General features: G+C 42.2%; 1 protein-coding gene and 1 long non-coding RNA gene across 6 annotated transcripts; both read right to left on the minus strand.

Annotated features, from left to right (window-relative positions):
* Positions 1 to 34,144: 34,144 nt before the first annotated feature.
* On the minus strand, positions 34,145 to 36,540 carry LOC127465172 (uncharacterized). Its single transcript, XR_007901903.1, has 3 exons — positions 36,375 to 36,540; positions 35,668 to 35,740; positions 34,145 to 34,512 (listed from the first exon to the last, which is right to left on the minus strand). It is a non-coding gene; the product is annotated as an uncharacterized LOC127465172 (long non-coding RNA).
* Positions 36,541 to 42,658: 6,118 nt separating this feature from the next.
* Positions 42,659 to 59,544, minus strand: ADCYAP1 (adenylate cyclase activating polypeptide 1). Of its 5 annotated transcripts, none has more exons than XM_051775556.1 (5): positions 59,529 to 59,544; positions 46,579 to 46,686; positions 44,535 to 44,669; positions 43,947 to 44,042; positions 42,659 to 43,081 (listed from the first exon to the last, which is right to left on the minus strand). In XM_051775556.1, the coding sequence occupies exons 2-5, from the start codon at positions 46,677 to 46,679 to the stop codon at positions 42,895 to 42,897; spliced, it is 519 nt and encodes a 172-aa protein (XP_051631516.1). In that variant the 5' UTR covers positions 46,680 to 46,686; positions 59,529 to 59,544; the 3' UTR covers positions 42,659 to 42,894. The 5 variants fall into 5 exon arrangements, with proteins under 5 accessions (XP_051631516.1, XP_051631528.1, XP_051631519.1 ...); XM_051775568.1 differs by lacking the exon at positions 59,529 to 59,544 and adding an exon at positions 48,052 to 48,222; XM_051775559.1 differs by lacking the exon at positions 59,529 to 59,544 and adding an exon at positions 47,042 to 48,018.
* Positions 59,545 to 72,089: the final 12,545 nt, after the last annotated feature.

The following is a 72,089-nucleotide window of genomic DNA, read 5'->3' on the forward strand; positions in this document are numbered from 1 at the left end:
AGGCATTCAGGCAAGAGATCAAGTCTCACTCTTGTCTCCTGTATATAATGAAAAGAAAAAAATATTATTACACTTTTTGAAGTGAACAAAGCGCGATCTTCTTTTGACACTGTCTGTCACTTTCCCCCTCTGAATTGTCAGAGGAATCAAAATTTGATCTCCACGGTAAGTCAAAAGGGCATCCCAAGGTATCTGGCAGACTTAACTTGTTTAAGGGTACAGTCTTCTCAGTTGGATTTTAATTAGCATTTTATTTTCTTCCAACGAAGGAAAGGAAGGACTGTATGTCCTGTAATGTAGAAATGAGATGTACATAACATCTTGAGATCTTCATTGATTGGTCTGTTTTCCTCAAGTGGTGCCATATTCTTCTGTTTTCATACATAAATATACAGAAGCATAAACTGAAATGGAAGTGTGTCTTATGAACTGAGGAGGAAAAGGATAACAATAATGCAGACCAAGTATTTAAGGACATTATTTTTTTTTTCTGCAGTATTGCTGTGCAAAGCAGTCTGGAAATCACAACATAATCAGTCAAATATCATTTAGCGTAAATTGTCCTGTGACTTCACTAAACAACATATTTGCTAAAAGTTATGGCTAAATAATGCAGAAAAGTCCCATCTTTTAAATGATGTATCGATCCACTGATGGACAACAATCATCTAATACATCATTAGATAATGTGTCAGCCAACCACATAATTGGTAGACTAATGAATACGATAGGTCATATATAATTTACTCAAAGAACTATGCCTTATTTCCCAGATTTAAATAAATGATTCATCTAGATGTGCTTGTTAGCAGAGAACCATTTGTTAGCTAATACAAATATGTTCTTAAGGTCCAAGTGAAGATCTTTCTATTGCATTTGAACAGAGGTTCTTTAGAGAGTTATAGTACACCTGCCAAGACATCTTTTTATGAGAAAAATGACCACAAAATACAAACCTACCTGCATGCTCGTATATTTCCATAAATTGAAGTGTAAACAATCAGGTTGGTATTTTTTCCCATCAAAAAGTCTCTAAAGAATCAGCTACATAACAAACTCCAATGTCCGTGAATAAGTGTCCAGATTTGAAGAAACTGTTGAAAACCTTTATTTGAGCTCCTTTGTATGTTTGTAAATGTTTTCTCTATAAAATATAAGCTTCAGTTTTTGGCAAATGCATCAGGTCCAAGTGGAGACCAGAGCAGAACACAGGGTTGTGTAAAACTGCACAGCTCAGCTGAGCAAGGTGGACATTGGAATTGAGTCTGGCAAGGGATATCAAGTACAAGAAAAAGGGGCTTCTACAAGTCCATCAGCAGCCAAAGGAAGATTAGCAAAAATGTGGGGCTGCTGCTGAATCAGCTGGGTGTCCTGGTAAAAGAAGAGAGGGAGAAGGCAGAATGACTAAATTCCTTCTTTGTCTCAGTCCTTACTGCTGAGGTTGACCCTTGCAGGCAAGAGACGAAGGCTGGAGAAAGGAAAACTTCCCCTTTGTCGTAGACAGTTGTGTTAGAGATCAGTTAACACCCATAAATCCATGAGCCCTGAAGCAATGCAGCCACGGGTGTTGAGGGAGCTGGCAGATATTGTTTCTAAGCCACTCTTTATCATTCTTTGAAAAATCATGCAGAACAAGAGAGGTGCCTGATGATTGGAGAAAAGTTAACATTACTCCCATCCTCAAAAAGGATGAGAAGGAGAACTCAGGAAACTACTGGTCAGTCTGCCTCACCTTCCTCCCTGGAAAGGTGGTGGAACAGATAATTCTAGAGGTCATCACCAAGCACGTAGAAGAAAAGAAGATCATTGGGAGTAGTCATTATGGATTCATCAAGAGGAAATCATGCTTGACCAATCTGATAGCCTTCTATGATGGCATGGCAGGACAGGTCAACAGGGGGAGAGCAGTGGATGTTGTCTAACTTGACCTCAGGAAGGCTTTTTACATTGTCTCCCATAACATCATGGGTAAGCTCAAGAAATGTAGGTTAGATTTATGGACAGTGAGGTGAATCAAGAACTGGCTGAATGGCAGAGCTCAGGGGGTTGTGATCAGTGGAGTAGAATCCAGTTGGAGGCCTGCAGTCAGTGGCATTCCCCATGGATAAATCCAGTCTTATTAAACTTGTTTATCAGTGACCTGGATGAAGGGATAGAACATACGCTGAGCAAGTTTGATGATGATACAAAACTGAGGGGAATGGCTGATACAGTTGAAGGCTATGCTGATTTTAAGTGGGACCTTGATAGGCTGGAGAGTTGGGCAGAGAGAAACCTAATAAGACAACAAAGTAAGGTGTAGGGCTCTGCATCTAAGAAGAAATAACCCTAAATATCAGTACAGGTTGGGGGCTGGCCTATTAGAGACCAGCTCTGCTGAGAAGGACCTGGGAATCTTGGTGGATGACCAATTGATCATGAGTCAGCAGTATGCCCTTGCAGTATGCCCAGGAGAGCCAATGGGTTCCTGGTGTGCATGAGGAAGAGTGTGGACAGCAGGTTGAGCAAGCTGATCTCCCCCTCTACTCTGCCTTAATGAGGCCACATCTGGGGTACTACATTCAATTCTGGTCTCCACAGTTCAAGAAAGACAAGAAAGGAGAGCTACAGGAGACGCTCCAGTGGAGGGCCATGAAGATGATGAGGGGTCTCCTCTCTTATGAGGAGACTGTGGGAGCTGGGCCTCTAGTTTAGTCTAGAGAAGAGAAGACTGAGAGGGGATTTCATTAATGCATATAAATATCTCAAAGGTGGATGCCAAGAGGACAGTCACAGATTCTTTTCTGTGGTGTCCAGTAACAGGACAAGGAGTAATGGCCATAAACAAAAACACAAGGAGTCCCACCTCAGCATGAGGAAGAACTTCTTTGTGTTGAGCATGGCAGAGGATTGGAATAGGCTGCCCAGGGAGCTCATGGAATCTCCCTCTCTGGAGACATTCAAAATCCACGTTGACATGTTCCTGTGTCACCTGCTCTAGATGACCCTGTCTTGGAAAAGGTGGGTTGAATGACCTCCAGCAGTCCTTTCCAACCCTAGCAATTCTGTCATCCTGTGATTCTCTGACATTACAGTGACAGCTGGAAGATCTGACGGGACTTGGTGAGGTGCAAGATCTTCTGAAGCCAAGGCCTCCTAAACTATCTGGAAGGAGCATCTGATTGGTTAACTACAGTTTCGCAGGTATAAGTTGTAAGACCAGGTTCAAAGCCCTTTTATGACTTCCTCCTGCAGCTGCTCTTTTGCTTCTCAAGAATTTGCTCAGGAGGCTCTAGATGTTTAAATGCAGGGGACTCTTGCTGTAGAGGTGCACTGTGCCTTCTGCCTCCTTTGCCTAAAGATGAGGTTACTGTGAAGCACTCAAATTGCATCCACCCGTCTTCAGCAAACTTCCAAGCCTTGAAAAGAATAGCAATCATTTGTCAGCACATAACAGAGACGTTACCATACATATTTCCTAAAAAAAAAATAAATAAAATAAAAACGCCAAGAGTTCCTAAAAGTGTAATATTTTACTTGCAAATAGTACTCATTGAATATTAGTGGCAATATATTGCGCTGTCTTTTTAAAAACGATTGACAATAAATGGGCTCAAACTTGCTGCTGCTGAAAGTGATACCAAGCTGGAAGGTTGAATTCATCCCTGTAATTACTTACATGTATTATAAAAAATCTTATCCACACTACAGTTTCACAAAAAATGTTATAATAAGGAGAATCAGGGATTCAGAAACAGTCAAAGGTCTGGAAATCAGCATTATCTTTAAAAGAACACACTAAAAATTAAATTTACTCTCTCCTGTTTAAGGATCTTATTTCTTTCATACCTGAGTGAATATTCATGGGAATAGTAAAAGTCACTTGGCTATAGGTATATTCCTTTGGAAAAATCTACTGCTGTTTCACACCATAAAGGAGAGAATTTTTAAAAATTTAATTATATTAAATCACTTATTCTCCTTTTCTGAATGTCTAAACCATTATCAATAACACTGTAAGAAGTCAATCTGAAGCTATCATCTACCATGGAAAATTTCTCTGTGACTTAATAATGTGTGGTACAATTATTAGTAAGTGAAATAAACTATAAATAGGTCCACAGAAGAGCAGATTAGGCACTTTTAAAGTAAAATTTCACACTTCTTGCTACACTTTGCCTAGGACAAAACACATGCTGCAATCCCAAAGCAGTGGTCATTGCAAATTGATGCACATTTTAAGTAGAACAGGGCACTGGGTACCCATTAACTCATTTTATTTAAATTTAGCAGTAAAAGCTTTCATTATAGCCATTAGACAAGAGAGAAACCTCTGGCACTAAAATAAGAGAGAGAGCATATATAGAAATAAAATAAAAATTTAATTTACAGCACAGGGACTGGTAAATTTATATTAACAGAACTTAAAGTCTTAGTTCTAAATAATTGAATCTGATTAATACAAATGGGAAATATATCAAAAAAAACATAAATCTGGAGGGAATTCATTTTAGAACTCTGTAGATGGAGACTAACCCATGTTTAAATACGTATTTTTCCAGCTATGGCTTGAGGAAATAAACCCAATTTGCTTTCACAGCTGTTTGTAGTATATTTGTAGCAATTATAATTTTCCACACTTTCTTGTAATAATTTGTTGGCAAATAGAGCAGAGAAATGTTAATGTTTGCAGGCACAATAACCTGTTCTTTTCCTCAGTTTTGTGAATACTTCTTTTCTTCTCTTTTCTCACATCTTAACTTTATAAAAAGTACTTGGTAGTTAAACTAGCCATCACCTTCCATTCACTACTTTCAATGTCTATTTAGAAGAATCACGAGTTTGTTACACTGGGTAATACAGAGAAAAAAAAAAAAAAAGGAAAAATAGCTAAACATACAATCCATATTAAGATGGAAAAAAAGTCCCTCTGAAGCCTAGGCTAGAGCAAGTTGAGGTTTGTTGCTTTAATGTGATTCTTCTCCTGCATGCTCTATATACCTTTAACAGAAATAAGGTTTGGATAGCAGGGCCAAACTATTTCTCTCTTTCTCAGAAATGTTAGTTTTAATGAACCAAAAGTCAGTCTCAGTACAGCTCTAAATTCTTCTTTGTGTGTCCACATGGTGCTAAGTAGCATACAGGGCTCCTGACCTGTGGTCCAGACTCCTCAGACACACAGACAATTTATTCTGCTCAGAATAATAGCAACTGTACAGAATACATACTGAGCTCTGCTCGTCTTGCCAGTGTAAGCTTTTCCTATCAAGCAGGACACACATACTGTGTGATTCTGACATGGCAGAATCTGCTAAGAAATTCATCCTTCCCTCACATCCCTTCTTGAATTTCAGCTTACAATGTAAATATGTATAAAACATATATTCTAGATCTGCAGAAATGCTCTTTTTCAAAGAGTATAAAATCCAATTCCTGTTGCAAGACGTCCATTTGCATGCAAGTGGGCTGAGTTGTCCTTCAGAGGGATCTGAAGCCCATTTTCCAAGCAATCAGGGATTTATGGCAATCCTGCTGTGAAATTCTCCATTTTGCTGTAATCAACAAAGTCACCAGAACTCTGTGAAGAACTGAGGTCCACCCGCACAGAACAGCTTGTGAGACTGGGGCCTGGGCACAAACAATAGCAGTTGTTTTGGCAAGCTTGAAAGACCTTCTTATAGGCAGACTGAGGAAACCCACGCTTTTCCCACTGCACTGCCATTGATCAGTATCAGAGAACAGAATTAATCAAACATTCAATACCATTATTTTTCCAAATTGAGGTCTCAGGTCTGTGATAAGCACTTTCCTTAACACAACATTACATAAATATTATGCAACCACACTTCAAAACTGCTGTGTTGAGAAATTTGAATGATAATGAGTACTTTTTGGAAATATTGCCCTAGTCTTGCCCCTGTTTAGGCAGGGAAGGCTGATCATGGGCACAGTCCTACATGCTTCATGAGTTAATTTGTCTCTTTATGTGCTTTTGGCTCATAGCTCAGCTACAGCTTTGTGAAAAATGACAGTGTGTCAATGTCTTGCCATTAATGGGCCATGTGACAGACGCCCAGCACAGCAGGCCAAAGAGGAGTATCTGACTCTTGCAAATTCTCCTCACTGCTAGATTTACTGATGGATGACAGAGCTCCATGATGCTGACAAAGTTGCTGCTGACCTTACTTCCAAACATGCTAGGTGGTTGGCAGTTTACAGCAGTACATCCAGGACATAAGATACAAGAACCTAGCATGTTTTTAAGGGGAGATGGGTTGATTTTTAAATATGGAAAATTATTCAGAATCAGTGAAATCTCTACAGAGAAATCTTGTTTTGGAAATGTTTCTGTGATGATACAGGAGCAGTAGATCTCCTTTTTAAAATGTGAATCCATAGAACAGCAGAAAATACCCTTCTTCCCCCCCCCCCCCCCCATATACCACCTATCTTCTGCTAGAAACCTGTTACAATACTTAATCTGGCCAGATCATAATAAATATTTGGAAAGAGGGTGCCTTAATAAAGGGAACTTTGCCAGGGCAACAAAGCACTTCTTATGACATTATTTGCTATCTTCTCTTTGGTTGCTAAACATATTGTTTTCCTCCACACAGAACAAGCACTCAACTTTTGTCAGGTTTTAAAAAGGGAACAAAAATTAAGATAGCCTGTGCTTTCCTTTTCAGTCTGCATTGTTTCTGGAAGCAAATAAATACAGCCTTCTTGCCTGTGAGGATGAGTATCAGAAAAGTAGGACAAACAAAATAAAAGCATCTCTGAGTCATAGCTACATACATAGCAAACGCAGAAGTTCCTTTATGACAACTTAGAGAAGTTGTTCATGTACAGCCTGTGGTACATTTGCATCAGCATTTTAGTTCAAGCCAAGAATTGCTCAAAGATCACTGCCCTCCACACATTGACGCAGCAACAGATCACATGAACCAGATTCCTCTGAGGTGAAGTATCCCCGGAGACACTCTCCAGAAGAATATGTAGTGTACCTCAGCCTCAAATGAGCTTTCCAGTGCACAGGACTAGGCTAGAGCCCACCAAAAGGAAAAACCCTTGAAAAGCCGCCAAGTGGACATCATGTGGACAAGTGGCCCTTGGCACCTTTTCTCCCCACAGATCCACTTCTACTGCTCCTTTTTGAATTAAACATAAACAATGAGTACTGAGAAGGTCAGGAAAAAGCTTTGGGGTACATGAAGCTGAGGTCAAATCTTGCTTCCATTGTGCCCAACAGTGAAGTATGGTGATGGCTCATTAGGGTTTATGGTTGTTCCAGCCAAGGAACTGAAGCAAGAATAAATCCTAAATCTCAAGATTGAGGGTCAGAGTAACAAAAGAGATTAAAGAAGTTGGGCTCTTAATATTAGTTTGCACAACTATAATGTCTAAGGGGAGCCAATGAGAATCCAAAAGTTATATATACAAATTGAGTATTTTTCTAGTAAGAGGGATCCTGAGTGAGTACTGCAGCTGGCTCTCTGACCTGAAAAGCAGACAGAGAGAGAAGCTCTTCAGCTTGGGAAGAAGCCAGGAGAGCTGCAGGGGACAGATCTGTAGACACTGAGATACTGAGAACACAGAAATGTGGACTTACTGCCTCATGAAGATGTTGATGCAATACTAAAGAAAGAATGACTTTTTGGCCCCATAAACATGACCTTCAGTAAAGAGTGGTGTCTCCCCCCTGCTCAAGTCCCGGGAAGAGTAATTGCCACAGATATGCTGGGTGCCCCATGGTGCTCACATGGTGAGTGTCCAGTCAGGGTCTGATTACAAGGTTTCACCAATCACAACACCAACAGACTCTGCCTCTGAGGAGTGGGTGCAGGGTCCTTCTGGAGCCGAGTGCTTGTGGAAGCAGTCTTGCCTCATTAAAACTCACATACCTTGGAGATGTGTTTGACCTATATATCATTAATGATGGTCTTTACAGTGACATCGACACTACAGTAGATCAAGGGTAGGTTTCTATCCCATGTAAGAGAGATTTGGCCCTAGACAAGCTTGGGAACATACGTCTCTCAATCTGGAGACAAGACTTTTCGGTTTTTAGTGTTCCTTCTCCTTTTATTTCTACATATATTGAAATGGTAAGTACTTCTCAGAATGACAGGCAGACACAGAGAAGAGGAAACATCTATAGATTCAGCTTTGTAAGAAAATAATGATTTGAACTTTAAAATTAAAGGGGGAAACCAAAATAAATAGGCCAGTTCAAATAAATTCTGGATCCCATATGTCCAGATATGATGGGTTAGGCTGGCCAGCAGCCAAGTTCTTGCCCAGCTATTCTCACTCTCCCTTCTCAACAGAGGAGGAGGGGGAAACAAGGTTAAAAAGCTCATGGGTCAAGAAAACGAGGAGGAGAACATTTAATTGTTACCATCATGGGCAAAACAGTCTCAGTTTGGGGAGAATTACTTTCATTTATTGCCAATTAAACTCGAAGTGACAAAAAATGGCTTTGACTTGCCAACATTTTGGCTAAGGGGCTCAGTTGTGCCCTGCAGTAAGTTGGTTGGAGCCATCTGGAACTGGTTTTGTATGGCATGGGGCAGCCCCAGCCTCCCATCACACAGGTTGCCCCTCCAATCCCCACTGCCAGCTCCAACACCCAACAAACCATGGAAAACTTTGCAGAGCATGAAGACTCCTTCCAACTGGTTGTAAACAGCACAGGGACAACCAGGCAACAGTTGCAAAAGAAAAAAGGTGGTGCCACAGCTTTCATTTCAGAATATGCAATTACATATATAATTTCTTAGTAATTTGGAATTCTACACAAATTATCATTGACATCTCTTTTATCTACATTCGAGAGTAGGTTCTTTGAATGTGATGTTTCCATATAAAGCTCTATTTTCTGCAAGGATGTAATGTTGGTTTTGCAGATTTCATTCTTGCATATTAAAACTAAATATCTTTATATTTTCCACCTGGATGGGAGAGCATTTCCATATTTCATAACACAAGGTTTAGAAGTTTCATCAAAGCAAATGTATCAGCTCAGTGGTTGTGAGACCTTTGCTGTACATAAAGTGTTAGGATCAAAATACTTCCAAAAAAGTCAGGAGAATCCACAAGACATTTTTATTCAGTTCAGGCAGGAAAGAACCTACTTTATGAATAAATATCCTTCAAATAACTCACTCACAGCAGGAGAAGCAAATATAGAAAAAAAATAAAGGAAATCAGACACTTAAAAAAGAAACTTATTATGCCTCGGAGAAAGAAAAGACCAGTGAGGTCTGACTCAAGCAAAATCAAACTTCACATTAAACAAATTGCACCATTGATTTAGCCCAAAGTCTTGACTTTTCCTGGTAAAAAACCATGACAATAAACTGATTTCGTACATCTGTTAGACTGAGCCTTCCACGTAATGCGTCAGAAGGTGTTTTTCAGCACATCCCATTCTGACAACATTAATCAGCAAAGCCCCTATCAAGCCAGAAAATATACAGGACAGAATTGCAGGATTATTATTAAACCAGAGGCCCTGACACAGTGAGAGCCTACCTAGGGAAACTAAGTTCATGACAGGCTATATAAGGTGTTTTTCTGAGAAGTCGTGATTTTTTCCAGTACAAATGAAACAAAGAAAAGATCTCTGAAGCATGGAGGACTGAATATCAGCTAAAATTGGGGTACTTCAAGCCAGAACAGGAGGCCCTCAAAATACTTTTTCACTGTCATGGATTGTCAAGAAATCACTCTGTCAGTTTAAGATTCATTTACTATATTAAAATACAATACCATTAAAAATTATGTGCCAAGTAGAAAAAAAAATTTAGACAGAGAAATTATATGGACTTTGAGGCAGTCTGAGTATATACCTCTTCACTGTTACGGGACTTTTCAATGCTAAACCTCTTCCCCAGCTTACAAGTGTGAGTTGATGTCGGTAAACTGACATGTCCTTATACTTACTACTCTAAGGTAAATTAATGCAAGAATTTAGACTACTCCTTCTACCATAGGAAATTTTAGTCCTATTTAGAACAAGGCATCGGTCCTTGCCAGGTCAAAGATTTCAATTTACCCAAAATGAAGCCAATTCCTGTATATTGATTGCTCTTCCTGGTTGTAAATTATCATTGATTATTTTGAGAGCAGAAGTGTTGATAGTTTCCTGGCATTGCTGACCTATCTGAAATTAAGTCTACAGTATAATTTCATATTTAGAGTAACTGAAATATGGCTGGACCTCTTTAGTGTTTCAAACCTTAAAAAATAGCAAATACCATTGTCCAATACTCTTTTGGTCAGTGGTGTTTTATTGAAGCAAATAGATTCATTCAAAAGTAATTTCTGGAGGGTTGATAATCCCCTAATATATATATATATAATTTATGTCGGTGATCTTAATTCAAAATGCCTAAGAATTCAGTGTTCCTCCATATGTGAGTCTAAAGTACTTTCATGTGGCCTGGTGCAGTGAGAGGGAGGAAGAGTGTGATTTTGAAAAGATTCAGTGGTGTTAGCTTGGGGTCCATACTGAAGTACAAACCCCTGGTTCCTGCTTGTCGAGGGAAGCCCAGTCCCTGCAGTAACACCAAATCCATGTCCTGCCTGGTCAAATTCTCTCAGACTATTTCGTTTACCATATCGCCTCAACCACAAGAAAAGGTCCCTTGTTGGGCTGCTCCTCAGAGAAGCCAAGCACTGACCTTACACAAATCCTAACCAGTAGGGATTTCTCTAATAAATAACTGGAGCATCTTAATGGGGTAAAGAGAGGGGAAACTGCACAGTTATAGCTCGCATTCAATTGACTGAATGAGTACAAGCTTTAAGTTCCCAGAACTGTCAATCTGATCTTTTTCACAGATCACTTTTCTCTATCTTAAGAGTACACATCCTTGCTAGACCAATTTGAAGTGTACCTTCTCAAGTAAAACGGGATCAAATGCATCAGTAAAGTCAACCAGAAATAAACTTTGTTACCCTTTTCATTTACTTTCAAATTGTGAAATACAGATATAGAGGCAAGAACAAACAGCTGAAAACTCAAACTCCCTCTTTTCGGATCTTCTGTCAGCAACACCAGTGTTCCTAAAGTAGCTGTCATAATCTGACTCCTGAAAAGTAGAGAGCAAACAGCAGAGTCCAAAGAAGTATTTTACTAAAGGATCTTTTGCATGGCTGGTCTTACTAAGTAATTAAACACAAAAAGTATTAATTTATATTTTCACAATTATTTCTCCATTCCATAGGAAGTCCTAATACTATGTGCAGACAGAATCAATTATCATAGAGAGGATTAGGTCTCTACATATGAATGAACAACCATTGCTGTGAAATACTGAGAAATGAACTAATATCTCAGAAGGGGACCTTTACAGCACAATCACATAGAGAAATCTCTGTATAACAGAGGATGATACAAAACCCACTTCATTATCAGCCCTATGGAAAATATTTTTTAAAATCTTAAAATCTGCTTTCTTAATTCTATAAACTAATAAGTGGTGTAAACATGCAAATCTGCAGTGTACTATCTGCTGTTCACCTTCTTGAGATAAAAGATTATGCCATCCTCCTGAGATACAGTGAATAATGAAGTTGCATAGTCTTACTTTATATTGTTTGTGAAGTCATATCTGAGGCCCACTTTCCTGTGAGAAGCAAAACTGTAGTCACAGCAGCAGATTACCAGACAAGGTTTAGATCAACAATACTATCTAATTTGGAGCTCACTGTATGTATTTGCTTCTTTTGCATTCTGCTGGTTGTAAAAAAGAGCAAAAGATGCAATCAAAGGTAATTGAGGTGAGGAAAATTACCTTGCACCCTTCAAAATAAATTGAAGAAAGACTTTTTTTCATTTTACTGCTTATGTGAGGTGGGACTTTTTATAGGAATTTAACTTTATAGAAATCTAGGCCCTGTCTAGCCTGAAGAAGAGAGATGCTGGGGGAAATATGAGAAGGGGAAACTCCATCTTTAGTACCAGAAAGCTCAATCTCAGAGCTGCGACCATAACAACTGTCTTTCTGTGGCCTCCTTTAAACCTGAGGTCAGGAGCTGAAAGCAGAGTAACAAGGAGGGGAAAAAAGGTTTTGCTTAGGCACTCTTGGATTTTTTAACATAAGTATCTTACTTCTGTAAACGTTCGGTTTTGAGAACAACAGAGTAAAGGGAATGGTGAAAATACAGAATATTTGGGATTTTTTTCCTCCTGTAAAGGAGGAGTATTAGTAGCTTGAAGCCCTTAGTCATATCACATCTGTAGCCTTCAGAAGTGTGCTATAGTCATAAGCTGGGTTAAGTGATTTGGATCAGTAGTGCTCAATACAGAAAACACAGCAGTGTTGCTGGAGGTTTATACCTTCCGGAGGTCTGGACTATTACCTGTTTATCAGTGAAAGAGGTTTGGAATATAAAATAGGAACTGTTGACTAGAATAAGACTGTTGATAATAACTACTCTCAGCACTGTTCTTGGCCTAAAGCAGGAAAAACAGTAAGTGGCAGTAGAAAACATTCATCTGACCAGAATAAGCAGTCAGCAAGACACACTACCATCCATATCCATTTATTCTTAGTACCATTTTAAACTAAAACAACTCTTCAAAGTATAAAGACCAGAAATACATAGTAGAAAATTCTCTATTAGGGAAGAATTTTTTCCTCTGTTGTTGCTTACCCTCAAGAGGATGAATAAATTGTGCCTGTGCCTGTTCCAGCTCTTAAAGGTCTAGGTAACAAACATTTTTTTCCCAGAAAAAAAAAAAGAGCATTCTAATGCAGTATTTGCTTCTATACATGAGTAATTCAGCCTAGATCTGTAAAAAATAAATGCTGTTACTGAGGAAAAGCAATAAAAAATGTCCATTCTTGCCATGAAATTTGGAGTCAAAATCGTTGTGCACCCTCCTGGAATTCCCACCTCTAATGGGACAGCTGGAAGAAAACAATATGATGCAGGGAAAATGCTTTTACCAGTGCATAATTAATTTTAATTAAGGGGAAGTTATTTTTTTTCTCCAGACTGCTTTACTGGTCAGAATATACATATAAAATCACATCACCAGCAACTTTCATTTGTGCTCTTTCTGTGGCTCAATTTGAGCATTTTACCTTCTATCTCAAGTGAGAATTACAGCAGAGATTTTCCTCAAGACATTTAAGGTCTGTATTCCTGTTAAACAGCAGCAAGATGTAGAGCTCTGCATTCTCCAAGTAACTCTGGAAGTCCCATTGGGTTCTGTTGACTATACCATAGTATTGCTGGAGCCTCAGAAGAGGATAACTCTTGATGGTCACTCATCAGTTAGCACAGAGGCTGAACATATGACCATATGCCTCTATTGTCTGTACTTTTCCCAATTTCTCTTATAATATTCTTTTATAAGGCTGATCTTCTGCAGCAAAGGGGGAAAATGCTTGTAGTGAGACAAAGTTTATGAAGATGGGTATCATCTACATTGTGCAGACAGTAGCTTCCCTTGGAGACCTTCACATGAATTCTTGTCAGACAAGACAGGAAACTTGTCACTTGCTCCAGGACTGCCTCACTGTGCACCTGGCATTTCAAAACAAGTTTAGTGCTCAGGTTCAGCAGACTGGATCCCACACACTCTTTCTTCGGTTTACTTGTTTTCTTTTCCTATTATTTTGGGTAGTGTTGCAAAGAACCCCCTTTGGAGACAAACTTTTCTGAGTTAGGCATGATTTCAGACATGGCAGTCCCTGAGCTCAGCAAAATAAAACAAACAGATGTTTCAAGTTTTTGAAGGAATGTAACCGTGAAAATAAGACAGTAATAATAATGACAAGCTCTAGCTTAATCTAAAAATTACTGGCCAACTTTTTCTGCTTCACAGTACCAGATTCTTTTTCCTCATAGTCTAGTTGCAAAATCTAATTCTCAAATTTATCTGTTTTATTTTTTAGATCCTCAAATGATGCAGAGGGAACAATTATCTTTAGGACATATCTTTATTTATGTTTTTGATCAAACTGGCCCTTTGCTTGGCACAGTGTACATAGCAGTTTAGATCATAAGGTTTAAGGGTAAGATTCTTCTTTTTGGTTTTGCTCTGTTCAATGTCCAACAAAATTAAGTCAATTATTTTATGTGTTTCCTAAGAGCCAATAATTAGGTAAAGAAAATATGGGGCTTGAAAATAGCTGCTGATCTAAGCTTCATTTTGGTATTCATTCTACTTATATTGTTGATTTTGGAGGCCATACATTTTGGTGTTTAAACACACCTAACACCTCTGATACCTCCAAGGCTTCTGTAAAGCAAGTCCTTGGAGCACACTAGCAGTCAGTGACAGTGTTGGTAGAAGAACCCAAGGGCTCTGTCCTTGTCAGTCCAACCAGAAACAAGACACAAAACCAGTGAAAATTATTTGGCACAGGTTTATTATTACAAAAAGACCATCAAAGTTGGAAAAAAAAATAATATATACTTGGTAAACCCACTCATTTGCATATATAATCAAATGTTCAGTGGGGCTTGCAAAGTCTCCATTTTGAGTGATGTACCCTTGAAACAGCACTAATGAAAACACTTCTGTTCTATATTTCCTGTGTGTACTTTAATTTCATTTATGAAAATGAAGGCTTGATTGTGTATTTTTCTCTGCCATTTGGTAGCCTGCCATCAAAACTCTAAGTGACATAACACACAATAGATTTATGCACCATGAAGCAGGCACAGTAGGGGTCTGGGGTATTCATGTTTTATTTCCAGTTAAACAATACACAGGGGGCTGTCACACTAACAAGGTATATAATGATTGACTTGCACAGCCACTCTGAGACCTTTACTCTGATACAACTGAAATCTCAATAAACAGGGAATTTACATTTGAACAGCTGTTTATTTTGTAATGCTGTGTTTTATCCATTTCCTTTTCTGAATAGTACATATGGTTCATTCCTATTTAATTTTTAAAAAAATCATTTGTTCAACTTGAGTCACAGTTGTACAAATTAAAGCTTTTAAATAAGGTTTTGCTTTGTTCTTTTCACACTTCTCTTTATTTAACATGTCATTCGGCCTTTTGGTATACACAGTTTACAGACAACCCTTAGCAATGTAACTCTGAACTCTGTGATGCTGCAAGTCTCTTTTATTGGAGGCATCCTATTGTTTAAAATTCATAGAATAATTTAATAATCATGTTACTTATAAGCTCATTAAACATCAGACTCAGAGCCCTATAATGGTGTCTGTGGTCCTTTATCTCATACAAGAGCCATAGAAAGAGAAAGTCTCTGCAAAGCAATGTCATCTCTGGAGCTTGGTTTATGAGTTCCGGGTGCAGCAATGCTGTCTGTAGCCCTCTCCAAACTGTTCTAGAACATACTCAGGGACCTGTAAGCTAAGGTTCTGTCGCTCTGACATGATGCATACCCAATCATCAGTAAAAATTAGCATTAAGCAATTATACATCTGAAGTAAGGCAACAATTCTAACTTTTAGCTGTGAGAAAGGTTTGATCCTGATAGTTCATTTTTATACTCAAGTTCTGAGGCATAAAATCTTACTTTGCGAGGATTGGTTTTTGTGCAGCACAATTTCAATTCCTTAGGCAGTAGGGATAGACTTCTGGCTGCTGGATCACACAACAGTTCATCTGGGTTTGGGAGGCACCAAAGGTGTAGGAGGATCTCCTGGTGTAGAAATTATGAAGGACATCCACTCTGACAGCTACCACAGTCTTTTTGGAACAGGTAGCTTACACAACTTCAGCACACAGAACATGAGCCAGTGCCCACACCACAAAAGATTTAACCCAATCTATGTGGGCACTCTTTGCAGTTTCATTAAATATAGTGAGTTTTAAAACTTGAAAGTTCTGTCATTTTGCTGTGCCCACACATTTTAGCCAAACAATGGGGCTCTGGGAGAAATGACCACTCAATTACTGAGCATTTGGCAAGTAAGGAGGCACAGGGCAAAATCCTTAGCCATGACAAATCAATACTCCTTGATTTATATCAGCTGAAACTCTGGCAGCGTAAGTCTCTGAGTAAAGCCGCCACCCTACACAAAGTGAAGAGGCATTTCCCACTCTTTTATCATAAAATGAGGCACAGCAGTCAGCTTCTGATATCCAAAAATTCTTTGAATCAAAACAGGCTCCTGCATGAAGAGTTCAGGTTTGTTTGTCCCTGAGCAGTGATTTTTCTCTTGTATCTTGTAATTTACATTAGAATACATGGGTAATAAATCATTTCTGTCATGCAAGATGCACAACATTCATTGAAATTCACTGGCAGCAATTGAAAAAACATACCTGCAACAGGCAACTGGGCTAAACCTTGTGGGTGAGCTCTCCTGGGTGTAGACATGTAGGTCTGTATCACCTAACCCTCAGCTGAAAAAGATTGACCGCTGTCTGGTTTTATACCAACAAAAACTGGAGAGAGGGAGACATGAAAGAAAATTGGAAAAGGTAAAACTGAGTACACAAACTTTCCTTTTTAGGACCTGCAGAGCTTTAGCCCATCGATCTTTGACCTGGATTTTTCTCTTAAAGGAGGGACCCTCAGCACAGGTAAAACGCCACTAAGCGCAGGATATTTTACATTCAATGGCATTGACCATGCCTGTGAGTTGTTTTTTTCCTTACCATATTTATCTTGCCATAATGTTGTTTACGTTTTACTTTGACAACGAAATGTAAGTGGGTAGTTATTAAGACAGTCCTTAATATCTTGTTGTCTATCTCAGCCATATGACACATCCTGTTCTTCAGACAGGCTGCAGATAAACAAGGTGCTTTTCATTAAACACAGTTTGCCTCACATGAGCAATATGCAGGCAACCTACAACTGTTGTGAATTAGCAGCAGAAATCTCCTCACATTTTGCCAGGAGGACAATCTTTTCTAACATTTTTGCAGTTGTTTTGTTTTAGTCTTTCAAGGTGGCCAGTGGAGGGAGTTGGCAGCACATTCTCCCTTTCCATGATCAAGCTGCCCTTTTGATGCTCCCGGTCCATAACAGAGGTTGTAATATTCAGCAACGTTCTGCACTGGCAGCTTTGCTGCCTGAGGCACAAAATTAGCTTTGTTTTGTCTTGCAGTGGAGCATATATTTGTGATCCACAATTCACCTCAAAGGCCATAGCCAAACTAGCAGCAACAGATTTAGGAGCTGCTGTGATTAAATCAATTGCAAAGACAAAAGAAATAAGAAACAAGCTTATTGCTAGCCAGAGGAGCAGCAAGAAACAAGTAGCTGTAGATTGGGATGTCCCAGGGTCTCTGTGTCTGTATCAATACTCATAAATAAAAATGTGATCAAGTGCTTGGCTCTTCATTTCCCTCAAGCAAGGCAGCCTCAGACAGCTGCATCCTCCTCCTATGCTCTTGCCCATCCCTCCCTCAGCACCTGGGACTGCTCTGCTCCCATCTCTGGGGCCCTCCAGCTGTACCTCTGTTCCCTACAACTGGGACATGGACCAGCTCCTGTGGGATCAGGAGGTGGTGGCGATCCCTGCCCTGGAGAGAGAGAGCTGTGGGACAGCCAAACACACACTCCCCACATCTCTGGGGCCATCACAAGGGGAACAGCTTGCAAAGCCAGAGCCTGCAGATACGGACTGGGGTACAGAATGATGCAGCTCAATGTTTTCAAGCTTTGCATCCATATTCACAGAACAGGTCTACTGTGTTTTATAGGCATGCTGAAAGTTTTAGTCCACTGTGAGAGACCATTAAGGCTTCTCCTCTGTTTTTCCTGTTATCTACACAAAAAGCCAAACCAGAGCTATTTTCTTTGATTTATAGGATGAATAGCAGGGGGATGAAAAATATCCTGGAAACCTGTACTCAGGTTTGTCAGACAAATGAAGAACTTGCTGTCATCAAAACACAGCAATACTCAGCTTTGGATCCTCACCCTTCCTAAAACATAAATGTGCTAGTGTGAGCCCCTGGCTTAAAACTAGGAAAAAGACCTTCCAAACTTCTTCCCACAGATGTGGGGAATGAGGGATCTTTTATTATTTTTCAATACTTGCATTGCCAAAACTAACATCAAGAAAAATCATTTAGTGTGTTTGCAATTTCTTTGGACAGATATATGAAGTCTGACTTGCCTTTGAGTTCTGAACAAATTGTTCCCTTTGTTGCTTTCCATTATGAATATCTTGAGATGTTTGTTTGTTTTCTCCCTGGCTTGCAAATTAAAAAAATAATACAAAAGGAAAAGTACACTTGTTTGAGCCATCTTTTAATCAACACCACACAAAAACTGCTTCCCTAGATTATTTAAATAGTAGCACTGCAATTCTTATGTACCTTTAGATGCTGAAATTAATCAAATGAAATCCAGTTAATGTGGAAAAATACTTGCAAAATAGGCTTTAATGACTGAGGACTTATCAGAAAATCTTCAGAAATATGCAAATGCAACAAAGCACGCTATTACAAGAAACAGTCTTAGGAGAGCCACATGAACATTGTTCATATAGCAATGACTGCTACATAGTCTTGTCATCTTCAGGGAAAATCAGCCTTCAGGTCCTGCACTGAGTAATAGTTCTGTTTAAGTAGGGTGCACCCACAAACACTCAGATCCCACTGAAGTCAACAGCACTCAAATTATATTGGCCTGTGGGTATGTGACTCAGTGCTTTCCTGAACAGGTGTGAGTTTTATTTGGACTTAAAAGCATTGCCTGACTGAGAGTTTAAATGAATGCTGTCAGCTCAGTCAGCAGCCGCTGTAAACCAAACTGCAGCATCAGTTTTCTAGAATTCCCTGTTCCTCTATACTCCTCATAAAGGCTAAAGAAATAAAGAAGTGGTGCTTAACTCTGCTGATATAAAGCCTTCACCTTTATCTTTTACTCTTGGAAAGTATAAAACACGTCTTTTATCCAAGACCTCCATTGATTCCCCTTTAAACGTTCTTAGTTATATAATTATTAATTTTTCTTGTTCCTTTAATGTTTGTGCCCTGTTGAATTTCAAATGTCTGAATCAATATATTTTTATCTTTTAAGCAGAACAGACATGTATTGGAGCAAAGGTCATGCCACTAGAACTTGTCTCTGCATGCCAGGGTAACTGCTGGACTCTTTACACTATTGATACAGTGGCTGAAACATTTTTAGCCATCAAACTGATTCAGACATCTTTGAACTGTCCCTATGCAATAATTAAGCGTTATTATGCTACATTACAGATGGAAAGTGAAAGTCAAGGCTTTGTGGCTGGATGTCTCGATGATTTACTCCAGCCTCCACAGAAAAACAGCGCAGAGCAGGGACTTGTGGTCCTATTTCTGGCAGGAGTCTAACCCCTTCACATCAACTCAGTGAGCAGCATATTTATATTTAGTCCACACTAATCTAAATTTACCTCACAGCCTCCTAACACTGTGAATCTACATGTAGTTCAAGAGTCTGTCACAAAGGTTATCTGAATCCTTGTTCACTTTTTCATAGATAAAGTTCTCTTGGCGGATGTAGTTTTGACATAAGGCAGGCAGGAATTTCAGATATACTTTCCTAAGTGTTAGTAAAAGAGGCTTGGAACTTTGTTACCAAGAGAAAAGCAGGCTTGCAATTGCTTCAGAGTTGTAAATCAGAAGCAGTCTCATTACCTCTACTGTCATTGTTCTCATTCCTATCGGTAGGATGGCAAAGGTGCAAACTCAAGTCGAGTCCAGACACAGACCCATCTGTTTCTCTAGTAACCCTCAGAAGTGGATTGCAATGCAGTTGCAGCTGAATTCTCTTGTGATGCAGTACATACGAAAGTGTAAAGCCAACAAGCTTTATAGGCTGGAAAAATTATAAGACTCAGGTTCTCAAATGAATTTGGGAGTTTTAATGCTTTGTCTAGACTGAGGCATCTCCAGAGGTCCAGAGCTCCATAGAATGATGAGCTCCTGCCTTATGAATAAAAACATCTACATCAAAATTCACAGTCATTTTCAAATGTCTTCTTCACAATATAACTTCTTGCTCTGTAATTTTCTTAAACCTGAGAACTATACCTATTTTTGTGTGTGCACATGGGCAGATTTGTGTTTGAATGTAATGCCCAATACTGTACACTCTAGTCAGCCTATATACCAAGTAACAATTGCACCAGAAAGTTACAATAACCTTTCCCTTTGTATTTTAGAAATTCTTTTTCTCCGGTACTTAGACAGCTGGTCACTTTGCTTCAAGTCATTGCTTGAGGGTCTTTTTTGTACCATCAACATGCAGTAATGGTATTGGCCACACTGAAGCACTTAGCAGGGAGGACTAAAACCTGCAACTTCCAATAGATATAACCATCACTTAGAAAGGAAAAAAGTGTCCTTGTAAGCTTATAAGCTAATAAGTCAGTAAAACATCACATAGGGAATCACATAGAAAAATGGCATTAATCTGTTGTTATATTTTACCCACGTGCCTATTTACTCTAATATTTTTTTACTGCAGGAGCTGTAAAATGAAGAAGTTTATGGCTTGTATGAAGCTCAATAAGGATGATGATTCATCTCTAGAACAAATATTTGGACATTAAAAAAAAAAAAAAAAAGGAAGATTCAAGAAATGACGTCTGCCTCAATATAGATTCTTTTGTGAAGAATGCTGTCCCTACTTCCATCACCAACTGACTCAGCTCACCTTTTCACTGTGAGCAACCAACAGACAGACCACTTAGTCCTTTTCCACACTTTCCTGACACATGTAATGTATAGTGTTGTAAGGCTTCTTCACATTAGTTCATTAAATTTGCCTTGGTCTACACTCTGGCACTGAGGCCTACAGGCACAGACTAGCCCTGTCCATGCTTTTAAACCCCCCTAGTCTCCAAGAGGCCAAACTGCCTTTGGGGAGTTACTAGCTCCTGAATCACTCTATGAGCTGGCTGCAAGTTGTTATTTTCTGTGGGTCACAAGTGTGCCGTTCATGGGCTGTTGCAGCAATAACAGTACAGACAACCAGGTGCCTGTGCCCTGGAGCCTTCCCTGGCACCACTTAATTTCCTGGCATAGATATAGTCATTTGCTCAGTCCAGCATTACCCGAGTTCATTATCTTTTCATACCTCTGAAAATCAGAAAGGTTTCCAAAAGCTTCCCAACTCTGATCACCTTCCTAACAGAAAGGGCAAATCTTTCTTACATGGGAAACAAGGGCATTATATTTAGACATGATGAGTTTGGGGCCTGAGATCATTACTTACGTGGTCTTTTATCAGTTGCAGAAGTTTTAAAGCAAGACAGAGTGAGAGCCTACCAAAAGAAATGGTGTCTGATATTTGTCACCATGGCCATGATGCGTCTCCAGCATCAGACAAGGAGAACTGAACCCAGGAGAAGAGTGATCTAGTGGTGTGTATGCACCATGGTTATGGTGTTACACATGAGTATGAGAGACTAGTTTACCACCAACTAATGGTTGGGTCTCATCAGGCAACCTGCAAAAATTGGCTCTGGAATTCCCCCCAGCCTGCGTCAAGCACAAAACAAAACTACAGTTGAAGACAGAAAGTTAATTTGTTCTAATTCAGGAGTGGGGAGGACTAAATGCTGTCATGAGGTGTGCAAATGCAACTCAGCTGACTAGTGCTAACTCTCTACAGTAGCTCCATCTCTATGTTTCTGCTGACATTCCTTAAGACGAAAAGTTATTAAGGATTTTTTCAGGAAGAACAACACTGAAAAGCAGAAAGAGACATCATGATTCACAGATCCGACACCATGCTCCCAGTTTACATAGCTTTCTGCCCAAGACGAAGGGACTAGCAGTACTATACATGAGATTTATTTCTCAGTTGCAGTAATATTGCATTATCAAACAACCCCTTCATGAATAAAGATCACATCCACAAGAAGTTTTAACAATTGTCCATGAGACATGGACATGAGAAAGCAAGGCACCATATTTAAACCTCTAATATGCCTGAAAGCCAGTTTTGGAAAGAAATTACTAGATTATGAGAAAGTATTAGATGACTAAAGGAATCCATTCCAATAGAAGTGAAATCATGTACTTTTAATGGAGGGGGAAAAAACACTTTTAATTAGAAAGTGACAGTGATACTTGTCATAAATAAAGTATCTGGCTTAGTAAGTAAGTTTTTACTGCTACATCATCGGATCAGTAAAGATTCAAAATAAGAATGTGCTTCAGGTTTTTCCAGGATCACAGGAAAAATTTCTAGCCTATTGAGAAATCGTGTAACTCCAAATGCTAACTAAGTGTATTTTACAGAGAGAGAGGTGTGTGTCTGAGGTGCTACACATTTATTCTTCTTTATCTAATACATGCAGCTCTACAAATGAAAATGAAAGGAAATAAGAAATACACCTGGTTCAGTATTGACCTTCATCATTATTACTCTGGCATTCATAGTTTCCTTCAGTACACATTTTCCTGTTAATTCACATTACCTATTGATGTAGAAAGCACTTCATTATTTCTTATCCATCAACTCATTATTTAAGTTAATATATTGTTTAGTGAGTTTAATATTTTTAAGTTCTAAGGACTTTCTAGATATAAATGACTATATTACAGGCTCTGTGCTCAGGAGATGGCTTTCTGGGGAGAATGTTAATGGGACCCACAGAAAATAACTTCAATGTATTATGTGTGGACCATTTGAATTTTGAAAGGAAACATTAAAAACTTATGAGTAACATTAAACCTAACACTAAAAAGCAAGCCACTGTTATCAAACATTATAATGGCAACATCATCAGAAGTATCAGAAGCTACAACTTTATTATGGAACTCTATCCCAATTATTAGTGCTACAAAATACAAACTTTGTCACTGTTTCTAACGATTTTGAACTTCTGTCTGTCTCTTCTCAGCTTTCACAGAATCACAGAATATCTTTCCTCAACTATGCTCCATGTCTTGGAGGACCATGCTAACAGTACACCTAATTCCCTTTGCCATTAATCAGCTTTGCATTTCCATTTGATTTGCTGGCCTGGTTTGAAAATTCATCTCTCTGTCTTGACAAATGACTATCAGTCATCTGTCTCCTCAGTTTATCTCATTCCCATGTCCAGATCACAAGCCCTTCTTCTTCTCTTTGGTGTCTCCTGCTCTTTCTTTCTCTCCCTTTTCTTATCATATGCTCATGAAGTTCTCCAGACCTTGCCTCTCCCCACTCACACTTCTTTTTTTCCCACCTTCCCAGTGCAAGGTCTGTCCTCCTCACCTACATCACACCCCCACCTCCTGTTTCTTCTCTTCCCTTCTCCCCAGCCTGGACAACACTCTCCACTCTGAATTCTCTCCCTTCTCCTCCCTTTCTCCTTCAGTTCTTCAGTTCTGCTACATTCCTAGTCAAAAGAAACTCTGTTCTTAAATAGAGTTCTATTCTAAACTTAAACCAAATCCCATGTTTCCAGAGCAAGCAGTTTGCCACCACCCTTGATTAGTCCTTCAGTCTTTTCCTTTTCCTTGTCCTTTTCCTTGCCCTTTTACTTTTCCCTTTTCATTTTTCTTCTCCTTCTCCTTTTCCATCTCACCCTTCCCAACCACACACTTCTCCTGCTGCACAGAATTTCACCAGCTTATTTTGAATGAAAATTGTCAGGTTTTTCAAAACTCCTTCCCTTCCAAGATTTTTCTTCTCCTTCTACAGGGCATGCAGGACATTTATTCTGTAATATTTATTCTAAGCAGACAAACATCTCATCAGTTTCCTTCAAACTTGTCTTTTAATCCTACTGGCACTCCTTCACTCCCTCTTTAGTATCTCTATTTCTCAATTTCCTCAAGACTCTCCACCTCACAACATGGACGTCTTTTTAAAGATAAACCACCTTTGACTCCACTCCTCTCTACCAACCATGCCACCCACCTTTTTTGTCTGCAAAAGTATTCTGGAGCTCTTCCAATCAAGCTCAGTCTTAAGCCTTCTTTTCTGACTTCTTTTCTTTCCCCTTCAATAAAGACACATTTTCACCAAAGTCCCACACAGATCATTCCTCCCAAAACCCAGAACTAACACTCTTTGTCACCCTCTCCAACCCACCCACAAGACTCTTCTCGTAAATCTGCTCACTGTGGACTTTGGCTCATCTATGTCTTGATTGTCCTCTTTCCCTCTAACCACACTCCAGTGTACCTTTCAAAGGATTTTCCTCGTTGTTCCCTCCAATTTTCCACAAAAGCCTTCTACACCTGGGCTCTGTCTCTGTTTCTTTTCATGTTGTCTCCAGATAATTCATTTACAGATAATTATACAAATAATCAAATTCCAGATAATTTAATCTGCAAAATAAATAAATAAAGTACCTGCTCCATGTTTCAGCCATCTGCTTAAGAGTGGCACAGCCAGAGTAGTGCTCTTCATCTTTCCTTCTGACATTTTCCCCTTTTTCTGTCACTATGGAAATACCACTGTCTTGCCTCTTCTCCAGCTCCTCAAATCCATGGCTTTGGCACAGCCTTTAGCTGCATTCCCAATTGATTCTTACTCCCTCTTTTTACTTTACAGTTAGAAGTTATACACTTTTATTCTCATTCATAACATAAAACACTCCTCCAGCCTCTCATCATCTCCCATCTCAACTATCATCTACAAATTGGTCAAATATAACATTGCTACCTATTTTCATTCATAATATTACAGTGAAGAAAACTTTCCTAGCCTTTTGCTCTGAGCATGTGATCTCACTTTTCACAACCTTCCCCCTCTTCATTCACACCAAACATCAGCTTCTTGTCTTCATTCTTCACAGCTTGTCTCCACAATATTTATCATCTTTCATATACTAAAAGTGACAGTAACATTTAACACACGTTCCCACAGCACACTTGGCAGGAACAGGCATTCAGGGCCAAAAGCAGAGGAGAGGTGAAATAATGCTGCTTGCACGAAGCTGGCGGGATGTGCACAAGTGCCAACACAGCTACTTAGCCTAACTTGGATGGTAAGTAAGGGAATTTACTCATCTGTAGCCTGGGGAGCAAAATAAAGTTTCATTCATGCAAGATAAAGCAGGAAGAGGCAACCCTTCTGAATCAGACCCTCCGCAGGTGGTAGTGAACGATGAAGACAGAGTCCAGGAGCCAGAGGCAAAGTGCCACTGGGCTGATGTTGGTAGCTCTGTACAGCAGGCAAATTTTTTCCAAAGTCAGTGCTGAGTCAATGCCTACAACAGAAAGGGACTTGCAAAAAATATTCTCCAAAGCAGTTAGTATGTCAGCCTCCTAGTCTTTCTTTTGAACAATCCTCCTAAAAATATTCGCAAAAGGCAGTCACCATGCATGAGGTGGCTGAAAGAAAAAGGTTCTGTACATCCCAACCCATTAGAGCCAAACTGTGCTGTGCATGCAGCCTGTCCATCATTCATCCCTCCTTTCTCAGATCAGTGCTGTTCTCCTGCCTGGACCTCAATCTCTGCTGCATATCTGGGGAGACTTTAGGGCCAGTTTTGAGAGCACCTTCCCCTCATCCACTAGGCTGAATATGAAGCTTTTGTACCAATAAATGACAACATTTTAGCCTTAAGCTACCTAATCTGTAGATACATGCAGATACAATAATTGTGAGGGCTAAATACTGTCATTTGACATAGCATCAAATCTGAATTGTTTTCCTATTCATGTACCCTTTAAAAGCAAATTGTCTAGGTATTTGGCTTAAAAAGCCTCATACTCAGAAACAGGCATTTTGTCCAAATAGACAGAGCAAACCTTAAAGGTTTGCCCTGCTTCGGTTGTGATGGAAGTGTTTTCCATTGAATGTATTTCTTTCTGCTGTGTATAATTTTGTCGTATAACAGATGGGACAAAAACTAGGATTGCCCTTGTGGTGTCCAAAGGGCCATGATTTTCAAGCCAAGGAGCCCACTCTGCTCCTGTAAGCCCTATGTCCAATCAGAAAGTCAAATCAACATGCTTATAAATTCATACTTGTTAAAAGGGAGAAGAAAATTAAGAAATCTCCCTGACTATGTCTTCACAGAAAACTTGGGCCCCTTTCCAGCTTCAAAAGGTGCCTTTAACAGGCTTGCACTGTGTAGAGGCAGCTCCCAGAAGCTGGGGTGCAGCCTGCAGCTCTGGCCAGCTGTACCCAGGAACAAAGCCGGGCTCCAGGCACCACAGCTCCTGCAGGCTGGATGAGCCAAGACCCTGCCTCCCTGTTTCTCCCGGGTGACGAGACCGCCTGCAAACAGCAGGACTTCACAACAACTGAATCCCCTTCTGCAACAATATCACAGGCACTCCTGTTTTCTAAGGTCTTGCTGATTTGAAACACTGTGTTTTCAGTTCTCTCTTCTACTTTACAGGATGACCAGGGAGATTTATCAGCAATTTAGTGCAGAGAGAAAAAGGGCAGGGGCAGTGGACTGTCAACGTTAGACAAGAGCGCATCCCCCACCAGCACAGTGCCTTCAGAAATAAAATGGAGAGCCTCCCTGCAAAGATCCCTGCAGCAATTTAGTTTGAAGAAATATGCCTCCCTCAGGACTCTTATTGCTGCCAGAGTTATGAGGGCCACACGCTGCCACATCATTAGTATGGTGCGTTTAATTAGCACATACATGTTGTGTTGTGTTTCTTTTGAAATAGTACAAAACTACATGCATTGTGCAAACTCCCTGCATTAAAATGACAAAATAAATCATGTTTTCTTTCAGGCAGCAATTTTTAATGGTAATACATTGCAGAAAAAAGGTCAAAAACAAGAAAGAGAGAAAAATAAATGGGAAATTCAAATTAAGAGATACTGAAGGAAGGGAAGGAGTTAATTGGAGTCTTCTTAGGGCACAAAAGATTGAAGGAAGATTTCAAGGCATTAACAGAGCTAGCATTTCTGGAATGTAAAATAGTATTTGGATTGCACAGCTCAATACCATGCTAGAAATCAATATTCTCTGAAATGTAGTAGAATTTAAGAAGGTGGTGTAATCATGGTCCTTTTGGTAGTGCCTCACCACGGGATTCTTAGGCTGATAGTTTCTTATGGAGGGTTGACAACTTTTCTTCTTGACAACTAAGAAGGTTCTCTCAGGTCAATGACAAAATAGGGAAAAGGAATATTTCCAGGTCCCAGGTTCATTAAAGCCTGAAATCCGTACAAAAGAGTTTTGCATAGCTTTCCTCCCATGAGGAGATCATGCTCAGATGGATCAGCTGAGATGTTCCTACTAGCCATACACCCAGTAAATGTGGTGATGCTACAGCGTGAGGTCCTTAATTGGCCCTTCCTTCTTGGCTTGATAGAGCCTGAATTTATTTCCTTGAGGGCATGGTTCAAGGTCTGCTGATAATGCCAGCATTTCTCTGAGGAGTTTTAGTGGACAGCCAAGTTATCACTGAGGGACTGATTGTGGTTTTATTTATCTCTTTATATTGGAACTTGCTTTTCATCTATTTTCTGCAGTTGCATACATGACCTCAGAGACCTTTTAAAATTAAGAACACCTTATTAATGAAAATGTGTGCTACTCATCTCTTTTTCCTGTTTGTGCAGTTCCTAGCAGAGTGGGGGTTTGTCTGTGACTGAGCTCCAGTTGCTATGGTAATACAAGTAATAAATAAATAGTAAAAATAATACACTGGAATAAAATATTCTGATTTTGTAAGTATGTCCTCTAGAATTGCAATAACTGCACTTCCTACAGTTTGGTGTTTACGAGCAACATTTCTGAGCAACTAGGGTACCCCAAAACACTTGCTAACAATATCATGCCTTGTACATACCAGAAAATTGTAATGTGGCTCTATCGTGTAATGGTGCAGCTTTTTGGCAGTGTTGGTCATGACTTTGGTTCCCTGTTGCCAGAGGTGTGCCTGGGAGAAGATGTGTGTTTGTGTGTGTGTGTGTGTGTGTGTGGGCATGTGAGTGCATATGCCAGAGCCAGGTATGTCCAAACTGGTAAGTTTGCACTTATGAAATACAAGCAGCAACTTCATGGGCTTCTCTTTCTCTACAATACCATAACATACCTACTCTCATTCAGATGAAAAATCTATTACACTTCTCCAGCTGTGCAAAAAAACGCCACAAAATAGATCTAACTTCTTTTATGCTCCCTTTAAAGAATATTTTTATTTCTCATATAACAAGAATTAAGTTCATCTAACCAAGATGAAACTAGTAGATCAAGAGTCATATTTGAAAGAACTGAAGAATTGATGCTCCCTGAATAATCTGAAAATTATTTTATTTTTTGCTGTCTTTTTTTCTGAATGTGTACTAACATGCATTTCCACTGCAGATGATTTCTAGATGAGTTCTAGAAATTGAAACCATGCAGAAGAATAGCTGATTTTCCTCCTGTTTTGCAGGGAAAAGTAACAAATATTGGTGAAATCTGAAGTGCCTGTAGATTTTTTATTGTGACAAAATTACATTTACTCCTATAAGAATGATACTTTAAGTTCATACAGAGATACATAGGTATGTTCATATGCATGTGTACTGACCACGCAGAAACTGCTGCTAGGTGTATTCAGAAAGTAAGGAAGTATAAGCCTTTATTCTTGAACAGTGACAGATACAACTTAAAATATCTAGTTGCTCCACTGGTCATTGAAATGTTTAAGTATGTTTTTGCCTGTTGACACATTTCCAAAGTAGATGAAAAATTAAATGTTAAAAATAGAAAGTATAAACATTATTGGCTTGCAAACAGAAAGGAAGATTAAATCTACAGTGCTCAGGTATAGTAAAAAGACCTGACGAAACTGTAAAGATGTAAAAGAAGTTCATATTTCTAAAGATAAATCTTGAAAAATTAACTTGATAATGCTGTACATCTTCATTGCATTATATTTCACTATATGGGACTAAGGACCAGCAGTAACACAGACATATGGAAATTGCAGTTGTTTACTACAGCAATTCTTAAAAAAAAAAGTGACTTATTCTGAATTAGTTATTAGTTACAGAAAGCATTTCTTAAGAATTAAAGCACGGTAGTAACAATTTCTTTTATTTTTTTTTATAGCAGGCCTCAGCAGGGAAAAAATGGGAAATTAAAAAAAAATTCCTACCTTTTTTCCAAATCCTCTGGTTAAAGAAGACACTCCTCCAACTCACATCTTCTTACAAGTAGAGAGTAATATGACTTTACAACATAACAAACATCCTTTGAAAGAAGACATTACATGGGAGAAAAGTAAACTTGCCCTTCAACCACAGCCAAAGCCACATCCTGCTCTTTTGAAGACACCAGGTTATGAAAGATTGCTCTAGCTTTCTCATGGGAAAACAAGTGGCCAAAGATGCAATGGGAGAGAGCAGTAGGATGTGACCCCCATTTCTCCAGCTCACTACTTAATCATTGGCTTCTGCCTGATTCTGCATCCTCCAGGGGTGACATCTCTCTCAAGGATACCTAGCAGACGACACCCTGAACAGCAAATAGGTGAGGTAACATCTGGTTTTATGAATCCTGCCAAGCAGCCAAACATTTGTTCATGTCAGGACTTTAGGTAATTAAGTGTATGGATGCCTGCCCACAGAAAACTGAGTATGTTACCAGGACAAAGAGCTACACTAGTGAACATCAAACATCTGTACAGATGGGTGGGAGGTATATGAACACAGTGCTGTCTCAGGCACCAGGCCATCTCTTCCTCCTGGTGTCTTCAGCCCTCATTGTCAAACCCTAGGGTATATCTACTACCAAACTAAAAAGCAAATTTCTCATGACAAGCAGAATGATCCAGGAACATCCAGTCCCTGCTTTACCTCAGATTAAAGAGGCAAGCTGCTTGTTAACAGCAGTAACCTGATGCACTTTTAATGCCAACTCTTGCCCAAAACTAGGAGTCTTCTTACGTATTGCAAATCCAAAACTGAGGAAGAGAAATGAAGGGACAGGTTGGGGTAAAAGAGGAGCCTAATACTTCATCCCCATATCCTTATCCTCTAAAGGTGCAAAGACACTCAGTGCTGTTGTTTAGGGAGTCAAATTTTGAGATGGTAAGTAGTGGTAAGCTTAATGTTCAAGAGTAAACCTATATAATTTATATCTATTAAGCCAAAAAGTAAGATATTAAATAGGATCTTCACAGTCTGGACAGAGTTAGAATAAACAATACAAGTGGTTTCCTGAATTAGCTTTACATAGAGCACAACCTGAATTGTAAGATAAGTTGGGTTACTCTTCATCTTTCTGGTTGAGCAGAGCATGGTTCACCAAAGGGCCACCCACCCTCCCTCTCCACCTTTGGCAAAGGCATCAGGCCATCCCTACAGCGCTGTTTCCAGGTTTCCCTGTAGAGACTTCATTAAAGAGAATAGCATTTGTGTTCAATATCATTCAACATCAATGTCAGGATTAAAGCACTGTCTGCAAGTGCTCATCCATTGCATTTGCAAGTGGCTTCCAGCCCCCTCCAGGCAGCAGAATGAAAGGGAAGCCCCACTGAGCTCCCTCCTCTCTTCTACTGACCATGAATGTTAAGGCGTGCAAAACCGAGGGTTTGTGGAAAGGTATGTTGAACAGCTTTACTGGAAGGACAGATTTCCTTCACAGACTGTTTCATGTGCAGACCAAGGAGAGCAGAGGGCCTGGCTGCTGCAAGGCTGATGGAGGAGTGCAAGTAACTGGGGGCCCTGGGGAAAGGGATCTGATTTGGAGCTCACAGTCATGACTACAATTACATCTAGCAGGACTCAAACTCCTAATTCTCTCTTTTCACTGCTAAAACTCTTGAGAAAATGCTCCTTAAAAAAACAATCTGATGATTTTATGCTGGCTTGGAAACATAAAACCCCAGCATCCAAAATAACCTTGGTGTATATGTAACTTTTTATTGATCTGATATGAATTCCACCCTCTTTTCCACCCAAGATGAAACACTCATTATAGAATTACGTCCACCGTGTGGTCAGCTTGGCTTTTCCCATGTGGTTGGTATAAGGTACTCATCAAAATGATGGATCTGTTAACACAAGACAATTTGATATCAGAACAGATAGTGCTGCAGCACAGCTCCTTGCCAGTGTAAACCATTACCTGAAGTTTTCCCTGACCATGTTGTCTGGATGCTGACACCAACGAATCTTGTTGATTGAGTCGAGTCCTCTTTCCTGGAGGTATCTTCTTATTCTGCAGCACTACTTCCCTTTCTGAGCTACATGCAGAGCTCCTGCTGAAGTCCCGCTTGCCCTCGCTCATGATCATGAGAGACTCTTTTCTGTGGAACGTGCTCTGGTGGCAGCAGAGGTGGTATATTGTGGAAACATTACCAACATGGAATTATTTCTTGTCATGGGGGGAAGGACACAGTCTGTTATTTTTATCTTTATAAACCCATCTGGACATCTTCAGCTCACCAGATTTTTTTTCTGATTAAGGCAACCAGACTCTAACAAACTCTTGCTGGCTTATGTCTTTCACTGTGATGCAGAGTATCTAAATTTGAAGTGGTCAGAGAAGGGTACGAGCCTTAAGCTTTCGCATTCCTACAGCAGTGAGCCTGGACTGATTTCTGTGCATGCAGAAAGTCACTGAAATCCAGAGGGAATTCTGTACTTGAAAGTGTTTCAGCCATGAAATGCAGCAAGCACCAGCAGCACCTCTCTGTGAGCTTCAAAGGAATATGACACTCTTCGGGTATTCTGAATCTTGCCAGGTATTTTATTGGTACCTCTTTTTACCTAGGTGGCCATACTATAGAATCTGTACAATTGGGTGTGCATATATACATGTGAAAAAAAGAACATTTCAAAACAAAAATAAATCTTCTTTTTGACCAAGCTGGTGAAAGTCTCAGAATGGGTGAAAAATTATGTGATTTCTTTAATGTTTCAGTGTAATCACTACAAGTGGTTACACAAGATGTAGAAACAGCTGAAGCTGGTATTCAAATATGTGGCTTTGTATTACAAAAGGATACTAAAGCACTGCTGGATTTATTTGTGGTTTAGTTGCAAAAATTTACTCCTAGATTTCAAACTCAGGCTTTGGAGCTATATGGAAAGCATAACAAAGCTATCATACAGTGCTTTCTTATGGTGCTTGTTCTAAAGGCATTGTTAGAGAAACAAGTCAGAATGCTCCTGATACATAAAAAGCTGTACTGGGTATAAAAACAAAGTGAAATAGCTTATAAGTCATAGCAAAAAATTTTGAAAAGTCCTAAATTGTAAACAAGACAGGAAGAATGAACAGATAATAATAATTCAGATAAGATTTGTGGTTTTTAATGAGTAGCGACTTTTGCATAATCTCCAACAGCTGACATATATCCTGCCAAGGAATAGACAAGAAATGATACTTTGACTATAGATACTCAAAGGTGTCTTCAGAAGGTGGTTATGCATGTAACAATTTAATTTATCAAATCACAAGAGCATATAGAGCACAATTAAAATGGGATATTCATTGCTAAAACAAAGTTTAAAATAAAAATGGACTTTAAAATAGAGACACTAAATCAATGGATGTCCAAGTCTGTTAAACACTCGTATAAAGGTAGCTTATGAGTAGCAAGTACTTAATTTACTGGTGTCCAGATGCTCATTTTGGCAGAGATGGTCCTTCCACATGCCCAAATTTGAAGACATTTCTTCAACTGTTGGTGACCATCAGAAACAACTGCTGGGATAGCCCTTGGCCTGGTCCATAGGGATGCTTTTAAGGTCTTGCCACCACAACTGAGCAGAAAAGCAGTCAGTCCTTATTTCTCACAATTCAAAGTAGGAGAACAAAGGAGGAACAAAGTGGAGAAACAAAGTTCTTCCTCTTTGGTGCCTTCTTGAGGTCTCTGCACACAGATGGAACAGAACCTCTGGACACCCTCTGCTCCTGCCTCATACTGTGCCTGGTCCCCATGCAGGTGCACAGGCGAGGTGTTCATTACCATTTAAAAAGACCTGTCACCTTCTTATAGGAGGGGAGTCTAACAAACTCCTGCTGGTTTTTGTCTTCGCTGTGTGTACATCCTAATTCCAGGATGAAGTATTTCACTGAGGAGTCAGAGGACGCATTATCCCTCTTTTATCAGTACACAACCCCAGTCATAATGTATGCCCACAGGAAGAAACGTTTTCCCATGCAGGGAATGACTCAGACTAGGTCAAAGCAGTGATACAAGGAGAGTGGAGAAAAGTGAACAGTAACTGCAGCTTATAAAAGGTGGCATTTATCTTAGCAGAGTGACAGCTGCTTACTGTGAAGTTACAAGGGGGTATTGTGATTTTCTGACTCTGAAGCCCACCCTTTAGGAACCACTGATCTGGAATATGAAAAGACTACACATGCTGAAAAAGTCTTTTTTAATGAGACAGGGTCAGATTGTGATGAAGCTCACTCACATTGAGTGGCATTTTCCTTCTCTTTATGGCCCCAGTAACATTGACACTATCATTATCAGGAAAATAAAGCTGAATACAGTGCAAATGCAGTTGCACTCCTATTGGGTACTGATAATTGATAATTAATAGATTTCAACAGATTCAATTAGATTCTAATTTCTTTTTTTTTTTGAATGACCAGCTCTACAGGGAAGTAACAACAGTATGGAGTTCCCCTGGTAGGATTCTTATCATGATCGGGTTATCTAACTGATTATACGTCCCCATGCCATAGTGTTAGGGCTCAGTAGTGTGAGCTGCAGCAAATATCAGGCATGAAGTTGACTCTCTGTTCATAAGATTAAACAATGACTAAGCTTAAAAAAAGCATAAACAGTAGTGTAATAAGGCTGTCATTACAGTATAACTAGAATAAAATGAAACTGTTATAAAAATTAACTACATTTTATTATAGCAAAGCGAAATGCAATCAGAAAACTACTCCCTTTCAGTATAAATGTTCCACTTGCCTGCATACAGTATGCTACAAAAAGTCCTGGGCTTAATCACCTCTTAGCTATATCATGACTCTTTCCTGATGCAAAACACAGCAATGCACCAAATCAGCTAGAGACACCAGAAATTATTAAACATGCATAGTCTTAGAGTCTGGCCAGTCTTCCTTAGTCTTTGTATATTTACTGAGCCAGGAAAAAAAAAGTAAATAAAATTTATAGAAGTTGTACAACAGCAGATTAACCATTTGATAGGTTGTGTCTTGTAATATCTGTTGGGCTGTGCTGGTGAAAGGTGCCCAAAGAGTGTAGAGGAGCACGTGAAGCTCTAACCCACATTGCACAAGAACTGCATCCCACATCTGCCACAGAGGAGATAGGCTCATAACCTGCTGGAAGCAGCCTGGTTGCAGCTCATTTATGGAGAAAGTGCTCTGGTCTTCCCTTGTTCTGGCCGTGAATGTGTTTTCAGAGGTGCCTCTCAGTGGAGGAATGAGCTGGATTCCTCACAGGGCGCAATGTGACATAAACTGCATGACACCCTTGGTCTGGCAGGAAACTCATTGGCCCACAGAAAGTCTCTGGAGGAAAGAGAGCTGAGGAGAATGAGTATGTGTAGTTTTATATCAAACAAGTAGCAACAGAGGTTGTACTGGGTGGGCTGTCCTGGATTGGCCTTGCTCGGCTTCATCTGGTGTTTTTCCCTGCAACTCAGTAATACGGTTTCACTCAGGTATCACTTGAATCACTTGACCAGACCTCACATTTTTCATTTATGTTTTTTAATCTCAGCACTCCTGAAACAGAGATGTCACAAGGTACTATTTGCAAGCTCATCAGCTAACCTGATTTTAAAAACTTGAATAGCTCATTAAACCAAACTCTCTGCTTTACTATAGAAGACCAAAGAACCAAGGATACATTAAAAAATCAAGGAAGGAAAGAATAGAAATTGTGCAGAAAATGTCTTTTTTTTTTAAGCAGTGAGAATGTTTGAGAAAAGCAGAGGTGTAAAGGGAGAAACTTGGAGCCAGAAGATCCAAACTTCCCCTTGATTCTAAACTTAGCTCAGCCACTGGCCCACCGTGCAGATGACTCAGTGCACTTCCTTGAACTTAAATCATTCCTCTACAAAACTTGTTAAAGAAAGACGTCAGTGTAAATTAGATGTTGTGTCTAAGTTTAGCTATGGCCAATACATAAATATCGGAGCTTTAATGTTTTCTCATTTTTGTCTGCTTAAGAAATATGTGTATGTACATGCACATATGCATATATATACATAGCAAGGGAGAGAACGATTTCTTTGTGCTATTTTTGCAATTTTATTTACTTATATTGTTATTTTTCTGGTGACATAAGAGCTCACAACTGATTAAAAGTTTAACCATTTTCAGAGCAGCCTGATTGCCACAACGCCCAAGCACTCTTCATTCTCTCAAACTGTCAGGAAAGTTTCAATCCCAACCAAGCAGTGGGAGCTGAAAGAGTACACATTCAGCATATAACATACATGACGGCTGATTTCTTGTGACACTAATCTTCACTCCTGAGGGAAAGGCAGTCACTTATTCATAACTCTACCACTCAAAAGTAACCATTCTTCTCACCATGGAGATAAATGTCAAAACAGAGACCAGCCATAGGCTGAGTCTAATCTAATCTGTCCAAAATAAATATATATTTAGATTTGTTGTCAAATCTTGAATGGTAAACCCTTTAGCCTGGGCAACTGTTTCCTCAGTCTGCCCTCTACGTCTATAAATATGCATACCAAAATGGATATATGCTATCAGAGAAGCATATTAATCCTGCTAAAAGGGACAGGACATGATGCTGACCAACCTTTCTGATGTGAGCAAAGAGTCAGAAGACAAAGCACGTGACTTTCAGAAACATATAGCAGAGAGGAAAAAAACACATTATTTTTGTTTAAATCTTTCAACACCCACCTGAAATCAGCAGGCCCTTCACTCCCAAATGGCTGATCCAGCAAATAAGAAAAACAAGGTCCTACCTGGATGCCTGTGGAAGATGGCAAATTAGAGGGATTGAGAAATTAGAGGGATGGGCAATCAACAACCAGATGATTTTCAACAAGAGAACATGCTGGATTCTGTACCTGCAATGGGGCAACCCTCGATGTACGTACAGACTGGGCTTAAGAACAATGCTGCAGAAAGGGACCCGGGGGTCCTAGTCAATGACAAGTTGCACATAAGTCAGTAGCGTGCCACGGCAGCCAGGAGGGCCAACAGTGTCCTGGGGTGGATCAGGCACAGCATTGCCAGCAGGTCAAAGGAGGTGATTGTCCTGCTCTTCTCTGCACTAGCACAGCCTCACCTAGAGTGCTGCATGCAGCTTTGGGTACTACAAGATAAAAATTACACTAAGTTATTAAAGAGTGTCCAAAGGAGGGCCATGAGGATGGTGAAGGGTCTGGAGGGGAGACCTTATAAGGAGTGGCTGAGGTCACTTGGTTTGTTCAGCCTGAAGAAGAGGAAATGGAGGAGAGACCTCCCTGTGGTCTTCAACATCCTCAAGAGGGGAAGGAGAGGGGCAAGTACCAATCTCTTCACTCTTGTAACAGGACTCAATGAAATGTCATGAAGCTGAGTCAGGGGAGATTTAGGTTAGATATCAAGAAACAGTTTTTCACCTGGAGAGTAGTTGACTATTGGAACAGGCTCCCCAGGGAAGTTGTCACGGCACTAAGCTTACCTGACTTCAAGAGGCGTTTTGACAACACTCTCAGGCACATGGTTTGGATTTTTGGGGTGTCCTGCGCAGGGCCAGGAGTAGGACTCAATGATCTTGATGGGCCCCTTCCAACTCAGTGTATTCTATGATTCTATGACATCCTGGTATTGAGACACTGGAGGACATCACAGAAGAACTAGAAGTGACTGTCATTTTTCTGTTCCACTCCTCTATTTCATACTGTCAAAAATCTCCATGACATTCTTTCTGAAGTAGAATGCCTGAAAATGACCTCAGAGCCTGAAGAGAAAGAGATCTTCTCTCTCATAAATAAATTATACTGTTTCAGAAATCAATACATCTATTTCTCCTACATATTTCATTATTGAAGTATCAAAACAAACACTCTTGCACAAATGGTAAACACAACTTGCCTTCACTGCTTTTAAACTGGCATATTTTTGGTGTTCAAATATCCCTGTTCAAAGCTAAATCCCATTTTTACATTTAGATAAATCTTATCAAAAGCCAATTAACTAATTATTTCAAAAGATGCATTAGGTTTAGCAGTTCAACCACATTACCTCTAATGTATCATGTACTACTTCTCTTCTGTGCATATTCCAGGTAAGTAACTGAGCCATGGTTTTAGCAAAAAGCACTTCCAAATGTCCCACACAGGTTTAGAATGAACGGGACCTCAGCTATGCCAGGATGCGATTGCCTCTAGGAACCCAAGAGCAAAAGGAGATCTAGAGGCCTGCTACAAGTCACTTCAACTTGCTCTGTCCCAGGATTTGCACTTATAGCTGGGTCAAATTCTTCTTTGGAATTATTATACACATCTGCATTGCAGATGAATTGGGTCCATGTATCACACAAATACGCAAGCAGCATTGCTGGAATGTGTCTACACTTTCTAAAGGTGGCAGAAATGGGTGCCAGGTAACAGCTGAGATAACAAAGCATGGTTGTTGTGCAGGAAAAGAAAGGAATTATTCCCAGAATAGTAGCTCAATAAGGTAAAATATCTGAAAAAAAAAAAAAAGGTTTTAACACTACATAACACAAACCACTACAAAATAGGTACCAAGAACCACTTGGTCACTTCCAGGCCATGGCTTCTGTGCATGCGAAGTAATCATCTGGAAAAGAAGCTAGCTGTGGGAGAGGATTCTGAGCAGATCATGATCTCACAGCAGGACAAAATGGCCAAGAGGGCAAATGCAACCCTTGTTAGCAATGAGCATCCCCTGACGAAGAAGAGGAAAGTTACTACTTTTTGTCATATCCTCAAGGTGATCACTGCTACGTACTGTAATCATTTCTAGTCTCAACAGTTTAGCAAGGATGCTAATAAATACAAATAGTTCAGAAATAGTGCCACCTGTGAAAAATCTTCCTCATGCTGAGCACTTAAAGATCAACCTTACTACCTCAAAGAAAGGTCACAGAGGAGAGTAAATCTCTGCCTAGGACTACCTACATGCAGAGGGAAATCCACAGGCATTAGAGATTCTTCAGCAGGTTACAAATCTCCTGGACTCAAAAATGAGACAAACTGAGACAAGGAGCGGAGTGCTAAACTGCCACATTTGAAACAACTTATCCAGTAAATTTGCCATCCATGCAAGCTTTGCAATCAATACTGCTGTCATACAGAACAGCTCACTCAGAAATGAAATGCTAAATGAAGGACTCCATGAAATCCTATGCCCTGTATTATCTAAAAGAGAGTAGATGATCATAAGAGTCCCCTTGGGTCTCAAAAATCCACGAATGTAGTTCAGAAGACATGTACTTCTAGAGGCTAAGAATGAGGTCCTTACATTTTTCAGATACGTGCTTTCCCCTGAAGGTTTTTCTTGAAGAAAGGCTAAATTATTTATCCTATAAGGGGAGAGTAAGCTGCAAAAATATCAAGTAGCAAGCCCACAAAAGATCAAATTTCTTTCTGACTTTCTATTTTCCTTAACTCTAGGTGAAAACATATACAGACAGTAGATGAAGTGTGTTTTGAAGAAGACTGAAAGGCTCCAAAGGCATATGGAGAGGAGGTCAACAGCCTCATAAGCTCATCTTGTGAAAGGCAGATGCTGGCTACAGCTGGGTTAAAAAACAGGGCTCTACAGAAACTGGCTTTTCTGGTTTTGGTGACCTATGTAGCTCTGTGACAGGTATGGTGTTGTACCACATTTCCTAGGGTTGGAATCTGGAGCAGTCTGTCTGCTCTGTTCAGCTTCCTTTACTAATTGACTGGAGTTTATTATTTTGACTGAATGTGAGGAGGTTTATACAAGCCATGTCTTGTCTGGTCATTCTTGTTCCCTAAGCTGACTTTATCCATTTCTGCTGCTAGTCATATAGCGGCACACAGAACACCGGTAATCCCCACAAAACTCATGCTGTAATACTCAGTATTGCACAATTTCCAGGTGTATCATTTCAGGCGGCAGTTTAAATCAATGGGAACAGAGCTGAGCTTCTTCATGAAGCTGTATTCGATTTGGTAAAGAGGAATTTGAGTAGAGTGAGGCTAGGACCATCTCTATGTGATTTACAGCAGAATTTGCATCTTCAGCAAGTTCCAGAACTTCATGAAGACCTTATCTTTAAGGTGGACCGATCCTAAGCTTCGTTCTCAAGCTACCAATACCAAGATGGTCTTTAGCTAGGATGTCTTAATCACATTTTCAATTTTGATAGACAGGAAATGGAAATGTAGTGTGTTTATGTGTCTCAGCACTGCATAATTACTGAATAAACCTACAAGCAGTTTTTTGCTGTATGCTGTCCTTGGAAAACAGTGACTGGATTTTGTTATGCTGTAAGTCTGGGAAATATCTGTCCTCTCCCCCTCCCCCCAACAGGTATGTTTTGGGATTTTTTTTCATTCTTCTCATCTGATCTGTATTTAATGAGCACTTTTATCTGACTTTGCAGTAATTCCTAACACATACCACTGATGCCATCAGTTTTCTACATTCTCTGGTGTTGTCCAGTTAATCAGTAAAATACTGTTGTTGAAATAGCTTAGAAGGTGAATTCATGGCAGAGAGGATATGACCAGCTTGTTTCAAATTCTGGACTTAAGAGTTTTGAAAAATCAATTGCTAGGAAATTGTCATTTAATTCCTGTGCTTTGTTTTTTTAATTGTATGATCTTAGAAAGAAGTAGAGTTTACTTTAAAGTAAATTGCTGATACTTTACTTACTTGAGTAAAGTGCCGGAGCTACAACAAAAAATAATTAACATAAACAGCTATTGCTAAATTAAAGTGAAGATGAAAGTTTGGGTATCCTCACCTCCACTTTGTGCCGACAAACAACTGTGCTTTTTCGCTGTAGACACCTACTACGCTGTAAAACCTAAGGAACTCTTTGTCATGTTACAGTATAATTTTTTTAGGACAGCTCAGTGTCTATCTTTAATCCAAAGAAAGATGCTGCCGTTGCCCAAGCCGAGTGACGCTTGGAAGCACATTGTCGCATACAGAATGTTCATTAAAAGCGGATTAGGTGAAGATCTCATCAAACAGGCGGGATTCTGCTTAAAATAAACGGCTTCTAAGCACAGGAATTGTTAGAGGAATGGACCATAGGCGCCGACCAGTTTGGTTTGCATATTTTAGAGAGTATTATTGAGCTGGTGTGTGTGAAAGTAGGCTCTTTACTTCAGCAGTTCTGTTTACTCGAACAGAGTAGTAACCATCGATAAAAATGTTAGAGGTCATTTGGTGATAAAATGTGGAGACTTAATAAAAAGATATACCAGGCATGAAACACTGCAGCAGAACGCTGCTTAAAAATTAACTAATTTTAAAGAAATAAATTAAATGAAATGCAGCTTTCACTGTTAGGTTCTAGATTTCTCTCCCCCAAACATTAGACGAAATTGCATTGTTTACAAAAATTTATTAATACAAACTTTACACACTTTATATAACAGTTATCAAAGTCCTAGTTATAGATATCATGTGTGTAATAATACTTTGCTTAAGTTCTTTTTATATTCATTTGCACACAAAAGTTCTCCAAGACTAATATCTACCTACTATGACTGTATCTCAAATCTGCTCAAATTTTGGTAAGGCTGTTGGCGTTTCTAAAAAAAAAAAAGAAATCGTACAAAGGATAATAACCTAGGCGATCACTTCATAATGCTTGCGACTAGCCACTGAACTCTAACTGATAAGGTCATAAACAAAACGTCGAGAGCCCTATGTCATTATACCACAGCCGACACAAACACAGCGCACTCTGCCCATGGCCAAAGAACAGAAGGACGACTAAAACGCAAGCCGATGTGTTGCAGCATCGTAGGGCCACTAAATAGCCATCCGTGAACTCGTGGCGATTTACAAGGTGAAGAGAAGGCACGAAAGCTGCACACTGCGCCCCGCGTCCCTGTGCCCCGGGGGCCCGCCCCGGCAGGGCCGGCAGGGCGGTGCCGGCAGTGCGGGCAGCCCGGGCAGCCCGGACAGGCAGTGCCGGCAGCGCCCGCCCGCCCCGCCGGGTTCTGCCCTCCCTGCTCCGCTCCTCCCGGCGGCCCTTCCCGGCCTGGGAAGGAGGGTTTTACCCGCCAGGGGTTTTTTGGTTTTGTTTTTTTTCCGACGTCTTGGATGCGGGGCTCGTGTTGTGTCTTTGGAAAGACTCTTGTAAGGTTTGTGTGGTGAGCTGGAAGGAAACGGGTACCTACGTGTTCTCCTTCGTCCCCCGGCCCAGGCAGGGGACAGAACCAGCCCCCAGGTGGAAGGTAAGATAGGAGTCCGTACATAGAGAGATGAGGTGAAAATGGTTTATCTCGTTAGAAACCGGACCACAGGTGAACACTACACATTCTTTTATGACAAAAGTTTGTTTTATGAAATAAATTTTACTAAGCAATAAGCCAGAATGTAGAAAAATACATTTTACCTCCAAACTCAATAAACAAGGAACAAAAACTTTCGTAGTAGTGCATAATTCTTTAGTGGTAGCTACAACAGGGGTTCCTAAACTTGTACAATAAGAGCTTGCATAAAACAGAACAAAGGAGTGAGAGAGCGTTCACAATCTTTTTTTTTTTTTTCCAAAAAGAACATAACCCAAAAAGGTGACTCAGGTGGGTTAAACAGAGCTCAGAAAAGTTCGAAGAGAGGATGAGAGGCGGGAGGGTCTACAAGAAAAAGCAATCAAAGAAAAGAGCAACTCCGACCGAAAAATGCAAAGGCAAGAACCCTGCTCATTATTACACATGATGAGAAGCATGGACAGCACTGGAGAGTAACACACTGTACTTTGCATCCAGGTCCAGTACCGAGCTGCCCGGGGCAGTTGGGTAGCGGATCGGAGGTGGGATCGCCTCGTCTTACCTCGACCCTGCGGCACCGGCTCCGGTACCAGCTCCGGCCCCGGGGCGCGCTGGGGGCCGCCCCCGCTCACTTCCCCACTCTTTCCAAACGGGTCCTGTCTCCGCTTTGGCTTTGTTCTGCAACTCTGCCCAGCCAGTCAGAAGAACAGTGCACGGGGCTTAGTACTTACTATCCTTGCTGCTGGTTCGGAATTTTGGGTTGGGGTTTAAGAGTTTGGCTTTCTTTAGTTTTAATTTGATTTTTGCTATTGTTCTTTTGGTTATGGTTTTTTTAACTATTTCTCCCTCCAATAGGCAACAGAGATGCACAATTTGGATCGAGCTGTTGTTTTTGCAAGAGAATTATCCTCTAAGCTCATTGTTTGAGGAGACACTAATACAGATACAATTGGAATCAAATAAAGCAGGAGAGAAAAAAAATAATCGAAATCTAGAGGAAAGGGGACTCTGCCCCATCAGAGAGGCTAGTGGCAAAGGAGCCTGCCTTGAGACTCACTAGGGGAAGTATCTGCTTTACCAATTCTCCCAAATCAATTTCCTCATAATTCCCCTGGGAGCAGGTCATCCTTCTCTATGTACAGTAGCAAATGGTGATAATTAATGTCTTCGACCCTGTTGCGGATAAAAATACTATCCTTTTAATTTCTGTTACAAAAATAGGAGTAATATTCAAAACAATGATTGTCTTTTTTTTTCTATTTATTTTATATAAAAACATAAACAGCTCAGCGAATTCTTGTTCTTGTGCAGGCTTTTCATGAAGAATTGTTCTTTAGTATTCTTAGTAGTATATATATATATATATTTATATATTATATATAACTTAATGATTGGTCCACAAAGTAGATCTGTGCGTTTCTCTAGTGCTTTTGTACAAAAGAAAAACAATATTATTATCAAAATATTCATTTAATGGCTTTACTTCATACATAAATACATGTTTAGATAACACAGGAGCGGTGATTGTTCAGTCAGTTTGGAAATGACTTTTGTTTTTGTTTAGATTTTTTTGTTCTTGTTGTTGGGTTTATCTCTCTCTCTCTCTCTTTCTCTCTCTCTCTTTCTCTCTCTCTCTCTCTCTCCCTTAGGACTTTGTATACACAGGAGTGGCTGGTTACTCACATCGCTACAAATACGCTACTCGGCGTCCTTTGTTTTTAACTCTTTGTTTATACCTTTTCCCCAGGACGGCTGCTAAGTATTTCTTGACAGCCATTTGTTTCCGGTAGCGGCTGTAGCTGTCCGTGAAGATGCCGTCTATGTGCCGCTTGGTCAGCGGTTCCGCCTCGTCCCCCAGGCCGCCGCTGGCACCGCTGCAAGCACCGAGAAGCACAGCTGCATCAGGCGGGGCCGCTCCGCCCCCCTCCGCGCCCCTCCGCACCGCCCTGCGGCCCTGCGCAGCCCCGCGTCGCCCGCTGCCCCGGGCGCAACACGTTGCGCGTAAGATGCGCGGGGAGACAAAGGCCGCGCCGAAACCCGCTCCCGACGCGGTGCGCGCCAGTGGCGGCGGCGGGAGAGACAATATCTCCCCACCATGAATTATTCATTGCGGCCGGGAAAGCTGCTCTCCCTGGGGCTTTATTAACGTGTTACCTTCTGCCGAAGGGCAGCGGGTGGCACCGGGCTCGCCCCTGCCCCGCTGGCGACGGGGAGCCCCGGGGAGCCCCGCCCGCCAGCTGGGGCTGCGCCGGGCTGCAACCAAGTTCCCCCCACCCCCTCTGCAGCCGCGCCCTCGGTCATTGCTCCCCATAAACTGCTCCCCCCACCAAATCGTGGAGGCTGCCCAAATTCTCAATTTTAAATCAGTTGATTATAAAAAATTATAGAGACATAGATATACACACACACATATGTGTGTGTGTGAGAGCGTGTGTGTATCTATATCTATCTATCTATCTATCTATATGCCCGAGCGTATTAACCCAACCAAACCTCCACGACCGCCTGAGCTGACAACCGGGCTCACGCTGCGCCGAGAGCGGACCGGGAGCCGGCCGGGAGCCACGGCCAGGAGCGGCTGAGGCTTGGGGAGCCGGACTCCCCCAACCCCACCGCGGGCGCAACACGTTCCCGACCCCGGCCGGGACAGCCTTATTCTCCCCAGCCACCGCCCTTTCAGCGTCTCCGCTCCAGCAGCACCAACGCCCACCGCAGAAAAGAGCAAGCAGAGACCCTTACCCGACCCGCTTGGCCATCAGGGAGTGCAGATATTTCCTGGCGGATAACTGGCCAAGGAGTTTCCTGTAGGCTTTGTTGAAGATCCCATCGGCGTGCCTGGGCAGAGGGAAGAGCCCACGGGTGAGCGACGAGGCCCGGGAGCGGGCTGCAGCCGGTTGCGGGAGCCCGGGCGATGACGGTGACCATCCTTCCCCGCCGGCGAGCGGAGGGCGGCATCTCCCCGCGTCCCCCGGGACCCCTCGTCCCCACCCAGATCCCTCCCCGTCGCGCTGGCTCGGTTCCGCGCCGGCTGGGCATTTCTGCTCCGTTTGCGGGAGCATCACTAGCCCTCCCCGGCGCGGGTGGCTCCCCCGCTCCCTCCCCCGTGCTGCTGGAGGTAAGGCGGCTTTTCCATTTCTTCTAGGTTTTACACTGAGCACCCGGACCCGGGCAATGTGGTCGTTTGTTTGGGTTCGGGATTTTTATTTTGATGTTGTTGCTGTTGGCTTGTTGAGTACCATTATTATTTTTTCCCCCCAATCGGCTCTGTCAGACCCGTTTTGTTCCCGGCTCAAAATTCACGCCTGACACCCCGCGAGTTGCTGTCACCTCTTTTCCGGTGGGTAATACAAGGTGTACATCTCGCCGATCATGGAGGACGGATTCGCTATGCCGAGGGGTTCGTGGTCGTAGGCGAAGTCCTGCAGGGTGTTCCCGTCCTCGTCGTAGACTTCATCCTCCAGCCTGGCAACGAAAGCAGCAAGGAGAAGGAGTCAGCCGGGCTCCGCAGGGCGCTCCGCTCCACTCCCCGCTGCCGGCTTCCGACTGCGTCGGTGACCACCCTTCGTCGGAGCCGACCCGGGCACCCCGGGAGCCCCGTCCGACTGCCCCCATCCCCTCCTTGCACCCGCCCGCTCCCCATCCCCGCCCTCCGCCTCCTCTGCGGGGCAGGACCGCGGAGGAGGGAACACACCCGCCGTCAGACGTGCTCCGAGAAACCCCCCAAACGTTGCCCCCCCCTCGCTCCCCCCGGCCCACGCCCCGGCCCGAGAAACAGCTCCTCTCTGCCACAGCCAGGGTTGGTGCTTGCCGAGCGGAGCGCAAGCCCTCGCAGGCTGCCGCACACACACGCGTTCGTGTGCCAGGGGCTGGGCGGGAGCCGAGCAGCCTCCGCGGCGGAGACGGGGCGGTGAGCGCCAGCCTCGCCGCCGGGGCCGGGGGCCTCGCCCCACTCCTCCTCGCAGCGCCCGCCGGGCCGGGGAGGGCTTCGCCGCTTGTTTTTCGTTGAACGGTGGCTCTGCACTTTGAGATCGCGCCAGTTTTGTGTGTGTCCCAGCCCCACCCCGCCCCCCATGCTCTCTGCCTCCCTCTCTGCAGTACGATGTAGGTCATTGCACGTTACAGGCAGCTATTTTTGTCAGTGAGCTTTAGCAGAGGTATTAATAATAGATGCCGCTAAAGTGTTCCACTCTTGCTAATTCAGGCGCTTGAATGAGGAAGGCCGGCTTGCTGCCGGTTAATGGCCCCGCAGGCCACCGAGCCTGCTGCCCCCAGTCGCACTGACCAGGGAGATGAACGGGGCTGCTCTGAACCAGCCCCGACGGGCTCCCGGTTACTGCAAGGACACCTCGGAGCCCCAAAAAGGACACCCTCCTCGGACAAACTTGCGCGCCCGGCATGCCCCCCCAACCCGCACTCACAGCTGAGCCGCACGGCAGTGACCCCCGCAGGGCACGGCGGAACAGAGCCAAGCGCCGGTGGAGCAGGACGACAGCACCGAACCCAAACCTCCCCCCAAACCAAGCAACACCGGTCATCCAAACAGGCGACAAGCAGGGTGGGACGAGGCTGCCATCGGCCGTCCCGTACCGCGTACCCTGCGCCCCCAGCCGCAGCCCAGCGTGGGATACTCCCTTGTGCCGATGCCTCTGGGTGTCCCCCACTTGTCCCCCACTCCTGCCCCAAACACAGTGGGGTTCAAACGCCCACGACTCCCAGTTGGAAAGTGACAGCACAGGCACCAGCCCACACAGCAAGACAACTCCGGACAACACAGAAAACCAAACAACCTCGTGCCAGCCCCTCTTCCCTCTTGGGAAGGACTGTCCTATACAGTCAGGTAAACAGGGGAAGAGACTGAATTCCCACCCGCTCCAATGCCGCTACACGAACCATGACAGCTCTCACATGCTTGCAGACAACGGCGCACCAATCCCCGCGCCCCGCTCCCCCTGACCCGGACAGGCGATGCTCACCCTGGGCGAGCTGCGGGAAGCCGGAGGCGGCCGAGGCCCCCGCAGGACAAGGGGCAGGTGGGGAGGAGCTGCTGGGCGCCGTCTGGATACAGCAGGGACCTCGGCCCGCTACAGCCGAGACGCAGCAGAGCAGGTCCCCCACTCCCGGGGACAAGGTTTACAGCGCCGGGATCCCAGGGAGCGGCCCTGAGGGATGCCAGTGCTGCAGCCGGGAGGGGTCATACGCCGGGGCGGAGGGGGTGGGCACACAGCCTAAGTGGAGGGGTTTTCCTTTGATGACTCTCCGCTACATCCCCTTCCACTTTTCTCCGCAGTAAGATTCCGTTGCCCTTAGCTAAGCTGGGGCAGCGGGGGCTGGAGGGGTCCCGACAGAGCCCCCGGAAAGGGGACGGACCTACCTGAGTGCTGGGTACTGAAGTCCGGCCGCAGGTGAGCAGTAGACGCTGCAGTGCATTATTATGCCATAGACCAGGAGTGCTAAGATCGCTTTGCTACACATTGCCACTCTGTGCGGGAGGGAAAGGAAACCTGCTGTCAAAAAAAAAAAAAAAAAAAAAAAAAAAAAAAAAAAAAAAGCAAAACCCACCAAAACCCAAACAGAAAACACCACCAAAAAAAAAAGAAAACAAACCACCCTACGACCCACCACGCCCCCGGCCTTGCCTGCCGAGAAGGGAGGCAGTGTGTCTCCGGGGGACAAGAGCCCTGGGCAGCCGGGTGCTAGCGCTGAGCGGCACGGAGAGGCACGGAGGGGTGCCCAGCGCAGAGCGCTGCCGCCGGTGCCCGCCCCGTCGGTGCCCGGCCGCCCGCCCTCCCCGGGACCGCTGCGGAAAGGCCCGGAGAGCCGCCTCGTGTCCTTACCATTAAACTCTAGACACCCGGCACTGAGAGCGTTTGGCTGTGAAACTAAACCGGCAGGTCTTGGAGAAAAAAAAAAAAAAAAAAAAAAAAAAGACCCAAAATAGGGAGGGGGAGAAATCGAGCTCTCTCCCAAGTGGCGTCCGAAAGGAGTTAAAACCCTCGTGGCATTGCCTCTTCGATGGGTGAAGAACGCGCAAGATGCAGAAGACGCAAAAGCGGCAGCAGTTAGTTGTTTGCTGGTTTTAGGGCAATTCACTCCAAAAAGAAAAACAGAAAGAGGAAGGGGCGAAAAAAGATAAAGGGAAAAAAGTTTGCAGGTAGCAGCACAGATCTGGAGTGGGGTCTACAAGGGAAGGGAGAAAGAGGGATGGAGCGATATGTCGCCTGAGAAAGGAGCGCAGAAGAGGGAAGAGAGCAAGCGAGCCCGGGAGGGAGCGGAGGCGGGAGCCGCGGGCTGGCTGCGTGCGATGTTGTCTTCCCCAGATCTCTCCCCTCACTGAGCGCCTGCCTTCAGCCTTCTCTTCTTCTTCTCTTCCTGCACGGTGGCTCCAAACTTGACCAGCCTTCCGCAGCCTTCCGTCTGATACGCAATTAGCAAGAAAATCTTTGCAAACACCCCGCTTCAGCAAGAGCCCTCTTCGTAAACATTTGCCTGCTTGTTGCCTTAGAGGACGGGCAATATTGTTTGTTGCCCCCGTGGTGGTGTCCGGATTTTTATTCATGAATCAAATGCCTTTTTTTTTTCCTCAGTCACGTAATAATCGGGTATCAGAAAAGACGTCACCACCCCAATTCCTCAAGGAACACAGTTCTGTGTCGTCCTCAAAGATGAGCTTATCAGGAGTCATAAAGCTTCTCATAAACACCAAGTCACACTTTCCTCTTCCCCCCCCAAAAAAAAAATTAGAAAAAGAAAACCCAACCAAACTCAACAACCAAACAAACACGCAGAAAACCCCCACAACCTATCCCACAAATCTAAAAGGATGTTCGCCACGGTAAAGTTTTACCTGAGATGGGAAGGGGCCAGGAGGGGGAGGAGGGCAGTTTGAGGCGGTGTGGGGGTCCCCGGATTTGTCGGGCTCTCCGCGTCTTTGCTCCGGGTCTTTCCGCGGGGCCAGCTCAGCCCACGACGCCGCCCGGGGCCGCCGCTGGGCACAGGCCCCCGCGGAGCCACCCGGCTCTGAGCGCGCAGGCGGAGCAACCCTGGCGCGGAACCCCCCAATTCCACAGAGATTGGGGGATACAAGCGCTTTTTTTTTTTTTTTTCCCCGAGTCCTTTCTTTTTTTTTCTTTAAGGAATGTTAGTGTTGTTCCCATTACGCAAGGCGCCCCCCGGGGAAACCAGCAGCACCCTGCGTGTATTGAAGCCGTGGGGCGTGAGGGACGAGCCCCACGGCCGCCCTGCAAGGAGGGTCCCACGCGCGGCCGGCACTGGCCAGGGGTGGTGGGGGAGGCTTTCCTCCCGCTCACGCCTTGTCCCGACCCTCCCCCTCCTCTCCGCCTTGTGCAGAGACAGATATGCAGCTCGCAGAGCTTGGCAGAGCGGGAGGGAAGAGCATCGCCATGAGGGGAAAAAAAAAAAAAAAAAAAAAAAAAGAAGTTGATTTGCCGGAGGGACCGGGAAGGAAATCCCTTCTCTGGGGACTTCCCTGCCGCCGGAATAATTTTCCCCCCAAGTGTTGCGCCGGGCGCGGGCCACCGGCGGGCTCTCAGCAGCTGCGATCGCGCTCGTCTCCGCGCTCCCCTCCCTTCGTGGCCGAAAATGTGCCCTTCATTTCCGAGAATTACCCAAAGAAATCCAGGCTGCAGGAGCCATTACTGCATATTTTAATTATTTCGATCATAAGCAGAGAGTTCAGGAAGCAGCAGTAATACAGTTCTCCTGTTTCCTATTTGAATGGCTTTGGTGTAACATGCTTGGATGAGTTATTTGAGCCCAAATCGATTTCTCAAAAACAACAACAACAAAAAACACACCATACAATTACGTTCCTATTACGGTCATTTAAGGTTTCAATATTTTTCCGGAGATAAAGGTAATTTAACGTGAATGAACGATTCCCGTACAAATGGCCATCGACGCGATCCCGGGCGGGGGGACAGGACTGGGAACGGAGCGGGACGCTACTACCCCAGCTGTCATTCCCTGTCGGGCGTGTCGGACCGGGAAGGTCCGGCGGCACGAGAGGGGACGGGGCAGGACGCCCGGCGGGGCTGTTGAGGTAGGGGGTAGTCCGTGGCTCCCGCTAGGGAAGGGGTCACTCCACCGCTCCCGCTGGAGACGGCGCACCCTGCGGCTCCCGCTGGAGTTGGGGTCACCCCATCGCTCCCGCTGGAGAAGGGGTCCCCCCCCGCTCCCGCTGGAGAAGGGGTCCCCCCCCCCGTTCCCGCTGGAGAAGGACACCCCGCGGCCCCGCCCGCCGCTCGCTCGGCCCGCGGGCGCGGACGGTCCGTGAGCGGAGGGCGCCACCGCGCGGCAGCTCCGCGCCTGCGGCCGCGCCGCGAAGCCGCCGTCGGGCGGGCCGGGAGTGCCCCGTTCCCCGGCTGGGGGGGGGTGAGGTAAACCCTCCCGCGCTCCCTCCGGGCTCCCGGGCCCGGCTGTGAGAGCGGCTAGCAGGGAAGGGCTGCCCGCTGCTCCCCTTCAGCGGGCTTTGGGGGCTGGGTTTTTTTTGATTTCCTTTGACGTGACTCTGGGACAGCAGGTGTAAACCAGGGCTTTTCTAGAAACCAGCTTGGCAGGGATTGTGTGGATAGCGTCGGTTTGCAAGCTTGAACACGCAGTCAGTCTAAAGAACAGGCAAAAGCATTCCCTCTTTCTGAAGAGACTAGAGTCACAGGCAATACATTGTAAAGCTCTGTCTGTTTTCACTTTAGAAAAGCTACTTTCGGTGACTTTTGATTTACACGGCTGCATTTCCTCTCCTCCTTCCCAACTGGCCCAGATCCTTACAGAAGGTACCAGGATACCTGAAATAATAGGTGTAAAGATTCTCATAAAACAAACCTGCGGCTACAGACTCTATGTAGCAACCCAGTGCCACCCTGGTAGTACTGTGCATGCAGGAGAGATGTCAGAATGGTTTGCAAAAAATACAGCTTCTAAGCTCTTCAAAGTGAGTGAATAACTCACACACAATTCATGTCAATAAAAGTTTCATAGCACCTCAGTCCACGTCACAGGAGCTTGTGTGTAATGTGAATGTACATATGGCATGACTGCAGTTGAGCCTGAGTAAATAAAGGTTTAAATCTGGTCTCCACGTACAAGTAAATTTCTACATAATTCTGTCATTTCAAGGCTGAGAGGGATTTAAGGTTTATAATACTTGCCTCTAAGGCAAATTACTAAGGCAGCATCTGAAGAAAAGTGGGGGGTTTTTGCTGGCAGAATTTCCTTCATCTTTCTCCTACCAGCTTAAATTAGACCTTTTAATTTATCTGACTATTCTATTTTAAATATCTATTTTATTAACTAGAGCATTATAATTCTATAGATGTTTCTAGGGGAGCTTACATTCTCTGATCCTTGTTAAGCTTGATTGCGACTGACTGCTGTAAACCCTACCACTATAGCTTTAGTTCAAAGGAGCATATTTCATCATATACCATGATGGGTATCTTTTTCACTCCTCAGAAAACCCCTTTTTTATATTTCTGCATATTTTATAAAAAATACTATGAGCAATCTATCAAACTGGACTCTATTGGTCCATAAAGCCAGATACCTCATGCACACCTGTTGGATACCCAGCCTCTGTATTCATATTTTCTCAGTAGATCCCATCTTAGCTGCATATTTTAAAAGGAACCTGGAAGATTGATATACCTGGGATACATAATTTTATCATGAAAGGGCACATGTATTTCTGCCAATATAGGAAAGGATGAAATCTTCTTTCTCAAAAACAAGCAATCCTGCCAAACCAGCTGTCTCTCTCTTACACACACACACTATGGGTTTATATCCTATCTTGTTATTAACTCTCCCCAGGCCTCCTTTCTTAGTGGGATGGCTTAGGGAACCCATTGCTGACCAGTATGCCAAAGAGTACATCTGCATCAGCTTCATAAATATAACACCCACTTTTATCTTTTCTTGGCTTTCCAGGCTCCTCCACCTCCCCAAAGGCTAGGAAAGATGGACTTGTGAGAGGGGAGATTAACCCGTCCATGAAGTCTGTACCTGTGGTCATCTGATACTGGCTAAATAGGAATTGCCTGGCAGCAGAACAGAAGTTATTAAAACTCAAGCAGGAGAAGCAGGGCTTGGCGGACATTTCAGCACTTCCAGTTGAGACATGGCACCCACGGTGCCACACCCACTTTCCTCAGGGAGGCTAGATGGCAATCAACTCAGGGACAGACATAACTGAAGTATTTCATTCACAGATTTGTTTGTCTTTTATTAAACCATTCCCTTTCATGATTTCTTCAAGTAAAAGCAGCAAAATATTTAGGCACACTGTAGAAAGCATACATATCTGTGTGCTTTCTCATGTCTGAAGGGTCAAAGCTATAATCCAGAGAAGCTTACTCAGCCAGGGATGTTCTGGGCAGGAGGTACAAGCAGAAAAAATAGAGAACAACAACCAGGAACAGTACTGGGACTGCAACTGTCTCAAGAGATGATAGAGGCAAGCCTCACCTGGTGGCCAGGAGCCTAGCCAGCCTCTTTGCAGGTGACCACCAACCATTAGTGAAGTCTTTGCAAGAATCTTCCAGATAATTCCTTGCTGCCTTTTATTTCCAAGCAAATAGTTACAAAAAAATTCTCAAACATATGCACTCTAAAGAAAAAGACTGGGATTTTTTTCTTTTCTTCTCTGAAGTGAGGAGGCAGGACAATTATTCCCAGGGGAGCAATGTAGGAGCATCATCAGTGCAGTCATTCTGCTCTTGCTGCTGCTTAGAGCTCACGGTAAGAGACAAGGTCAGTAGGTTGCCTGTGTCTTGCATGATTGTCCACACAGAAGTTCAGTGTTCGATTTTACATCGTGGGTGTCCTCCTCCCCTTGTTCAGTAAATTAAGGCACCTGGCTATGACAACAGAGTCATTCCCATCCAAACACGCAGGCAAGAAACTCACTTTCTAAATGAATGAAAGACCAAACAGAGGACTTGGTTGCACAAGGAGGTACCACCATGGTGTGTCTGTGAGAGAAAATTTCCTTGCATGGCTAATAAATACATTTATAATCTCCCATCTTTCACCCAAATAAACTCATATTCTGCAAGAGAAGAAAAAAATTGTCCTTGATGCTTGATCAATCATTTATATATGAAGAGTAGAGAAATAAATTATGAAAGGCAAACATCAACCAAAAAAAAAAAGATTTTTTTAAGATTTAATATTCAAAAGGCCTATTTGACACTGAAGTCAGCAACCTACAAAATGCCACTAAACATCTTGCTTATCCACACAGCAAAATAAAAGCCTTTAGCACTGGCAGCAGCTCTAGGTCCATTCCCACTCTCCTTTCCATTCAGTCTAATGTTCAGGGGGAGGGTAAATCCTTAAGCAGATTGAATATAAAAAGTTTCACAGAATGCTGCCAAGCTATGATAATTTCTACTGGACAAATAATAGCCACAATATTTTTGTGTTCCAGGTTGCTTTAGATGCAGATATAACCCAAGGTGAACAACAAGCACTGGTTTTGTACCCAAATGTGACAGAATTTTGGGTACACCTTTAGAAACAGTGCCATGTGCCTGTGTCCTGAAACAAAAATCCATCTGTAGTTCTGAGGTATTGCTAATGGCATAGCTAAAGTTATTCATAGTTTAGATTTACCAGAAATAGTTGGAACAAATTAATAATGAATTAGAACATTTCTTATCATCGCAGGGAGTGAGAGGGAATAAATAGAATCATCCATATTTTCTTATTACAAAACAGTGTGCAGCCTATTACCAAACACTAATTTAGTGTTGCTTGTGCTGGAAAACTGTTGAAGGGTCCCTGGCTCCTGACAGCGCAGCTTAATTCAGTCTGACGGGAGCAAGGCTGAGCAGAAGCAGGCCAGGGCGGGCAGGTGAGGACCATCCCAACAGGGGTGAATCCCAGCCTGCCAGGCCCGGGTGCCGCTCAATAATTCCAATTAACCACGCTAAAGATGACAGAGACGGGTCATGCAGAGCCCAGTAAATATCAATCAGAACTGCATATTGTGATGAGAGAATAACAAAGTCTTTCTCATTAAGGAAAAGAGAAAAGACATTTGGTTAGCTGTGGAAGCCTGTCCTTGGTGGCTCATGCACCCTGCAGAGCAGTGTCTGCTTTGTGGAACTGCAGTCCGTGCTAGCCACAGCCAAAATTACCCTGAGCATGGGAGCCCTTCATGTGGCTTACCTCCCCATTCTGTGTGTAGTGAGCAACAAGGAGAGCTCCCGCACCCCTTTGCAGCACAGGAGTGCCTGCGCTCCACCAGATGCACAGCTCCAGAAATACAAAGGGCGTGGGGTGAGACTGAGGAGCTGAGTTTGCTGAACTCTGCCACGAGTTGACTGCATAGCAGACACTGGGGCCACCACCCAGACACTGGGGCCAGGAACCAGCACATAATTTTTGGCTGCTCTCATAACTGGGACATTTGAACATGTTGCACAGTTGTCCCCAGAGAGGCCCTGCCTTGGATTTCTCATCAGCAGCCCACATCTACAGCCACCTCTCTGTCTGTGTGAGACCAGGGGCCATTTTAGCCCCCAGTTACCTTTAACTGCCAGTTTCTGGGCTTCCTGGGCTCTGAAACATGCCACAATCAAGCAGCATGAAATGAATATCTGACTACATCTATCACCCACTTGGGGATGTTTAAGGGCAAAAGCCTGTAATTATATGGCAACATCTCTATTTTAAAACATTTTTTAAAATTTATTTAATTTCTATTAAGTACTTGGGTCTACTTAGCCTGAAGAAAAATGGGTGCTTCTTAGTTTTTTATACTTAAACATAGAACAAAGAATTTCTTGTGTGTGGCCTTGTGGTCCGATCCATCTCTATGCTCTAATAAAATGCATTTCTGTAACAGTTGAAGCAATTAATCACTTAAACAGAATTGGATTACAATCCCCATTACTAGAAAATCTTTAAAGTCAGGCTAGCTATCTTTCTAAAAGATCTCAAGCTATTGAGCCATTCTCTGCCCTGCTTTATGCAAAGGTCAGACTGGATGTTCGTACTGGCCTCTTCTAATGTCAAAAATCGGTCTCTGACCCTTGTAATATCACAGGAAAGACTCTCACTGATTACAGACAGAACTGCACTGGATTTATTGAGCCTTCTCATTAGGAATGAAGATTATCTGCAGAAACTCCTATGCGATTTCGTAACTCCAGGTACATGCTTATTGAGCTCATTATGTAAATACTACTGCCTTTGGTCTTTTTTGAATTTCATAGGAGTTTGCCAATCACAGCACAAACAGAAGTTGCTAGGACATTGCAAGACTGAACCTGCTCTTTTGACCCCCAAATCTGTGTTCAGTCTCCAGAGGTAACTGTATATGTCAACAGTAACAACAAAATTATAAAGTAGGATACTCTGTAGATATGTTTAAAAGCATGAAACTTTAATATCATATTTTTCACTGTAGTGAAAATCCCTTTCCTGGGGATTTCTTGCTACCAAGTGCAAGTATATAATTGACTTTGATATGTATCTTCAGAAAAGAAAGAAGTTAATTGCTTATGATTTGGGGTCATTCTTTGACATATTTTGCTCTACAGCAAACTCAATTTTCTTCTTAGTCTCAGACTTGAGATTGTTCTACTATGTATATATTGGTTTTAACAGTCTGAAAAGAATGTTTTACCATTGCATAAATAACTGTAGTTAGCTTCTCTGATTCGCTATCTGAAAGTGACATGAATTTGCTCTGAAACACTGTAGACAACAAATAGGAGCAAGGAATTGCAGAAATAACATTATCTTCTCATCTAACACTAACACTTACAGGTATTTTGTCTTTTGGTTTTGGTTCCGGTTTGATTTTTTTTTTTTAGGACTCCACAGAGCAATACCCTTATATGTTTCACATATCTCTCTGGGAAAAAAATAATTTAATCACATTCAAAAGCAAGCCATTGTCAAGAACATTATTTATTCAAGTCTCTCCTTTGTGGAAAGTAAATAACTGGTTTTAGTACATCTCCTGACCTTATCTCTTCAGATCAGTTCTACCAGTTCTATTCTGAGCCAGGGTTTGTTCATTTCCACGTAGCCTCTCTTTCTTTCCTCTCATTCCCAAGGTAGAATATTTTTGTTTAATTAAAGGTAACCTTGTTTGCTACAAGGTAAATACTGGAATAGGGGTATAACATTCTATTTATAGAAGGGGAAAATATTTGTTCAGTAATGAGAAAATGATGCTAAAAACCCTATGTCATAGATTTAGAAAAAATAACTTTTATTTTAGATGAAAGACTAGCTACACATGGTCTGACGATGATATGCCCATACTTAATGTGGGTTCTTCATATTTATAAAATAGGCTAAAATTATGTAATAATTTCCATCTGAAAGTGTTACTACTAATCTCACAATACATTTATATTATCCAGTAAACTGTGAAATACAGCAAACTCAGTGACTTCCTTGGGATCACATAGCTAAAAACGAGGAATAGTTCCAAAATAAATACCTGACCTCATTCATGTCAAAGGCAAAGATCCTAAAGACTTTAGTGGGGTCAGATGATCACTTTTGGCAATCTGACTCCAATGTTTTTGCCAGTGATGGAGGTTTACCACTCAGGAGAAATACCTCCCAGGCCTCCCAACTCTCAGCGCCATTAAGCTACAAAGTAACTTATCTGCTAATGAGACTGTCATGGGTTCATGGGAGTCTAGTATTTAGCCTCAGCAAAGAGTGAGTTTAGTTGAAGAAATTCCTGTCCCACCCCACAAACTAGTAGTAGAGGTGATGGCCTCTACCAGTGCATGTGCAAATCAGCAACACTTAAATGGTAAAGAAAACATCTCCAAAAAAAGAAAACGTACAAACATTGACATGAAACACTAGTGAATTCGTGCAGTTGTTGCCAGTTTGAAGATGATTAATAACCTTGAACTAAACTAAAAAGAATTTAAACCACATTACTCATCCTCAGAGAACAAGGTAATCAAAGAAGACTTTGCAACTGAGCAAAAGCTGTCCTTCAAAAGAAATGTTTCCCCATCTTCCAGTGTTGATTAGTGAACAATACTGCTAGTCATAACACTCAGTAGAGTTGGTGTCCTTTCTTGATTTTCGTGGGGGAAGAAGAGGTAGTAAGGAGAGCTGAATCACGAGCTTTCCTCATATTTTTTCCTAATGAACAATAGTGCACACAGCTGTTCTGGAACACAGCGACAGGTAATGTCAGCACAGCCACTTGAGTGCATTAGAATGATGACAAAAGTTCCTGAGCATCAATCCAGAGAGAAAAAGCATAAACTTGCTATTAGGATGTGAAGAAAAGTGTAATGTCCAATAATTTCTCGTTTTCCAAGTCTGCATTTAGTATAAGTAGCAAAACCTATAGTAAATACATTTTCAGGATCATTCCTCCCCATTTCTATAGATTCCACAGGATGGAAGACAAACCATCCCAGAATCCATGATTCATGGTTATAAAATATAGGAATGTTTAACTGGGAACAGTGCCGCAAAACATCAAATCCTGGAGGTAATTTGTGCTTTGCTACATTAGTCCTAAGCCTAAGTGAGCCCGCAGCAAAAGGGAAGCTCATCTTGAAGAAGAAAACAGCTTTTCTGTTCCAGTTAAGTAATGTAAAACTGAAAGGTCATAGAGATATCAAACTGCAATTTTTTTAACCAGTAAGAAGTGGAGAAAAGGTGAGGGGGCTGTGGGTTTCTGCTTTCAGATGTTTTTTTGGAGGGAGCAAAGTAAATTGAAGTCAGGTACAGCTCTTTAATTCCATGGAGATATGTGAGCAGAGATCCGTGAGCAAAAATCAGAGCAAAGCACTCACAGTTGATTTAGCTCACGGCTGCTGCCTTACTTTTGCTGAGCACTGCATACCTGCAACTCCCAGTGAACTATTACATGTCACTAATATCCCTAAATGGCCTGGAGTCCTATTTAGGAAAGCAGGAAGTTTTAAATATGTAAATAAAATGAATAGGAGTGTTGAATGTTTGCCTTCCTTGGCACTGGGCTGTTAATGAGACCTGCATAATACCAGCTGTAGGAACTGTTTATTTCACAGTATCTTACACCTTCAGATTGTCTTCCAGGTGAAATGTTGAGGCAGGGGTAAAAGGTAAACTTTCTAGGGGTAACACCTTCACACTGCTTTTCCAACAGGACCAGAAAAAGCTCTACTTCTGATAGAAATTCCTAATCCCTGTTTGCACAAAGCACCTGAAAGTAAGTTATAAGGAAAACCTTGTCTGTGAATGAAGCAGTATTGCACAGTGAAGTTCACATAAACGTGTTCAAAGAAGACCTGTGATGCACTTTTCAATAACTCAACACCAGATTCTCTTTCTTTCACATCCTCATCACTCGGTTTTGCTTTAGCAGTACAAGATGTATCCACCCATCTTGTCCTGTTCTATCCTGTTGTGTCCACCCTCAGACAGACATAAATGTCACAGATGCATCATATACAACAGAGGTATCACGAATATACCAAGGAGGGGTTTATCTGTGAGAGAAAAGTCCGATTTTATTTCCACCATAGCATCACCAAGCTGTTGATGCAGAAGACTGTGGCAACCCCCTGTGTAAATGATTTTCTCATTTTGCTGGCTGTTAGATGTGTTACAGATTAGGCTGAGAGCAGCAAGACTAGAAGGGCTGAATTAGGAACATCTGTTGCTTCTTTGATCTCTCACACCCATGTTGTATAAGATTTGTTGCAGCCACATGAGTGCTGTGGGCATGGGCAAATTCCTCCCACTAGATGCTGGGGCTTTGGCTAACTTAGTGAAGGGCTTGACATTTTATATGTTTGCAAGGCATCTTCAGATGCCACTGACCTTGTAAGACAAAAAGTGATGGCACTCCTGTGGGGATCTGAAAGACAATAGGAAGGGAGGATTAGTGCAGGAGTAGGCGTATACCCAGGCTGGTTTTTACTTAGCCAGACTCAGAAATAGCAGTCTCAAGGACATAGCAGCCCTGGCTTTTGCACACAACAGTCCTTACAGTCTATCCCATAAACAGCTCTGCAGACTGGAGGAGATCAGCACACAGTGGGAATACGCGGCCAGATGCTACTCGACGGCAGACATTTGGTGGAGGAAGAGCAAACCTGTCATGCCACCTTGTGGTTGGCACAGGGGGATGCCACCCCTCCTGCTCCAAGCCACGGTCTTACAATAAAAGCACTTTTGCCTCCTTCCAGCTGTGGGGATGTCAGTCTAGCACTTTCGGGCGGGTGTGAGCCCTCACCGCGAATATCTCCTAGAGGCACATTAAGGGCCTGAGTCATCCTGAGGTGCCCTGGGAAGCAGCAAACAGTCTCCAAGGTGAGTGGGGGCAGGCACAAGTGCCGATCCCGCTGGCTCTCCCTGCGAGCCCCATGGAAAATAACCTCCCAGTTTGGGTACACGGTGTTCTAAGTGAGCTCCATGACTGGCCATGGTGAGAAAAACATTTTCTTGTTCTCTCCCAGTGCATTATGAAAACCCACTAAAAGGTGCTTTTCGCACCACAAAACCTTTTAAAAGGATTCTGTCAACACAAAAGCAACATTGACAGCAGTTGCCTTTAAATGTACTTGAGTCTTCAAACTCTGAAATATGGTTCTTAATTTTTTTTTTTAACTTTCCAGACTTGGCCTACTACCAGGCTTCAGAGAAATGTTTTCTGTAATTGCATGAGTAAGAAAATGCATTGTGAGATTAATGCACATAAAAGTTATTAAAACAATTTGTAAACATATTCTTCACAGAATGGATATTCAAGTACATGGATCTTTGCCTCAGTAATAGGAGGAAAAATTTGCTGTAGGAAAAATTTGCCAGGGATATTGAGAGGAATATGAGTCCCATTAGCATGTGGTGCCCATGTCCCCAGATGGTCAATGTTTTCTGCTGTATGTTCTTTCTCTCCTCCTTTACCCTTCATCCATGTGTATCAGCATCCTGGCACTGGATGCAAAAGGCTGATTTTTCTAAAACAGATTTTCCTCTGCTTTTGATGATATTAAGAGGCAAGTTGCCACGCAGAAAGCAACATACCCATCTCATATACTTCAAGTACATTGCTGTCCCTGGAAAAACATATGGATGGGCCACCACTTTCATCCTTTCATCCCTCAGCAATTAAAGAAGTAATTTTTCTTAAAAATGGGTGGGCACTCAGAGTTTTGTCTTCTGCAGCTTCTCTCTTGGTTCTCATTCTGATCACCTCATTATTGTAAAACTTTTGTAAGTGCTTCCTATAGAGCAATTTCAGCATAGGAATTTGCAAGTCAAAACAGTCAATTAGTTAATACATTACAGGTCTTTCATATTTTGGAGACTACCTACAGAACCGGCCACTGCAGCATGCTGTTAAGGAAGAAAAAAAGTAGAAAATCTTAGTGCTGGTACTGCTGAGAAGGAATCATGCTACAGTCACTTTTTGTACTGAGAATAGGAAGTATTACAGTATTACAGTAGGAAGAGCCCACCGTTTTGGAACAGTACTAACCACCAGCTAAGTTTTGTTTAAAAAGGTTTTTATTTGTTCATTCAATAGGAAGCATCAGAGACACTAATAGCTAAAAATTAATTACCCTGCACCAAAATATGCTGCTTCCGGAAATAATCATGCAAGTGCTAAAACCACTGGTCATCTGTTGCTTTGCAAAGAGGTCTTAATCTCTAACAAGAGGGCAATCCACAGCTTTCATCAATGTCTTGGCCAGCAGAGAGTAGCCAGCCTGCTTGGAGAGATAATAGAAATAAAATTTCAGGAATTCAAAACCAATTCACCCCCTAAAGACTGTGGAGCTCAGGTTGACAGCCAACCGTGACACCTGCTAGTAACAGTTACATTGCAATGTTATACAGTGACAGATCCCAAAAGGACTTTATGTTTTGACCTGATGTAAGGAACCCAGAGGCAATCATGGGAGGCTATCCTTCCATAAGGATGATTTATAATTATAAAAAATGCAAAATGCATAATACAAAATTCAACTCTGGTTGTTTTTTTTTTTCTTCTTTCTTTAGGATTAAAACAATGTGTCCAAAGAATAATCAAACCCCACCTCATCTACATGCAATAGTGAAGAACTATACAAAGACTGCAATGTACTAACCTTTGAAAACTATAAAACTTCCATATGGAACATTCTGCATCTGAGGAACCTTAACTCTGTATCACGTGGAAAAGTCTAAAAGAAGGAGATGACTAAGCTGGCCTCGTTAATCACTAGAAAGAGAAACAAATTGGAAAATATCGACCTTCCAGGCCTCACCCTATGCAGTGATCCGTAAAAGAAAACCTATTGGTACCAGCAATCAAGCTTTCCTGAGTTATCTTCCTGGGGGGTTGATTACACTGTCCTAAATATGAGTGAGTGCTTGAGGTCCAAAATTCTTTACACTGTAGTTATTCCTCAAGAATCCAAACACAATTAGAAAAGCAGACACATACAATGGTAGCCAGTATTTAGTATAGCATTATAGTAAAAACAGTTCAGAATTGCCAGTCAGGAGGGGTAACAAAACAAGGATACCAGCATGATGACTGTGGACTTCATGATTTTCAATGCACCTTTTACAAAAGGAGCAGGAAAGTAGTTTCGAAAACAGGAAAGCACGGTAGTAGCACATCTGTTTCTCCCAGACAATTTTTGTGGCTATTTCAAGTGTAGGGGGGGAACCCTCATAGAATCACAGACTTGTTAAAGTTAGAAAAGAACACAAAGATCATCTAGTCCAGCTGTCAACCCAGCACTGTTAAGTCCACTTCCCATGGCAACCTATTCCAAGGTCTAATCACCTTTTCAGTGAAATTTTCCTCCCTTGGCATAACTTCAGGCCATTTTCTCTCACCCTGCTGCTTGTTACTTGGGAGAAGTGACCGAACCCCACCTGGCTACAACCTCCTTTCAGGTAGTTGTAGAGAGTGATAAGGTCCCCCCGAGACTCCTTTTCTCCAGGCTAAACAACCCCAGCTCTCGCAGGCGCTCCTCATATCACTCACTCTCTAGAACCTTCACCAGCTTCGTTGCTCTTCTCTGGACACTCTCCAGCACCTCAATGTGTTTCGTGTAGTGAGGGGCCAGAACTTAACACAGCATTTGAGATGTGGCCTCGCCGGTGTCAAGTACAGGGGGAGAATCATGCCCTAGTCCTCCTGGCCACACTATTGCTGATCCAGGCCAGGATGCCATTGGCCTTGGCCACCTGGGCACACTGCTGGCTCATGTTCAGCTGGTGTCAACCAGCAACCCAGGGCCTTTTCCAGAGGGTAACTTTCCAGCCATTCTGCCTCAAGTCTCCAGCACTGCATGGGGTTGTTGTGACCCAAGTGCAGGACCCAGCACTTCGCCTTGTTGAATCTCATATAATTGGCCTCGGCTACCGTTCTCCAGAACTCGTTGTTTCCTAATATATTTTTTAAGAAAAAGTTCTAGTATTATCTTGCACACATGATTTGATCAAAGGATGCTTGAAAACTTCTGAAACTAGCAAAAGTCTTTAAGCATTCTAAATAAGTGATGGCTTTGTTTCATTCACATTTCTAACTTACATTAAACAAAACAAAACAAAAAAAACCAGAAAATGTCCTTTCAATATTAGCTTATTACACTGACAGAGAGTTCCTCAATGTTCTCCTCACATTTTTGTTCCTACTATGCTCAAATCACAATGTACTGGCTAGAACAGATAGTGTATTATATCAGGCACTATATGCACCTGTTGGAAAGAGTTCTCATTTGAAGGCTTTACAATCTGAACAGAGAGGACAGGCATGAATGAGAAACTCTAAGCACAAGAGAGATTGCTTCCCTGTGATTACACAGGGAAATTTGTCTCAAAGTGTGGGATAAACTATACATCTCTAAATCTGCTGTCCTGCCTCTTTCAGCACATTGCTTTGCAGTACACGACTGTTTTTTTCTCTTCTGTGCTGATAACTACTTCTCTTGTGGTGTTCACACTCGAAAGAGAGGTCAAATTGTATGGACATTTTTTGCCTTCAACTCTGATAAGCAAGTATTCCTGCTGCTTGCACTCCTGCAGGGAATTCATATTCAGCACTATAATTTCCACTTCTTCAGCCTATAAAGTATTGTTGACTTTTTATTTCATAGGAGACAGAAGAGCATGAAGTGATTTTTTTACCTGCAAGCTTGTAAATACTCTCAGAGGCCTTAAGGAGGAAACATTATCAAGCCATGTAAGAAAAGAACAGTAAAATTAACATAAAAATAGCAAACATCCTTATTTTTATAACTGCAGTGGAGGTCAGTCGGTATTAAAGATTACATGTTCTTATCCATATTTCAATTCGTATGCTAAATGCACACACTTGTTTATTATAAGGTCTGGAAAAAATATCGTTATGTAACAATATGTTGAACCTTCTTCTCAATCACATAAATTTAGTTGGAAATTGTTCTCATGAAAGTTTGCCTAAAGTGCTTTAAAGGTGGAAGAAGTAGATACTTACACATTTTATTGGATTCATGTAATTATTATAAGCATAAACCTGAAGTGAACATTTTTTCTGTTGAAAGGAATCTGAATTGAGAAGTTTTTTAGAAGTAGATGTTTTACTTCACTTCTACTGAAAGCTTCAGCCCTGAGGTGATGAAATCACCCTGAACACCACATGGAGAGAATGTCATTCAGTAAGCAGTGATTTTCTAGTTGGAAAGATCAAGAAAGTAATTTGTGGCCTTTTACATCTTTAATGCAGGACACAGTTTAGTCATTTTGGACAGAGATAGATTAGATGTGTCTGGGTGAGTAACCTGAAGGCAATTCATTAATTAGGGAGAACATGCAGCTGCATATGGGTAAAATTAGGGAGGAAACACCTTTGCAGATGCATTAATGACAGTATCAACAATTCCTTCTCAGTTCTCTTGTTTATATTGTCATAAAAGCTCGATATTATTCTGCAAATTGATAATTTCTTTTTGGAGATTCTAGAGGTGCCTAGGTAAGTACAGATGGATTGAACTCCATTCAGATGAAATCCTAATTCAAATTGCTTTGATTCAGCTCCTCATGGTTCATTTCAGATCTGCAGCGTACGGTGTTTTGGCCAAGTCAAATACTGTGTTTAAATGACATATGAAACTAGGTTTGGGAGCCAAATGGATGAGTGATGGTAAGCAAAATAAAACATAAGACTCAGCAGTAAGAGAGATCATGAAATGAAATAACTTTTATGGAGCTGTAAATATCTGGTGCAGTCTTTCAATTTGCAAATTTCTGAATGCATACTGTAGTTCTACTTAACCAATATTGCCAAAATAATGAACATTATTATACTTCTCACCATCTCCTTGTTCTCCTGCAAAGATGATTGTTTAAAGACTACAGATTAAGGCAGTTTGAAATCAGATGTCCTTAAACATGATCAAAGAGGAGGAAAGATTGACAGTGCAGTACATTCTCATTTAAAAGGAGGAAAATATCCTATACACTGTACTTCAAAGATCAGATACTTCCTTTTCATTTGCACTTGATTTCATTACTGACAGAAGATACCGAAAGAGGAAAAAACAGCTAAGGATGTAGAATTGCAAAATTCTCCATTTGACACAAGAAATGAGCATTTAGTACTTTCCTCCACATGCTTTATAAATTAAGAGTTTCCAGTTCTCACACTTAGACCACCTGGAATTTGCTTTGAGATTCTAATATAATAAAAAGAAAACATTTTAATATGCTAAATTTTATATTCATATTTCATTACTTGAAATTTTAGCCAAAGTCTATGAATTAAAAAGAACACAGCAAAGTCCTTAGACATCAGGTTGAGTAAGTGAAGTAGGCAAAGAAAGGTGGATTTTTATTCCCTAAAGTGATCACAAGTATCTCTAATTGAGATGCTTCTTCAATCCCCCAGAGCTCAGTTTTCAATTTCCATTCCTCCCCCACCAAAAACATTTGCAATGAAGATGGGTGATGAAACTTAGGCAGATAGTGGGATTGGTGAGAGAAGGAGTCACAACTGAAAGGGGAAGTGTTTTAAAGTTCAGACTCAGGTGTATTTCCTATGTTGGAGTTTACACAATAGACTCATTTGCCATATCTGGTGAATGCTACTAACTTCTATATCAGAAATCAGTCAGATGTCATACAAGCTTAGACTGTCAGAGCTTCAGGTGATTTCCATGTATGGCAACAGATTTTTTTAACAGAATCCAGGACTTATTTTGACTATGTTTAATAACATTGTAAATCAACTTTTGTCCAGGACTATGCACTGTACTTCAGGAGCCTGATGCCAAAGAAAAGGTGCGTATGAATAGACTCTCACAAATACCCATGTCCCACTTGGGCATCCAGAGAAGTACCCAGATGTACACACACTTCGAATTGAGTGCCAGGTTTATTTGAAAATCTGGACTAAAGTATTACCAAGGTGAGTTTTAAAGGGCTTGAAAATCATTATCCTTTTGCAGGTGGATGCTGAATCCTTTTGGTAATCTGTCTTTTAGTAAGTAATTGAAAACTAATATGTTCAATGGCATACAGAAGAAACAGTATATCAGAAAAGATAAATAATAACACATTATTAGAGAAATAATTTGACATGTGCATGCTCTGAAAGCATCTGTGACTCTCTTAAGCATCTGAAATGTCAGGAGTTAGCTGTCTTATTTTTTTAGTTCAATTTTATATTCAATTAATAAGTAAAAGACAAAGAACCACCGCAGCAGTGTCAGTTAATATTGAAATGGAAGCCACATATAAAAAAAGATGTAATGAACCATAAAAGAGAAATGCCTAAAAAGAAATGAGATACTGTTAACAAATGACTTCTGTATGTGTCTGATGAAAAAGGGCACAAGAGAATTATTTAAGTAAGTTGTGCACATACCTACAGGAAAACAGATGCTTACGAACTTTATGATAGAAAACCAAGTATAAAATCCTTCATAGTTACTTTGGTAACAGATCGCATGGACCTCAAGTTAGCAGTTTTGAACATGTCAGAGCGATAAATAAAATCCTTGGCAGAATGTAAAACTATGATAGCTTAAAAGAGGAATTCCCTGAGGAAATCTGAGAGGCAGAACAGATGTTACACTTTTCAAATAAAATGTATTCAGCAAATCCATGTATCCACTGTTGTTTAGTTGAAGAGTCGTCCATCCTACATTTTCACAAGGTGAAGGAGACACTTGTTTACTGATGGAAGGGAGTTAACAGTTACTTCTTCTTTTTCAATAAATATTTCATTATATAACTACAAAGAGCAACAAATGAAACCTCCAAACACAAGCTAATAGGTCCAAAGCTTAATGGTTCTTTACAAAGTGAAGGACACGTGACAGTTCTTTCCCACATTTGCATAAAATGATTAAGCACCACCATTCCGGGAAAAAAAAAATCTTGTTCTGGTAAATTACTTTTGAGACATCAGGAAAAAATAGACTTCTTTGTAGACATATAATAGTCTCTAATGGTAAGATATTTATTTTAAAGTAAAGTAAACAACAAGTTTGGAGTTTAAACAATTCATAGTTCATTTCAACTAACAAAGCCAGAGATGAGAGTAAAAAATTGTCATTGTCAGCTGACAGTATACCATGTCTCACCTTGATTTGTGACTTTTAAAATTTAAGAATCAGGTTTTTAAGAGAGGCTCTGCTTTCACCTACGGGCCTGCACATCCCTGTAGTCATGAGCGAATTTCTTCAGCTGACATCTTATAAGGGAACAAAAGACTGTGATTCACACCCACAGCAGTGGGCAGGAAGAACTGTGGCTCTGTTCTTGGCAGTTCTGATCCATGTTTTTAACATTTTTTGTTTCCTACCAGAGGGGAGAATTCAGTTATTTAGTTTCACTTGTTGAGTCTCATTTAGCCTGATATTGAACCAAATAAGTTATGTGTTGACCAAATCTCATTTTGGCCAAAGAAACAGATAAGCCTCTGGGTTTGGTTTGAAGACATTTAGGAACATGCAACTTGTCTCCTTGGCGTGGTTTGTCCTAAAGATCCTAGTAAAACCTTGAAGGAAATCTGACACAACCTAAAACTTATCCAGGCAATAGAGGGAAATAGGATGGGATTCACTCCTAACTACCTGAAGAACTCCTCATTTGACATTAGTTTCAGCAGTTTTTCATGCAAAGACATGGTGAGGTGACAACATCTGAGTAGCACAGAGGCAATTTAAAGACAAAAGTGAGTGTCGTGCCTTCAGGTGTGCATAGGACTTGGGCTGCTGAGCCACTTACAACTACTGTTCCAGCATTTTGCATGCTACTGAAATATGATCCATTTCAGAAAAAATATGGTTATAAAGACATTTTATCAGCATGACTTTTTTCAGCTTTAAATATCTTGTGACACTTAGTACTTTTGAACAAGTGTCCCTCGTGTTTTTAGAAGTTGGATTGATTCATTGATAACTCTGCACTGAGAGGGACAATGTTTCTTCTCCATGGAAATCAAGATCTCTGCCTCTCAAATCATAGATAAAAAGAGTACACTAGCCGTGGCACTTGTGCCAAAGGATCTTATCAAACTTGTTAATCTCAAAAGTGCTATTGTCAGCCCCTCATATCCACCAGATTTTAGGACCATAAGTGTGACTAGTTGAGAAGGATGGAGAGGAGGGAAAGCTTGAATATTCAAGTAACATCATAGGCCTGAGTCACCACCAGTCCTGCCTGTCCCTGTCCACACACTCTCCCGAGACTCCCCCCTACACTGCCTACAGCCCAGAACCCCATGTCAGTCTCCGAGGACTGCCAGCCCCTGCCCAAAGCAACACCACAGCAAGGCCAGTTTCCAGCTCTCCAGCTGCCCTGTCTCCACACACAGGCCCATATCCCGGCCTGTGCCTGGCTCGTGCCTGGTCTCAGGGAGATGCCAATGAGCCTGGCTGCCATGGTGTGATGAACCCCAGCTGCCAGACCCCGCCCTGACAGACCCTGCAGGGAGATCCCATGGTCCCCAGGGAGCCCCAGGCCCTGGAAATACCCTGAGGGGAAGAGAGATAAAGTGTACAGCTCCAGTCAGAGGAGTTGGGTTTTCCAATATGCACAAATCTCATTGGATTTTCCAACAGTTTTCCCTGAAGAAAGCCGCACTCATGTGAACGCTTTTGAGGAGTCCCTGTGCTGCTGCTTCAACAGTGTCATAGCAGCAGCAGCACATCTGCTGCAGCTAGAACCCCTTCAAGTCCAGTCCTGCTTCTCCCACCCTTCCAGATCCTCCTGAACAAGCTCATTTGGAGCTTTTTCTGGTGTCTTCAATCTCTTTGATCAAAATGAACCCACAGGGACCTTGAGGCTGCAGCAGGAGTGAGAAGCAGCCATGGAGTTCAGAGAGCTTCTCTGGCTCCCACAGGTGCTTCCATAAAGGCTGAAGTGTGCCCTGACCAGCAAGCCCTTCATGGTGCTGGGGCAGCGTCAGTGTGTTGATGTGAGGTGATGTAGTGGGTTTCTGTGGCTGGGTTTTGGTAAGGGGGGGGCGGGGGAGGGGTTGGGGAGGGAGGTGCGGGTGCTACAGGGATGGCTTCTGTTAGAAGCTGCTAGAAGCTTCCCCTGTCCAGTGGAGCCAATGCCAGCCGGCTCCAGGATGGACCTCCTGCTGCTGGCCAAGGCCAAGCCAATCAGGAGTAATAGTAACACCTCTGTGATAACATATTTAAGAACAGAAGGTTGTGGCCCATAAAGAATTGCAGCCAGGGAAGAGCAGAGTGATAACATGGGAACAACAAGGTAGACACCAAGGTCAATGCAGAAGGAGGGGCAGAAGGTGCTCCAGGCACCGGAGCTGAGGCCCCTGCAGCCTGTGGTGCAGACTGGGGCACCTGTCCCCCTGCAGCCCATGGAAGACCATCAGGGTGCAGAGACCCACCTGCAGCCCATGGAGGAGCCCACGCTGGAGCAGGTGGATGCATGAAGGAGGCTGTGACCCTGTGGGAGGCCCAGGATGGAGCAGGGTCCTGCTGGAGACCTGCAGCCCATGGAGAGGGAAGTCCACACTGGAGTAGGTTTTTCCTGGGTAGGACTTGTGGCCCCTGTGGGGGACCCAAGCTAGCACAGCTCATCTATGAAGGACTGCACCCCATGGAGGAGTGACCCATGGGGACAGCAGTTTGGGAAGAACTGTTGCCCGAGGGATGGACTCACGCCAGAGAGGTCCATCAAGGACTGTCTCCTGTGGGAGGGACCTCACGGGAGCAGGGGAAGGACTCTTCTCCCTGAGCAGCAGCAGAAACAACAACTGACCGTAACCCCCATTCCCCATCCCCCTGCACTGCTGGGGGGGGAGGAGGGAGAACATGGAAGGAAGGAGGGGTGGGGGGAAGTTGTTTTTAAGGTTGTTTTATTTCTCACTCTTTGGCTCTTATCCTGTTAGTCTATCTTGTATTGGCCTTTTTAGCCACCAACGCGCTTGCAACAAATGTGGGTAGAGCCCTTCCCAAATCTTTGTTCATGAAGCCTAGCCATGAAATGATGAAATGAAAATTTCTCATTCTTTTGCTCTTATCCTGTTAGTAATAAATTTAAGTAATATCCCCAATTCGAATCTGGTTTGCCTGTGAAAGTAATCAGTAAGTGACCTCTCCCAGCTGTTATCTCAACTCATGAATTCTTAGCTGTTTTTTTTCTCTCCTCTATCCAGTTGCAGAGGGAGAGAGTGGCTTTAGTGGGTACCTGGCATCTAGCCAGGGTCAGCCTACTACAGATGACCACAGAGCCCTCTTTCTGGCTTTACTGAGAAGGATGGAGCACTTCTCCTATGAGAAAAGGCTGAGAGAATTGGAATTGTTCAGCCTGGAGAAGAAAAGGGTCTGGGGAGACCTTATTGTAGTCTTTCAGTAGGGGCCACAAGAGAGCTGGAGAGGGACTTTTAACAAGGGCATGTAGTGATAGAACAAGGGAGAATGGCTTTAAACCAAAAGAAGGTAGGTTTAGGTTTAGATTTTAGCAAGAAATACTTTACTGTGAGGGTGCTGAGGCACTGGAATGAGTGGCCCAGAGAAGCTGTGGATGCCCCATCCCTGGAAGTGTTCAAGGTCAGACTGGATGGGGCTTTGAGCAACCTGGTCTAGTGGAAGATGTCTCTGTCCATGGCAGGGGATAGGAACTGGATGATCTTTAAGGTCCCTTCCAACGCAAACCATTCTATGATTCACAAGAGGAGTGTGGGGCAAGGTGTGAACTGCTGTTCAGTGAAATGAGAGTGCTATTGACCAGTTGGAAGAAGGCCAACAATAAATAATTTTGGTTTTCAGCAAAGACTCATCATGGCTAGGCTTCGCAAATGAAGATTTGGGAAGGGCTCTACCCACGTTTGTTACAAGCACGTTGATGGCTAAAAAGGCCAATACGAGATACACATGTCCGGTTGCAAAAGGCACAGCAGAAAGACTCCTTAGGTGATATATTCTGCAAGGCACGATTTTTTCTGCGTTGTCTTTTCTCCTCAAGAGTGATCCTGCAGGCGTTCTCAAAAGCATCAGCAGCGTTATAGATGGTGTGTCTCCAGACCTCCTGATTTGAGGCCAGAGTAGACCAGTTATGATGATCAATATGGCCAAGGCTGAGATGTTGTTTCAGGGAGTTCTTGTACCTTCTCTTCGGGGCTCCTCTCTTGCAGCAGCCGGTGGCAAGTTCATCATAAAGCAAGGTCTTAGGGAAGCAGTGGTCCTTCATCCTTGAGATGTGTCCTGCCCAACACAGCTGTGTTCTCAGCAACATGGCCTCAATATTTGTGACTGCTGCTTGTTCTAGAACAGACATATTAGTCACATAATCTGACCAGTGGATGTTTAGGATTGTACGGAGACAGCGTTGATGGAAGCGTTCTAGGGTGGTGGCAGTAGATGACCCATGATTCGGATCCATATAAAAGAGTAGACAGCACAATGGCTCTGTAAATACTGATCTTTGTACTTTTCTTCAAGTATTTATTTTGCCAGACTCTTTTATGGAGTCTTCCGAAAGCATTCTATGCCTTTGCTAACCTGTTGTCTATCTCTCCGTCAATCTTACCATCCAAGGAGATGAGGCTACCTAGGTAATTAAACTGTTGGACTGATGGACTGATTCGAGCTCTGATCAGCATATGTTAGATATGTTAGATATGTGGGGGATATGTTAGATATGTGGGGGATTTTCTCACTGGAAAGACGATGAGTCTCAGGACCAAGGAATAGAGAAATTCTGAGGGACCTCCTTCATTCAAGGCATTTACAAATTATTTGACAAACATCTTTGCTAGTGGCCAAGATACACTTGATGCCTTTCACCAAAGAATTTTTTTAGATCATTTATTGAAATCCTTAACACATTAGATTTCTATGATTTCTATTTCTACTTCTGCTAAGAGCAAGATATTTTTTCAGTACAGCATCTAACCACATGTCCTCTTCAGCATGAGCCTCTGGTAGTCAAAAATATTAAAACAAAACAAAACAAAACAAAAACACAAACAAACAAACAAACAAACAAAAAACCATATTTTGTTCCCACCACTCCTAAAAGAAAGATTGTCTTTGATACTTTTGCATTAAAACAAAATTGTGGAAAGCAGGAAATTTTGCCAGCAGTTATCTGCAGAAAAAGGAAAACAAAAATAAAATCCAGAGCGAGAATTTGACTTATTCTTCCATTTAAAGGAAAAATAAAAGCAAGAAGAAATCATCTCTTCTGAAAGTGCTAATCCCAGAGGCATTGTAATAGCTGAAAAATATCTTCTTCACATTCTCTATGCAAATAATCTTTATCCACTTTTAGATAATGACATTTGGGTAGAGAAGAATAGATTTCCTTTGGGAATGCTTTTATGTCATGTGGCATTCAGTTCCTGAAAACAGCAATTGATCTGGGGGGTCAAGTCTACTTAAACCATGATTAATATTACCAGAAATTAGTCCCTCAATAGTCTCTTTTTCAGGCAAAATACCAGTAATCAGCTGGCTTCTTTTCCATACACATAACACATAACTGCTGTTGTGTTGCAGAGTTTGTATTTAGCATTTATCCTATTTTTATATTCACTGTTTTATTGATATTATTAGACATGAGCCCATAAAATTAATTTTCACCAACATTAGTAAAATCTACATGGCCCAGGGCCTTCAGTTTTAGCAGTATTTTTGCTACATTAGCAATGATTTCTTGTAAGAAAACTGTTGTGCATAAATTTCACTGTGCCCATGTGATAGCTGTTCACTATGTGTTTGAAAGAAACTATCAGATGTGATTGTAATTAAAGCGTTTAAGGAATCATCAACAGAAAATGCCAGCTCACAAAATCCAGGCTCTCCTCCACTCTAAGACGAAGTGTCAGTGAGAGTAATTTATTGCAGAAACACTAACAGCAGACACTAATAGCAGTTTGCTGATATATAAGTGTGATACCCTCTCCTCGTTTTTAGGAGCACTCTGGCGTTTGCTTGTACAGACATTGGAGGAATCGCACAAGATTTTATAGATGCTATAACTTTCTGTGGGGCTTTTCTATGAAAACCGTGCTGCTTAGAACACTTGTATGATAAAGTGTACAGCCCCACATTTGAAGTGTCCTTTTGTGATGCAGGACACTTGGATGGAAGTCCCTGGAGATGTTAAAAGCATAAAACCTGTTGTATTGTCTCAGACCAGTGGTTCATGGAAACTGCTTGCCTACCTCCAACAGCAGCTGCTAGCAGATGCTTAGAAAAGAACACAAGAACAGGGCATGCCTATATTGGTACATTTTCCTCATGCACTTACAGCTTCTGACTGCTTGTGGCTTAAGGAATTATTGAGATATTAAGTGTATCCTCATTCTGATGTTCTGTCCTTGTTTGACTTTTCCTATGAATGTGTCTAATTGCATTTTGAACAGTTTTATACCTTTGACTTGCATTAGATATGTGAAACGAGTATCACAGCATAATT

This window comes from Manacus candei, unplaced genomic scaffold (genome assembly GCF_025592945.1).
Source record: "Manacus candei isolate 608988 ecotype Guabito, Panama unplaced genomic scaffold, ASM2559294v1 h1tg000008l, whole genome shotgun sequence".
Taxonomy (NCBI): domain Eukaryota; kingdom Metazoa; phylum Chordata; class Aves; order Passeriformes; family Pipridae; genus Manacus; species Manacus candei.

What these genes read in the sequence shown, in the direction of transcription:
- ADCYAP1 (XM_051775555.1), bottom strand. Translation starts at nt 45,317, where the DNA reads ATGACCTACATCGTACTGCAGAGAGGGAGGCAGAGAGCATGGGGGGCG. An exon ending in GAGGGCTTGCGCTCCGCTCG is followed by an intron (nt 44,670 to 45,015) that starts GCAAGCACCAAC and finishes TTTCGTTGCCAG; the next exon opens with GCTGGAGGATGAAGTCTACG. An exon ending in CTGATGGCCAAGCGGGTCGG is followed by an intron (nt 43,082 to 43,946) that starts GTAAGGGTCTCT and finishes CGGTGCTTGCAG; the next exon opens with CGGTGCCAGCGGCGGCCTGG.